We start from the raw sequence: 57,875 nt of genomic DNA on the forward strand, positions 1-57,875 counted from the left end.
CTATCTATCTAGATATATATATATATATATATATATATATATATATATATATATATATATATATATATATATATATATATATATATATATATATATGTTGTTGCCTTCCTAAAAAAACAAACAAAAATCACCACCTTTTCATTGCCAAAAGATGACTTGGACAAAATAAATACGTTGGGAAAAATTACGTAGCCCATTATTTTAGGAATATGATGATACTAAATGACAGTTAAATAGACTGAACTGAACTTAAACCTCAATAAACTGAGGCAACATTGTAAAGAAGAGTGAGCTTAAAATCTTGACATGTAGGCCAGGGATGTTTTAATGTTCTGAAACACCAAACCTTTATTACTGATTTATTGATATCTCTCATATTACACTGTCATGACATAGTGACAGTTGGAACAAATATGCAAAAAACATAGATATTTTTATAAAAGTTACAAACTGCAGCTTTATTCTTATTATTTATTTTACCATATTATTGATTTACCATGACTTTATACCACATTAAAGTGAGCTAAAATATTTGTTTTAAATATCAGAGGCACAACAATTGCTGTGAGAATGTTTTTTGTTATTGAGCAACACAAACCAGAGTTGGCTCTCTGCCTGGCTCGGCTTCCAAGAACATACCTGACACACCTACTCTACAATTACAATAATCTGCTCAGCAAAAGCTCCTCAATTTTCAGCTGGCACTTTCATATTTAACATACACTTCACTGAGGAGCAAGAAGACTGTAGTATGCATCAGCTTCTGGGAGACTCAGCATGAGACGACTAACAACGTGATCCATCAACTTGGAAACATTTCCACGGGGCAGGTATAGTAACATAGTACTAAAAGGTGAGAAGTAAGTCTCTTTTTAATATAAAATTGGACAGATTTGCTGTTTTTGGATTATATGTTTCTGTAGTTTGTTCTGCTGTTATCAAACAAACTGATTATATTCTTGAAGACATTCAAGTTAAATATGGCGGATTGAGTCCAGAAGTAGCCAATTATGAACATGTTTAGGTGCTATATTGAGTAAAACATATTTTTATGAAGCAGGGCTAAACATCTCTACATGATTTTTTTTAACATATCAAATTAATATAACTACTTCAGGAGATTTTTTTCAGATACTTTTAAATTAGTTATATTTCAGTCAGTTTATAGTTAAATCAGATGCAGTTTTTAAAAAAGTTGACAGAGAAACACAGATTTGACCTTGAAGTGGCCCGAGGTCAACTACGGTGTGCCCCATGTGAACAGAGGGAGAATTTGCCTTGGTACAAAATTAGAATACTTCAGCTTGCATCAGCAATCTTATTAATAGACTAAACGAAAGAGTAGAGCTTTGCTTTGCAATGCTTTTATTTGGATCTGAAATGACTTGTTGCTTTTTCTGTAAAATGCCATTTGATAAAATTACACTGAATTCAAGCACAAGTCAAGATTTAAAACTTACAATCTCTTTCTTTGACAAGTTTGCTTGAGTGGCTGTTTGTACTCATGTGATTCCCACTAACAAGCATCAACAAAGGAAATCAACCAGAACAACTGGTTTTATTTGGATTCCAGCATGCATTCTGACTATGACTGTTCAAACATTTTTTTAAAATGACACTTCTGCATGAGATAAAGCTGTTTGCTAAAGATTTCTAATATATTCTCATATTTTCTCACTGTAAGAACTAGATCAGAACAAAGTCACACAGCAGCGATGGATCCTGAGAGGAAGCAGAGTTCTTCTCCGTCCCTTTCTATGATGACTGACCAATCCAAAGAGGACGTTGTGAACTTCACTGTGGATGAAAGGTTTGTTACTGTCATTACTTCTGAAAGCAGCCATTATTAAAGAATAAGGATTTTAACCTTTTTTGTTTTTGAAAACAAAAACAATGGCAAATGGCAACACTTCCTTAAATTCACGTATTTATATCTTTACCAGGAATTCTCAGAGCTCTGTGGTGGACGAAATGAAAATGAGGCCCTCAAACCCATCGGCTCCATCTCTAAAGAGCTACAGGTCTAGATCCCCTCCACCAGATTTCAGGTTAGACCCTCCAGACATTAAAAAAGCCTGGTGCTTATTAGAACTGAGATAAAGACAAAAATAATTTAATAGAATTTATGCTAGGAGCAATTTTCAATATATTTATTGTCTTATGTTGCTACACACAACTCCTAATATCTGACAGGCATGTCAGGTGTAAAATGTCTCATTCACATTTAAAAAGACCAAAACGAGTTACTCTAAAATCCACCTCAGAACAAGGATACAAGAGCTAAAATAACGAGGAATTCAGACCAAAGCGTTGCAGTCCCTCTAAATGAATGATTTACATGTGGAAAGGAAAGATTTATGTCCACGTTAGTGAGCATAACATTATTCCAAAGGCATGTTAATAATTTATCACATTGGTGGAAGCAGGGACTCCTCTAAAACATGCAGGGTCTGAAATAAGGTGACAAAACCTATTTAAAATGCCAAAGAAATTTCAAGATGTGGCAAGGATATTATATATGCTGAACAATAACTAATCCACTCTTATACTAAGCCAATTAAGCCTAACTTAGACTTTATGTTACAGAGAAACTAAAGAGGACACTTTGCAGGTGAAAATTAAACAATTTAGATTGTATGTTGTGACCTTAACATGCAAACTCTCACAGAAATTACAACATGTTCGGAAAAATCCTTGCTTAGCCTGGTAAACACAAGTTATACATTCATCTGCTCACCACTGTGGCAAAAGCAGCCAGAGTTTTTATGTCCTATGAAGATAAAACATTTTTCTTTTCTTTTTTACTTTTCTCACCTTATTTGCTGGACTTAAGCGCTTGGATTTCTATCAAAGACAAACACACTTTACAGTACTCTTGCAGAACATACCTTGTTGCTGAACCCAGTCGAGGGCTCACTACAGTCTGTTATCAGGTAGAAACTACCTAGAAGTTTCCTAAACCAGTTTGGGGATTAAAACTGTTGTGGTGCTATTGATAGTTGTTAGCAAGAAGCAGGCAGAGAGTCAAGAGGAAGGGGAAGATATACAGTAAATGGGCCTGAATGGAAGTCTAATCCAGAGTTATGTTGAGGATTGATAGCCTCAGTAGCTACAGTACATGGTGTACCTGCACTAACAACCGAGCCACTTGATGCTCCCAGTTTTGCTTTCAAAATTGCAAAGAGGTTATTATAATCACTAACAATTATTAGCAGGCTGTTCAAGCCAAGCTAAGCTGGGATATGAAGATAAATAAAATTAAAATTAATTTCAAACTAGCTTGGGTGTGTTGCCTCACGTGATCATTCTTTTTTTAGAATGAATGAAAAGCAAATTACCCAACGTATTGAGTGATGTAGTCTGGCCTGTTTTACAAGAGGTACTGCATACAAACTCAGCAACAGAGATGTAAGAGGGCTATTGTTCTGTGCTTAAAACAATATAGTAAAGGAGTGTTTCAAGAACATTTTTTATGAAGCAAGTTTTTTGCACTAGCACATTTCAGCAATTAATGCATTTTTTCAGTGAAGTTAACCCTTTCGTGCATAGTGGTCACTACAGTGGACAGCTATCTAAAAGCCATTTTCTTGTGCTTCCTGTGGATTTTTATGTTATAAATGCACACAGACCACTGAAGTGGACACTAATGCATCATAAAATATACCATCAACTACTGGCCATCAGCTGCAAATGCAAGAAATTATTTTTGTTAAATACAATATGGTCGACAGACAAAAAAGCATGAGAACCGACCCGGTCCCTCCTTCTACTGTAGACGACTCTTGCAAGTAAAAAAAATATTGTGACATCAGATAACCCCTAAGGAACAATACTACTGATGTATTTTTCAAATAACAACTTTGTATTTGGACAAATTTACAATTGATCACATAAAAATAAAAAAAAAATAAAAAAATAATTTTTACAAAACATATTTCCTACCTTTTTTTATGCCTTAAGAAAAAAAATTTTAAAAATGGAAAAAAAATTCTGACACAAAGGATCATAATTCATGCATGAAAGGGTTAAGAAATTGCAGTCCAGGAGACATGGGATTGAAATTCAGACAGAGTGCTTGGTTTGTAGAGGCCTTTGATTTTAAGAATTTAATCCAACTGCGATGGATTGACTGGCATCCTGTCCAGGGTGTACCTCTCGCCCGATGACCATTGGAAATAGGCACCAGCACCACTTGTCACTAGAGACAAGGGTGAATGATAACGACTGGATAGATGGAATATAATCCAAAGGAGAAATGGAATGCCAAAGTAATACTTCATACTGTACCTGGAAAGAACAGGCAGCACTGCTGCACTTTATGGGGTAAATAACAAACACACAATCCGACCACCGGCCAGTTTGGTCAAGGGAAGCCTCCTGAACCTCCCGATGGTCAATCCTCACCTAGTTGGAGAAAACTGCTTCAGAAAACTACCCATGTTCCTTTAGTGGTCACAGACCTAAAATAGAAGCTGGGAATATTTGGGCGTATGATGAGCTCAACAAAATCCTAAAGTTAATCTTTGAACAAGGTAATAATATGAAGCATAATAGCAAATCTAACTCTGTTGGCAGTTTGGTGAAAGGCAACAAATTGATCTCACAATTTCTAACCAAACACCCCAATTCCCTTCCAACCTGTTCCATCACCACTGAAGATGAATAAACAAATTAGATAAATATCTGTGATGGACTGGTGATCTGTCGAGGGTGTACTCCCACTCTTGCTCCAGACTGCTTAAAGTAGGCGAATTCAAAAAAATCGTAAAACCACCTTGCAGTTAAGAATGTTCTGAATGTAAAAGTGTTTTTAAAGTATCAGAATGTTAAAGAGCTGTGTGTAGTTTTTCTTGATATATTTCCACCAGTGAAATTAGTCATTTTTACCTGTGACTGTGTCAAAGAAAATCTCTTTAATCTATATTGTGTATGTTGACAAAACATTTTGTGCTTTCCTGCATATTTAGTTTTCTAAAATTGCTGCATTGTATACAGACCAAATGCACTTTGTTTTTTTAAATTGTGCTTATTCTGTTTGTTCACAGTAATGCCATTCCATCTGTAAGCATTCTCTCTGTTGGTGAGATGCAGTCAAAACCAGTAAGTGCTCTCTTAGTAACAATAATGTTCAGAAAAGTCTGTGGAAACATGCCAAGCTAATTTTCCGTGCATTTCACCTTCTTTAGGAGGAAAATAACTTCACACTTCCACCACTGATTGAAGACTGGACTAAGGATCAAGTGAAAGACTGGCTGGTCAACAAACTGAGAGTGTCAAAAGAACTTTCCCAAAAACTTTATGACCAGGAGCTTTCTGGAGCTTGCCTGGCCTCTTATGAAAAAGAAGACTTGCTTGAACTAGGTGTTCCACCAGCACCAGCAATACAAATCTTAAGACAGATTAAGAAGTTTAAGAAGCAATCAGAAGCATTTGCACCAGCCACTCCAGCACCAGAGAGAGAACTCAACCAAAGGGACAATGCAGAGATGTCACAAGAGCTGGATGAATCAGCAGAAAATGAGACGGTGTCATCAGATTCAGGAATCCAAAGTCTAAGCTCTTCAGTTTGGATGCTACAGATGGCAAGAGACAGAATAAGAGCTGTGATAAATCAGAATACAGCTGAAAGACAATTTGTTATTCATACTCCTGACAACTTAGAAGCTCCACAACGACAGAGGCCAGTATGTCAGATTCGGCCCTTTGATAAAAGTAACTCTTCAATCTTCTACAAGGAAAATGACATTCTTCCACCAATGGCAGGTCCAAGTAATCTCATTGAGCCTGTTCATGAGTACCACCTCCTGCCAAATGTAAATGAAGCAAGTGAAAGGGAGATCCTTTATGAATTCACTAGAGAAGTATTTAGTTTTGCTGCCAGCTGCATGAATTCACGAACCAATGGAACAATACATTTTGGAGTCAATGTACAACAAGCGCAACAACATGGTCAAGTAGTTGGGCAAACGATCACTTCTCTCAACAAGTACAATGAGGCATTTGAATCATCTCTGGGGGACTTTTTTGAAGAAAAGTATGTGAATGTTGCCCGATTGTGTATCAGGCCACCAAACTTTATACAAGTTCTCCATGAAAATGGAACAGCTTCAGATAAGTGGGTGATCGAGGTTGATGTGGTTCCAGCGATTTCACAGACACAGGATTATCTTTTCTATACTGAACTGGGCATTACATCAGCTGGGGAAAAACATCAGTGCAAAACTCTGTGCCTATTTGTTAGGGAAGGTCCACGGTCAGTCAACATTTTCGCAGATACTAATCCACGAGTTGGTCAAGAGAAACTGAAAGATCTGACTGAAAAAGTCAAGAACTTGGTGTCAGTACGCAAGGCAGCAGAGGAAAACAAAGAAAGATGTTTCCCACAAAGCTACCAGGGACAAAGGTTAAAGCAGCTGATGACACGTGGAAGACACGTTCTTGAGAGTTCCCTGCAGGTTATTGTAGTTACTGACAAATGTCACCCAGACCAGCTTGAGCATATGGACTTTCTAAAAGAAATATCTCTGTTTGCTGTACTAGAGTTTGACCCAGAGTCTGATTTAAATGGAACATGCCATTTTTACAGAATAGATCGTATTGCTAATCTGCACTTCCCACATATGTACACCGCTCAGGATAGTTTACCCACACTCATTGGAAAGCTTAACTTGTTTAAGCAAACAAGTTGGATTTTCTGCAATGGCAGATTGAATGAGGAGAGTGAAGAAGACATGCCACTAACACCCAGTGAATGGCTCAAGAGACGTTCAGGAGACATCAGCAAAATGATTGGTTTTCTTTGCAGTCCAGATATAATTTCAAAGGACAAACTTCTGGTCACCTTTGTTCTTCATTCAGCTGTCACTGATATGTCGCACCCTATTTTGGAAACATTCTGTGCCATCTATCGCACCCTGGAGGGGGCTGACAACATGGTGTGCATCTGCAGAGATTCTGGAGTATTCAGTGACTGGAAGAAGCTGATAGAGTCACGTTGTAAGGAAGACATCTCCAGTAAATGCATCTATGAACTGAGCCTGAATGAAATATCCAGTACAGTAAAACAACTCAAAGAGCCCCAAACACAGTCTTCCCAGAGATATCTGCCATCCACAGGCTCAAGCTCAGTGCTGTTGACAAAAAAAGCTGATGAACTTTTCACAGTTTTGGACATTTTGAGTGAAAATGAGTGTGAAAACACAGAAATTGAAAAGTCAGATTCCTTTGATGAGTTTAATAAGAAAGTAGAGGAGAACTTTTATAGAGGGGGTCAAGTAAGATGGTGGAACTTTCATCTCTCTGAACAGAGAGGCAGTCTGCCGTTCATCAAGAGAGACAAATACAATGAGTTGTATGACCTGATCACACCTGTCGAAGGTTACAGATCTTCATGTGTCATGATCAACCTCTTCCATCCCCCAGGATGTGGGGGAACAACCCTTGCAATGCATGTTCTTTGGAACTTAAGGAGGAAATTCAGATGCGCAGTTGTGAAAAACAACAGGGCAACAAATAACGAGATTGCAGCTCAAGTCATAAACCTGCTCACATATGGAAAACAAGATCAGCCAGGATACACACCTGTCCTCCTCTTAGTGGACAACTGGGAGGATGTTGAGGACCTTAAGCAGTGCATTGTTCATGTTTCTGGAGAAAGGACACAGCAGAACACATTCATGGTTATCATACTGAACTGTGAGAGAACACAGTTTCCTGATGAGAGTTCCAGAAGTAGTTATGTTCCCAACATATTCATAACCAACAAGTTGTCAACCAAAGAGCAGGGATTGTTTTCTGAGAAACTTCAGCAGCTGAAAACTTACCATGAAAAGCCTGAAACCTTTTATGCTTTTATGATCATGACAAATAATTTCAGCGAGGCTTACATCACAAACATTGTGAGCAACAGTCTTAAAGCTCTTGATGCAACCAGTCGACAAGGGAGGCTCCTCTCCTTTCTGGCTTTGTTGAACACTTTTGTGAATGGATCCTACATGTCACTCTCTTTGTGTGAAGAGTTACTTGGTATAAGGAATTCCCTTTGGAAACAAGAAACAATTGATGATTCAATGACTCCATATTCCACGCTGCTTATAACATTCAGTGTTGAAGAACACGGCTTCTATCAAGCGGTCCGGTTCTTACACCCAATGATAGCCAGCAACTGTCTACAGATCCTTGAACAAAAACACAAACTATCCTTGGCAGAAGTAACTATTAACATTTTACACTGTGAAAAAGTCTATAAATCCTACATGGGAAAGGATTTCCTGGTTCAGAACATTCAAAGCATGCTCATTTCCCGACACAGGAAAGAACAAGGGGATGACAAAGACACACAGTTTTCTCCTTTAATTGAAAAAATACATGACAAGGAAGGACCAGAAAAAGTCAAAGAGCTTTTTGAGAAAGCCATAGGAAGGTTTGACAGAAGTGCAACTCTGCCACAGGCACTGGCAAGATATTTCTGTCTGAGAGAAAAAGACTTCCAGGCTGCCCTAAAATGGGCTTTAGATGCACGAAGTAAAAATTCTAATTCCTACATTGCAGACACAGTAGGACAAGTTTACAAGAGCCAACTCAAAAAGAAAATTGAAGATTCAGAGCCTCTCACTGCTGAAGCTCTTAATGAATGTTTGATACTGGGCTCCAAAGCTGCAAAAGCCTTCCAAGAGTCACAGGAGCTGGCCAAGAAAGATGAAACTATAGACCCATTTGATCTTCACAACAGAAAGAGGCCAAAGTCCTACAACACATCAGGTTATGTTGGAGAGACAGAAGTTATGATGATCCTTCTTGACCTCATCAAAGAACTTCCTCTTTCTCAGAGCAGAGACAGATATCAAACAGATATACTATTACAGATTCTCAAAGGCCACCACACAATAAGAGATTTTCATTTTGATCACAGCAACGCTGCCACTGCCCAGTTTGTGGATGTCCTGGCATACCATGAGAGATTTTTGATCTCTTTGAAGCCAAGGTTGAAGGAAATTTTCAGCTTTTTTGAGAACTATTTCACATATCTGAGACCTAGGTCACAGGAAAGGGTAACTGCTGATGATAGAAACAAAAAAAAGTTATCAGAGCATTTCAAACAATACCTGAAAATATTCAGTAGTTCAGAGCAAGAGAAAGCATCTGAAAAAGCCAGAAACCCAAATCTGAGTCTACTCCAGGAGATACAGGACCAGAGGTTTTACCTGGAAACAAAGCGAGCAGACTCATTTGCTGGACTGTTGCAGTGCTTGAGTGATAAAAGTGGTGCAGAGATGGAACGTATCTTCAAAAAGTGGAAGTTTATCTTTGAGAAATCACCTAAACGATCAGTGTCAGACACAGTCAACTTCATCTTGATAAACATAGTGATGCACAGCATCAAGCCATCTTCAAAGGAACTAAAAAAATATGAGGAGTTGGTTGACCTTCTGAATGAGGAACTACAAAAAGAGGGTACTCACTCAAATTCAACAGAGATGTACTACCTGTCCATGCTACTCATGTGGCCTACTAAGGATAGAAAACTGGAAAGTTTGTCAACATACAAAGATATCGCCACATATTTCAGATCAGCCAAGAAATCATTTCACAGACGTTTTTCTCACATGTTCCCAGTCCGTACTGCCGTTGCTCATTTCTTTCTTGGCAAATCTACTAGACTGAACAGGATAGTTTCTAAAGTGGTGCTTGATCAGATTTTAAGGGAAAGGTCTTGCAGTGATCAGAGTGGCCAGTCTTGTACACTGAACCATCTTTGGCAGAGCGGAGCTGCTTGGAATCAACCACAGGTAAAAAAAGAGCTGTTAAGAGTGAAAGGAATTTCTGAAAGTGGAGAAATATCCGTGAATTATGGAGGCAACCTAAAAATTCCTGTCCGCCCAGCGTATCTGGGAGACATCCGCAGCGGATGCAGTCGGGAGCAAATATCCTTCTATCTTGGATTCACAATGGAAGGTCCTGTAGCCTACAACATTAAATATCTCACTGCTCAGTAAAGAAGTAATCAGTACCATTATAATACAATTTACAAAAACACTGCAAGAACTCCAGAAAGTGGTAAAACGTCTTCAACTAGAATGTACAAAGACAAAAACATTGAAGACTTACTAGAAATAATAATTTGATTACGATTTCTTTTGCAAACCATTTGTAATAAATGTACAAACTTTATCCAAAGTTAAGATTTTTTTTATTATTATTATTTTTTGCCAGATGTTCTACGCTCTGAGATTTTAGATTCTTTGAGTTAGTTTTTTTAAAGATTTCTGGGCTGTATGCCTATTTAAAAAAAAAAAAAAAGTCAAAACTGAACAAATGGATTGTTGTGCTTCTGTTTATGATTGTTATGGAACAATCTGTCTAAAGGATCAAAGGAAGTAGATCTATTTTTACTTTTAAGAAAACAATGAAATATATTCTGTCAAGGTATAATGAAGTATACTGCTCAAAAAAATAAAGGGAACACTTTAAGTGTTAAACACCTGTTTAAGTGTTCCCTTTATTTTTTGAGCAGTGTACATTGATTCAGTAGAGTGCTGTATCATTACAAAGATGTTTTTTTCCTTTGATATAAGTCTCTCTATACACATTGTTTGTTTTGTGTTTAAAGACATGTCTATGTTGCTGGTTGGTTGATGCTTAATTGTTTTTGGTATAATAAACTGACTTTTGAGAGTAAACAAGATTTTTTTTCCTTCAATCTACTCTTTTTCATTCAAAACCTTTGTTTATGTCAACATGTGACATGTTCATGTTAGACTGTAAACGAATGAAATAAACACATTTTAGCTAACCTTGCATGATGTATTTCACAATGTGAAGCTTTCTAGTGAGAAACTGTTTTGTTCTATGAGTATTTATGTTAAACAAAACTGGTCAGATGTAAGATTATATGAACAACCATGGTTATATGCCCCATTTCATGATTTTATTTCCTTTATGTATTAAAATAAAATGTCCAAATGACAAACTATATGCTTTTTGAGTTTGACAAGATTTTGATTCTTTGCAGTTGTTACCTATTATAATCATTGACCAGAAAACATGAAAACTTCTACACCTGCCACATGTCACTGAGCAAGTCACATTGTATTATTGTCTTAATTTGTGTATATTTGTGACTATCAGTGTGTAATGTGATTTGAGTGATCAGTATGACCATTGAGGCAGATACTTAAGTTTATAATTCAGACCAGAGGAAAGACTTTTATAGTGAAAGTGAGACGAGCAGCAATGGAGTAAAGCAAAAAGGGAAGAGAAGACATTGGACCTTGGTCTTCACATCTAAGACCGTTTGGGTCATTTTATAGTATGTTCTGCTTAAAGCAAGACTCAAAATCCTTTTCCTCTATTTTCTGCCAACTGCTGTAAGGTGCCTGTTTAGAAAGCTGAGGATGAGGATAAATTTTCTTAATATACATACTTTTTCAGTGGAACATAACTTGTCTGTAAAATAATCAAGATCAGTTAGTGCACAAATTCCAGGAAAAGCCCACAACACTTAATATAACAAACTTAGGACTTTAATCCACTTAAAAACACATGTAAGTCTAACAGCTCGGCTAGCATGTTTGCTAGCTTTCTCTGTTGGCTTCCTTGAAACTACCATAAAATTGTGTAGTAGATTTTGGTTGATTTTCATTATACATTGTGTCAAATTTAAGTTTAAATTTCCTAAATAATGTCATATTAATACAACAGTAATATTACATTAGTTTTGTGGATTAATAAAAGCTAAGAATATTTTTTTTAAATTCTAAAATTATTTTAAAATAGGAATCAAAAATACTAATGTTGTCTGTCACTTTTATAGCTTTAATATGTTAAATATTGTACAACAAACATGTGAACAATAAAATTATAAAACTATAAAAGTTATCAGAACATTTTCACAACATTTCCAAATTGTACACAGTTACGTACCTGTGAAAAAATATCACAGCAGTTGTGGATAGATTAGCGATATTGTGCAGGAGATCAGTTTTACCTGGAAAACCGTAATACAGTTAGCTTCTAGCTTAGCTGAACACGTTAACATAAAGTCGAACAAAATACAATAAAATTCAACTGTAACTACCAGCAAAACATGGCGAAAACAAAACAAGGAGCATAATACACAACATAATATAGCTAGCCGTTAGCTGTACCATGACTCAAATATTATATTTTGTCTACAGTCATTCGCAAACACATTAGCTCGTCTGGAGAAGTCCTGCTAGTTCAGGTACAACCAGCGACAGCAGATGGCGTTGTTTCGTCCGAATTCAGTGGGATTTAACCAAGATTCATTTATATACGTATATACAGTATATACATATATGTTAATTTCTGTCTACTAACACTGTAGATTATTCCTAGGTCATCTTACCAAGTTATGAAGTTTGTTGCTGTTATCTTTACAGCTTCAGATCGGGACCAACGGCTGTTGCGCAGATATAAAGGCACATACAGTATATGCGGCTTAACGCTTACAAATAAGAAACCACAGTGCCACCTGCTGGACACTTTGGAACCAGCTTCGGACAAACAAAGGGAGTAATGGTGACTTCACTTTGGATAAAAACCATTTTCAATAAGTCAAAGCTGAAATAGAATTATGATTAAAGCAAAACATATTTAAAGTACCATTTTAAGCATGTAAACAGAAAGTGAACCAGTTTATTATAGTTTTTTCTTTAACTCTGATATTCCTTGTAACAGATTTGTTTGATTTGCAGTTGAATTGTTCAGGATAAAAACATCACATTATTTTGAGAAATATGTTTTCAAATGATTTATTTACAACACAAAATGCTAATATTTCAACAGGGGTGTTTGAGAGCTATAGTATATTACTATGTTACATCCATTACATCGCATCGCACCTTTCAGGAAACGGTAAAAACAAACTGACAGCAGCTGCCAGTAGTTTTTTAATCTTTACATACAATCTGAAGTCATTTTGACTTTCTCACACTCTTTAAGGCTGAATATTTCTTTCAGCATTCACTAAAAACGAAGTAAAATTCAGATTTCTGCAATAGAAACATTTACAATGAGCTCTGGTATTCAACATAAGTGAAGATTATGAACACTGGCTCATTCATTCTGTCACTGCAGTAGGACAGATTACTAAAGGAGCCGCGTTCTGCCCTGATTTGTTGGTGCAGGGGCTGAAGAACGGATGGATGGTGTCTTTAAAACTGTCTGTGTAAGTAAAGATGATCAGCTTGGTCTCCACGTTGTAGAAGGACAACAGTCCTTTATCACAGTCTATATAGACGCCGACCCGCGACGGTCTGGTGGCGACTGTCAGGCTGGTGGCCGGATCCGTTCTGAAGGCGTAGTCGGTCCGATCCCGCAGGCTGAGGAACCAGTAGCCGTGGGCGGGGCTCACTGGGATTTTACCCTTTCTAATGACGGACCGGCTCGCTACTCCCAGGTCCCAGTCGGTTTTACTGCTGACATCCACCTGGAAGAGGACAGAGAGGGAGACATGACAGTTACATTTCAGGCGATCAATTCTGCACAAGCTAAAGTCAAGAAGTGAGAAATTAATTAAAAACTTTCTTTTTGAATGTGGTTAATTATATCTTGATTTTTTTTTTTTTATCTTCGCAGGTTTTGTAGTATTTATGGTGATGCATTTTAAGATGTGAATTTTTCCCAGACTTTACGAAAATACTGAAGGTAGCTAAAAAAAATCCTGATAGACAGAGAAGGAAAAGCTAAACAGAGAAGGAAGAGGAAGGTTTATGTTCAGACTGAACAGATTCTACATGTTTTTTTGTTGTTTTTTTCAGATGGGAAGGTTTAACTCAAAAATTCAGAGGAGGTTCTGAGTTTTACTATGAAATTAAACATTTATTTAAGGAATAAAACCTGAATAAATTTAACCTAAGAGCTCAGATAAATGTGTAAAGTTGTTGCAGATTGAAGGTCCTCAGTTCTGTATGCATGGATTATTTCTGGGTACATCTTCCTGTAGAAATCAAAAGATTTCCTACCTTTTCCTTTTCTATTCTATTCTCTTCTATTAATTGCCATTAAGTGGCTGTTACCCCCAAGAGCAGATAAGAGGTAAGAAGGACTGGGGATGTTTCTGCTATCATGCCATGTTTTCCATTATTCATATTAAAGTATTTTCAGTGTTTGAATTATTAAAATAGACAGTAAAGAGTGTATATTGAGAGGATTTCAAGTATTTGCAGGTTATTTGTAGCTTAAATCTACTACTGTATTCAGTGAATGCATTTGTTCACATGCCAGCCCTCCTACCTCCCAGTAATGGCGTCCTGAGGTGAATCCCTGATGGGCCATCACACACACCACGCGGTCAAACCGCTCTGGGTTGTCCGGGACCAGCTGATGGCGGTCGCCGCACTGGACCTGCTTTCCATCCGCTGAGATGATGAGGCGCGGGTGAGCTGTGCTGGGGTCCAGGGTGATGTCCTCTGCAGATTAAACACATTCATGATTAATTCCTCTTTATAAGACACTAAATGAACAGCAAGTCTTTTACCAACCCTTACCTGATAATTCCTGAATTCTTCTTATTCCTGCAAAGAAAAAAAAAGATTAACATTTACAGTATTTATAAATAGTTCAGAAACAATTCAAAGGCTTACTCGGGATTGGCCGAGGGAGCGGCGGAGCTGGTGACGGTTGTTGTTGGCCTGTAAACAAAACAAGAAAATTTCCTTAAGTATGTTAATATATAAACATATAATCCATGCATTTTACTTCTTAAGTAAAGTATAATCTCCCAGAATGCAAGTTTATAGATATAAACCTGTTATCTACAAAAAAGTGCATATCTTTAGATACAGACGTAGCGCCACCCAGTGGTTGTTGTTTAATTTCCCACTGGAAGGAATAGTAGATTTTATCAGAAGTGCAATCAAGTAAGAGTAGGACCACTTCTGCATATTTGTACTCAAATAAAAGTAATAAGTAGCTGTCCAAAAAATTTACTGATCAAGAAATACTCCTAATTTTTTTTAAAGAAGAAGTAATTGGTTATTACCCGACTCTGTATATTAAGAAATCCAAACACCTTGTTGAGAACATTTTGGATCCTTTCATTCACTTTATTAAGGATTTCGACTTAAAATAATGCTGAGTTATTCCTGTTATTCTGAGAAGCTGTGTTTTTTTTGTTTTGACATTTCTCCAAATTGTTCCCCAAAATGGGTTTATAGGCTTATGTTGCTGCCATGTAGTAATTATAAAAGAAGCTTGTTCAGATTGGTACATGATTGTATTTTCAACGTGGGAAATCTCAATAAAAATATTTTGGCAAAAGGAAAAAAATCAAAAAAGATCTCAGAGTTTTCCTGGTAAATTTCTCCCTGGTTGTGAACCTACGAGCTTCTGGCAGGTTCTGCAGGTCCAGCTGGAGTCGCTCCACCATCTTACTGATGGTCCTGAGAATCCCTTCAGAGGTGGACTGAGACGACACGGAGACGTTGGACCAGTCCTTCGCCTGTGGGGGCGAGCACAAGGCAGGGAATGTCTGTGGAAGGAAAACGAGTTTCTTTGGTCAGTCGACTGCAGCGGAAAACATTCTGTAAACGTTTTTCTTTACAGAGGAAAAAAAGATTCAGGAAAACGACTGCAGGGCGTTCATGGAGGACTTTGAGTTATGCTGGGGATCATACTGGTTTCGGAAGGTACTGGGGCTTCCAGCATCAGTTTCATCACAAGTAACATTTTCCTGATTAATTTAGTTTTTTTACTACACTGGCAGGAATTTTACCACATTAGAACCCCAGAGCATCACTGAGCCACCACTATGCTTCACTATAGTCATGGAGTTCTTTTTAGGATATTAATTACTTTTATAAAGCAGAAAATTAGAGCCACTGAAATAAAAAAAAAAATTCTGATATTGTTTTCCTCTCAAAATTATTTTTTCCCTCAAAATTCCAACTTTTTTTCTCGGAATTCAGAATTTTTTTTCCTCAAAATTTTGACTTTTTTCCCCTCGGAATTCAAAATTCAAATTTTTCTTTTCCTCGGAGTTCTAACTTTTTCTCCCTCGAAATTCAGATTTTTATTTCCCTAAAATTTCCAACTTTTCTTCCCTCAAAATTTAGAATTTTTGTTCTCCTAATTTGGACTTTTCTCCCTCAAAATTCTAACTTTTTCCCCTAAGAGTTCTGATTTTCTTCCTCAGAATTTGGAATTTTCTTTCTCCTAATTTGGATTTTTTTCCCCCTCATATTTCTGATTTTGATCTTAGAAAAACGTCCAAATTCTGAGGGAAAAAAACCAGAATCATTTATCAACTGTTACTTTTATCGATCACGTCTCTTCCTCATGCATGCCTTTATTTATCATCCGTCTCCAATCATTCGTAAACAACAAGATACTCAACCCATATTGTTTGAGTAAATTTTTTTATCGTTATGTTGGAATATGTAAAACATTTCCTCACCTTAAAAAACAGCACATAATCTTCAGAAACAGCCAGCTGGCCCAGAGTTGCGCTCCTCTTCTTCAGGGCAGCGATCTCCTCCTCCAGCTCTTTCAGCAAACTCCGAGCTCTGCTCTCTGCTGTTGTGACAGTCGTCTCTATCACCTGGTGGGAAGAGTCGAAATAATAAAAACAGGCAGTTCTGTAACCAGCAGACATGTCTGTTTTATTATAACTAATCTGTCAGATTATTTACCTCCAAGATTCTGGATTGGCAGTGCTCCACTGTAGAGATTAGCTTCGTCAAAGCACAAACAACTCCATCTATCTCCGTCTCCGCCGCAGCCTGAGTGAATCAGAAGTCTCCAGAAATTAGACTCAAGTAAGAGCAGCGCTACTTCAACATATTTTTACTCAAGTAAAAGTAAAACGATGCCGTCCAAGAGATTACTCAAGTAAGAGTAGAAACGTATTTGGTAAAAAGGCGTCTCATGTATTGAGTAACTGATCCAATTGTCATATTTCAAAATTATAATCCGATGGACCAAAATATAAACTTATGTGGAAATTTTGGTATTTTACAAAACAAAACAAAAATAATTCACATAAATAATATAATTACAACATCAGGTAAAAGAGAAAAAAAATCCACATCAGTTTCTTTCAATGTAAAACTTATGAAACTTTAACAAAAACTGCAGGTTTGTGTCTGGGCACTGCAAAAACACAAAATCTTACAAAGTAATTGATCTAGTTTCTAGTGAAAATATCAGCTAGCTGTAGCACTTTGAGCTGACGCCATGGCAAATAAACGGCCGTCACTCTAAAATGCGACAGATTCAACTAATAAAATCTGAGAGCTCACCTTTATTTCCCGAATGGAGTTGCGTATTTCTTCCACTTTCCTCTCTCTCGCGCAGATGAGCTCTTTCAACTCCATCTCATGGAGTCCTAACTGCGACTGGAGACAATAGAGATCATTGAAAATAAAAAAAGAAAACCTTTATATAAAAAAATCACAAAAAGAAATAATCCTACAAAGAAGTCGCACTAGATTTTTGAAGAGACCTGCAGGTTTTTTTTTAAAGATTTACACTGGAAAAACAAAATATTACCAATTATTTTGTCTAGTTTCTAGGACAAATATCTGAGTACACTTGAAATAAAAGTAACTTTCCACAAGATATAGGAGCTTGTTTTAAATAAATGATTCCTCAATATTGATGAAAAAGTACTGGTTCCACTGGCAGATTATTTTATTTACTATAAGTAAAAAACATTTTATAATCTGCCAGTGAAACTGGTACTTCTTAAAATACATTTTAAGAAATTATTGACTTAAAACAAGCTCCAATTTCTTGCTTAAAAGTTAATTGTAAGTTTTGTCTTATTTCAAGTCTACTAAGATGTCTGTACTAAAAAGTAGATAAAAAAAATACTTGGTAACATTTTGTTTCTTTGCAGTGTAATTGATTTAGATTTAAACGTGTGATAACATGAGACCACGCATTTGTAAAGCCTTATAGTTTGATACCGAGTTAGAAATCAGCATCTAACACACACACACACACACCCACGCACACGCACACACACACCCACACCTTCTTAATGTGCCACTCTCTTTGAGCAGGGGCGACGCTGTGTCCTCGGTGGTCTGCCGTCTCCACACACACACTGCACACACACATGTTGTCAGTGCGGCAGAAGAACTCCAGGCCTCTCATGTGGATGGGACACAGCGGCAGGTTGGGTTGGACATCAGGGAGACTTTGAGCGGCGCCACGCCTTTATTGGAGACAAAACACTTCATGAATCATAAATTCTCTAAAATTAGAGATAATTGAAAGATCACTGCAAAAACAACTTCTTTACAAGTCATTTATGTCTTGTAAAGATATTTCTAGTCCAAATATCTTAGTACAGTTGAAATAACTTACAAGTTACTTTTCAGGGAAATATATGAGCTTGTTTTATGTCAATAATTCCTTAGTATGGATGAAAAAGTACTTGGTCCACTGGCAGATTATTTACATTTTTCCCATGTTACAAATGAAATAATCTGCCAGTGGAACTAGAACTGGGTTGCTAGGTGACGGGCTGGGCTTGGCTGGCGTTGCTAGGTAACGGCGCCAGTGAAACTAATACGTTTTCATCAATATTATGGAATTATTTACGGAAAGCAGAAAAGTTACATATTACCTTATTTCAGGCGTACTAAGATGCTTTCCCTAGAAACTAGACCAACATTACTTGGTAAGATTCTGTGTTTTTGCAGTGTATGTAAATAATTCAGTTTTTATGGAACTGCAGCGTCTGACAGAGAATTGTAATCATAAGTTGCTAATAACAAGACTTTTTTCCCCTGCGTTAGTAAGTTAATTTCCACCAAAAATCTGAAAATTTAACATTTGCTAGAAAATTTCCAATTTTTTTCAAGAAAATGTCTGAGATTAATCCAAGTTTTTTGTAGAAAATGTTGAACTTTTGAAACTCAAAAATGTCCACATTTTTTCCCCCTAGAAGATTTCAGAGATTAATCTCAAAACAGCTAAATCTTTTGGTGGAAATTTACCCCTCTTTTATGTTTTTTCTTGCTACAATAGCCCTAATGTGCTATTGTGCTGAAGAGATATTTGTTATCATAAACAGTAATTATTTTCCTCAAAATTTATAAAGTTTTTCCTAGCAAATGTTTTACTTAAAAAAGAAAACAATAAAAAATTCTTGGTATTGATTGATGAAATACTTACATTGTGGTACATTTTTTCTACCAGATCATCCAGCCCAACTTTAACATCTGCATTTTAACATCTGTTTCTTTTATTTTTTGTAATTTCAGCTGTTTCAAACAGAAAGTAACATAGAGGAAGGTCCCAGAAAGGGATAAGTCACATGTCGGGTACCCCAAGGTCCAATCCTCTTATTTAATATTTGCTCCCATTAGCTCAGGTTATAACAGGAAATAAGACGCTGTAGCTACGCGGATGACACACAGCTCTACATTATGATGTCACCAGGTGACTCTGAATTCATCCAACCACTGAACAGATGCTTAAAACAGATAAATGTGTGGATGTGCCAAAACTTTCTCCAGCTGAACAGAAACAAAACTGAAGTTATTATTTTTGGACCTAAACAGGAACAATCTAGAGTCATTGCACAGTTTCAGTTATTACAACTAAAAACCAGAAATCAGGCTGAAGCCTGGGAGTAGCGTTGGACTCTGACCTGAACCTTCAGAGCCACATAAAGACAGTCACAAAGTCGGCCTTCTATCACCTGAAGAACATTTCCAGGATTAGATCAAGATCTAGAGAAACTCATCCATGCGCTTATTAGCCGCACTGATTACTACAACAGTGTCTTCAGAGGTCTGGCTAAAAAAATCAATCAGATCCAGAATGCTGCTGCTGCCGTTCTCACTAAAACCAGGAAGATAGAGCACATCACCCCAGTTCTGTGGTCCTTACACTGAGCTCAGAGAACAGACTTTAACATATTTCTGTTATTTTATAAATCACTGAATGGCTTAGCACCACAATACAGCAAAGAGCTGCTGTTGTCATAGCAACCTTCCAGACCTCTCAGGTCTTCTGGTTCTGGTCTGCATCCCCAGTACCAGAACTAAACACAGAGAAGCAGCTTTCAGCTTCTATGCAAAATAAATCTTGAACAAATTTCCAGAAAACTGCAAAAGAACCGAAACACTGAGTTCCTTTAAATCTACGTAGACTAAAACCCAGCTGTTTAGAGTTGCTTTAAAACATCATAAATGAAACATTTAACAATGGCACTCGACTAAATGTAATGTTTCAATTGTTGACTGTATGTTTTATGACTTTCTATTTTTGTGTTTTTCTGATGCAAATGTCTTGTTGCTGAAATGTGCAATACAAATACAATTTGATTTGATAATGGGTGCAAACCAGTGCAGGTAATGTCTTCATACTACCTCAGTATTGATCTCTCTGGAGGTGTGACTGAGTTACCTGAGAGAGGGGGAGTAGGGTGGCGGCGGGTCGTGGTTGTTCTGCGTCTGGAAGCCCTGGTGAGGCGAAGGCGGCGTCAGCCCCTGGAAACGTGCCATCATTTCTACCAGGAGACGTTCTGGCATCTCCCCCGGTCTCGCTGGTGGAGACGGGCCTGATTGTTGGGCCCTCAAGCCGAGATGTTCCCCTCCTCCTCCGGCTCCCCCATCAGACTGTGACATCTGCTTGAACTGTTCGGTGATTTCCCTCAAGGTTCGGTTTATCTGGAGCTCTGGCCGGTTGCCGAAGGACTCTTTGCACAGCGGACACTGGTAAGCCTTTGCAGCCTGCCCTCTTCCTCTGCCGTCCCAGTAGGTAGAGAGGCAGGACTGGCAGAAGCTGTGGCCACACGGGGTGGAGACTGGGTTCTTGAACATTTCCAGACATATTGAGCAGGTGAACTGTTCTTCCGAGAGAAAGGCAGAGGGAAGAGCCATGGCTGCTCTTCCTGAATAAAAGACACTATGATTAGATGGAAAGACTAAACAAGCAAACATGAACAGGATGAATCATTTAAACGTATTTCACATGTGGGGTACCTCTGGGTTCAATCCTAGGACCCTTCCACTATCTCAGACAATAAGCAATAAGATTAGATACCATAGCTACGCAGGTGATGCTCAGCTCTACATTACAATATCACCAGGTGATAATATCAGATCCTGAGCTGTTTTAAGTTGTTTTGATTCTACTTTATAATAATAATAATAATAATAATAATAATAATATTATTATTATTATTATTATTATTATTATTATTATTATTATTGTTATTCTGTGTTTCTTAGTCTCTTTCTTTGAATAGATCGACTTTGTTCAGTTTGTTTTAGTTTATTTTGTTTATTTCTTCCTTGTTTCTAGTTATTCCTTGTTGCTCTTAGATCCATTTCCTATCCCCCTGTTTACTCTCCTCGCCCCCTGTGCCACTGTGCCGTTTCAGACATTTTTGCTCTAATCTGCAGCCTCATTATTCTCCTTTGTTGTCGTCTTTTAAACTCGTGTCTTTGTGACATCATGCAGGCTATTTTAGTCTCAGTCTGATAACATCTGCAGTCGTTGATGTCAACAACGTCACTGGTTAGTCAGCTATCAGATGCCTGAGATCCTAAAAAAAGTCTCGCAGTCACACGCACAAACTCCTGGTGCCCAGGTGAGACTTTCTGAATTACATAAATCTAATTATAGAATCACAGATTTCCACTTCAAATGATGAAACAAACATGAACACTACACTGAGGCCTGTCGCAATAAGCAAAAAATTAATTAATCGCATGATACATTAAAATGAGCGCAATAATTTCCATTTGCATGAATTATAGTTTTTCTCTTTTCTCTCTTTCTACCAAAAACTGGATGACAAAAGTCTTCAAACTGGCAAATTGAAACAACAGGGGTTACACCTTTTCATTAAATTAACAATGCAAAAATTAGTTTGTGCTTTTTTAATATATATTTTTTGTTCTACCTGCTTAACGATAACCTACATTTTTATGAAACTTGTATATTTTTAAACACCCAAAACATAAAAGAGCTTCAGGCTGTTGCCTTATTAAAAGAAAAAAGGACAATCCACAAATTGTTTGGGTCACTGGTCAAATAGTTACCATTCTTGATTTGTTGTCTGGAACCGAACAAAATCATCTCATGGGCCACAGATGGCCCTCGGGCCACACTTTGGACTCCCCTGAACTAGACCAAAATGATAAGATTTTGTGCTTTTGCAGTCTACAGGTTGCACACTTAGTGATATTTTAGGCTTTTGTATTAGAGAATACACTCTATGTTAATGTGGCACTTTTACTCTTTTTATAGCACATTTTTCTCTCTTTACTTGTACGTTTAAGTACAGTATTGATTCAAATGGAAAGGCGTTTTCTCAAGCGTCTTCTCCCAGGAGGAACTAAAAGTTGAACCAGTAAGACCAGCTGCAGTGCAGGTAACACCTGTTGGCCTGTGGCGAAGCTCAGGCTTCAGGTATGCAGCGCAGACTCAGCCGTGAGCTGCACTGATTGTTCATGTTCCTGTAACATGACTCAACACTTTCAGCGATTATTACGTTCAAAGAAACACGTTAACTCCGTAAATAAATCATAAATCATTCCGGCTGAAGAGCCAGTCTGAAGGAAAAGCTGATTTCATCTGAAGCTGCTAACCTTGACTGTGTTTTGAAAACATCACAAAGACAAATAATCTAAAGATGAATGGACAGAAAAAAGAAACCGCCCGCAGAACTCAGTCAAAGGAGTCACCGCACTGTAAAAACACAAAATCTTACCAAGTATTTTTGGGCTAGTTTCTACTGCAGATATCTTAGTACAAGTTAGTTTTGAAATAATACAAAACTAACTTTAAGGTAAATTTTCAGGAAGCTATAGAAACTTGTTTACACTAATTCCTTACAAAAAGTCCCAGTTCAACTGGCAGATTATTTCACTTATAAAAAGACATTTTCCCATCCTAATAAAGGATCAATATTAAGGGATTATTGACTTTAAACAAGCCGCTATATCTTCCTGACATGTTACTTCTAAATCGATTTATCTCTTTTCAAGTGCACTAGTACACAATACTTAGTCAGATTTTGTGCTTTTGCAGTGAAAATGATATTTTTTTGTCATTTGGTTTCACAGAACATTATCTTACTATAAAAAAAATTAGATATAATTTGATTTTTTTTTTTTAAAAACTGAACACTCATCCTGCTGCATTCATAGCTACTAGATGTGGATACATATTAACAGTACAGAGCTGTGAAAATGACAATTTTCCTGTGGAAAATAAAAACACGGCTCAACTTTGTCTAAAGAAATATTGAAAATGAATTCAATAAAACGTTATGCTTAAAATCTCCCACATAACTTTCCTTTAATTAAAGATTCCTGGTAATTAGTTTCAGCTGATTGACAGCTGAAACTGAATAACAATTAAGGTTATTAATTTAATTCCTTTACTTTGATTTTATGGGAGACTTTTATGGGAGAACAGATCACATTAGTAGTAATGTTCAATAACATATCTCTGTCATTCAATACAGTCGGACTTATTTTAAATAAACTCTGTTTGTCTGTCCCATTCCTTCACTTTAAAAACAGAAAAGCTGAGATCATGTGACTAAAACTCCAGCCTGTTGCAGCTTGTCTTACCTTTTCCTGATGACCAGAAACGTTAGATTATTTCTGCCGTTCAGTGGCCGTAAACGATGAAGCTTGGCTCCAAAATGTTCTAAATGACAACTTTGCGTTTTTCCCCTCATGTCATTCTTCTCCTTCAGCGTGTCTAACCACTCCCTTCACCTGCTGAACGGATCCAGCCCAACCTGCTGGACAGGTGTGACGACTCCACACTGCAGGTATACGGGTTTCCAAACACTCTCTTATACGTCTTCATAACTGCTTTCTGCATTCTAGCACAGATGGGACAGACAGACACAGTTCGTAGATTTTACAGTCATGGCAAACTCTGAAATATATTGTAATGTATTATTTTGTTGTATTTTGTAAGGTATGTGCTGTAAATATATTGAATTATATACTGATTTCTACAATATATGTGTTCATATATATGTATATAAATATATTGATTAATGAACATAAATATATGTGTGTATATGTATGTTTTTATATCCCATAATTTTAATTTTTAAATATTCACCATCATTATGATCTATATGGGAAAATGTAATGGTAATATATGTAAACATATAATCTCACAAGCATGTTCAATTTGTGGTAAATGTATTTTACACATATTCAAAATTATATAGAAACATAAACAAAATATATGTAAAGATTTATGAGCAATATATGGTAGGATATATTGAAAATATATGGAAAGTATGGAAATGTTTGTGATACATTCATTAAAAATGACAAGAGGAAGAAAAAAGGAACAGAGACGGGCTGAAAAGTTAAAAGCGAGAGAAAGAGAGATAAAGTGAAAACACCCAGGAAGTCTGCAGCTATACCTGCAAGAAGAGAGAAAAAACAGAGAGCTGAGAAACCAGTGACAAATACATGGTACAAATTAATACAAGATGTTTTCAGTGGCAACTGCAGAACGGTGCATCCCTTCTTTCTGCTCTTAATAAAAAACCTCAGCTGAAACTTGAGTTCCAGGGTTTAATTATAGGTTCTCACCTTTATGTAGAGCTGCTGATGTTGAAGAACAAACTGAACCATCTGCTACTGTATGGAACCACAGAGTTAACAATAAGCATCACAATTAGTACTAACATTATAAATCAAATGGTTTATTTTGTATTTTGAGGTTTCCTGTTTAAAGGTCTTTGTATTTGTGGCTTGAATGTTTTAACTTTAGATGACCTCATTCGCATGAAATCACAAAAGACTTATTAGGACACAAGTGACTCACCATACAATGAATGTAAGGTCGTGTGCTATTTCTTTATCACAACATATTAAGAGATGGGATTTGTTTTTCATAGTTTCATAGTCTCCACCTGTCCATTGTTTTGAAACCTTTTTCTGTTCAGGTGGGGCCACACCTGTTTACGGGACAATATGAAGCCTTTTCAGGTTACATTTATCCATCACTTTGTCATAAAGAGTCACCATTAGCAAAGTCACTATGAGTCAAATTCATAAAATGTTACTCTCAACTGTCATCATGTTGAGTGAATGTAAGCCAGCTAGCATCGGAGATATGCCCCTTTATCAGCTTTATTAATGACACAAATAGGTCCATGGAAAGATTTTTAGTATTATTTTTCCGGCTACACGACGCATCAAACCGTATCAAATGCGTTATTTAGTCAGCCAGAGTTAATGTGGGCACCCTCAGAAAATCTCGTCCCTTTATCTCCAGCAACCAGATCAGTTTCTGTGGCTCTTATTAAAAACTCAACAGACACAAAATGGAAGAGCTACTAAAGCCACATTAGCAGCATTGAATTAAATCTACCGTTTGTTGCGCATCTCTGTGCGCAGTGCAGCGGATTTAACTCTTCGTGCAGGGGCGGTCCAAGACTGTATGAGGCCTTGAGCAGAATTTGACTTAGGGGCCCCTCTTGCTGCTAAAAACATCAGCATCTCTATCTCTAGCGAAATCTGGGAGAGGGAGGATAGTTTAATTGGCCAACCTAAAAACAATCAGTTATAATTGCAGTTTACTAATTTGTATTTGTGAACAAACAGAGCTCTAAATAATCTAGATTTTGACAATCTTCCCTGTGAGGAGACAGCTGAGTCAGAAAACTCAACTTTTGATTTGAAGAAGACGGCGTTAGGAGACAGTAGCCATGAAGAGAGCGCTGTCCTAGGGTACAATTTCTCCAATTGTCCAAAAGAGCAAACTTCTCCGGCTGGGGAAGTTTGCTCTGCAGTAGAGAACGTTCTCTCAGAAACCACAGGGATTATCGTGGAGGAGACAGAAATTGCTTTTTCTCTCCAAAAAACCAAAAATATATGGGAAACACTTTTGTTATTTTTTAGGTTTGTGTTCCTTATTCTTTCAGTGGGGTCTTATTTACTTGGGAGGTATTTCCAGGTTTTTATTTTTCTATATTTTGTCTGTGGACTTGCTTATTTGTTGGGAACATCAAGCCAAGCACTGAGCGTGGGTAGTAAACCCACAACTACTACATGACAGAAAGGCAATAATCTTTTTTGACTGTCAAGCAGATCCTGAATTCCAGAAATTACAACCCGTCTGTCTTCCAAGACTAAACTGACAATTCAAAGAAAAAAACCTCTTAGGGTTTTTGTACATTTTGAGTGTGAGCTTTTGTTTTGGGTTACAAAAATAAATCACATCTGAAAGCAAGTTAGTCATTTATTTAGTGGGCTACCACAACTAACCAGCCCATCTGCAAGTTTCACCAAGTTAAATTTGAGACCTTTTGTAACCTTTTTAAATACCCACATTTTTAAAACTTGCAAGAATGACAATAAATAACTTAGTTAATAACATGTACGGGACATTGGATAGCAAGTCCTTTTATTAATTCCTTAAATAAACAGCAGAAATCTAGCATGGAGGAATTAAGACTTTTTTTTGTCAGTGTATAAATAAATCCAACACGGCAAATTAATAATTTCTTTGATGTATGCCCTTGTGCCAATTTAAAAAAAGAAAGTACAAAAAAGGGAATAAAAGGAAAAGGCAATAAAACATACAAAAATTTAATAAATGACTTAAATTAATTTAAGAACTATAATGAAAAAAAATGAAGCATTTAAACCTTTTAAGAATTCCTGACAATGAAATGAGGATTTTCCAATTTTGCAGCAAAATTATTCTTTAAAAACTTAAAATTCAAAATGAAATCTGGTAAACATCTAATTAAGCTGCTAGAGCTGGTTTTGACTTGTTCTTAAATTTTTTATTATGATTCTATATTCTGCAAAGACTAAGCACTCATCCTCAATAATGTAAATATAACCTGTATGTTTGAACCGAGGCTCAGTGCTTTGCAGACCTGTTAGGTTTCTGATCACAAATAATAAATTAATTATCTGACAACTTGAAATAACTGAAGCTGTAAACAGTTTAGTAAAAAACACAACCCATTTATTTGTGTACAGTTTCTGCTGGAAGGAGGAATCAATACATTTTCCTTCCCGTTCTCCACTCTTCATAAAAGAACAGCCAACACATTTCCAGGGAGAAATAATCTGGAACTAATCCATGACAGAATGTAACTGGACCCTAAACGTGAAATGAAATCACACGAGGAGACAAACGATGAAATGAAACAGCAGATTTTCAGTTCGTCTTCACAGACTTCACCGACGATTCTGGACTCAGCAGGAATTTCTGAAAAAGAGCAAAGAAGTCGAATAAGAGATGAAGATGCCAGTTTCTACCTGAAACTGTTTCCAATTCAGAATCATAAAGAAATTCTGCATTTTAAACATTTGAGAGAAAAGCATTGACCTTTTCAACCTGAACAGCAGTCTGGTCTGAAAGCAAAATTTGCCTTTTATTTTGAAAGTATGGAGTTATTTCACCGTTTATGTATCATCTGGATGACCATAGATCACCTCCATTTTAAAATCAAGTGTGGAATAGACAATCCTAGAATAAACTGAGATTCTTTAAAGCAAAATATGTGAACTTTGGTGCCTGCATTTAGTTTTTTAGATTTTCTATTAATACTTTTATTGCTTTTCCTGGTCTTTAATGTTAAGTTATTTTTTCTTATTTCAAGTATACTTATATATTTACACTAGAAACTAAACCAAAAATACTTGGTGAGATTTTGTTTTTGCAGTGAAATAGATGTTTGTTGTGGATTGTAATTCACAGATGACTGCCACAAAATAAGCGATCTGGACTCTAAAGATAAGTGTGTTTCTATCTGATCGCCTTCATTGAACCGGTATGAAACTGAACACACACACACACACACGCACACCCCCACACACACACACACACACACACACAGTTTTCGGCTCACCTGAAGGTTCTCGTAATGCTTCAGAGTTTTGCAGTGGCTGATCTCTGCCGCGTTGGCTCCAGTGAAGAACCGACTGCACACCTTACAGAAGAATCCCGTCTTTGGGACCAAATACTCCATACCTGTTCAGAACCAAGAACCCACATTGTAATCTCCCCACACATCTGATCAAAAACACATCACTGGTTTATTATGGAAGGTTTCATACCAACTGCTGCACTTGGATCATACGGAGGCAGCGGCTTCTTCACGCTCTCCTCTCTGGTGTCTTTGGCTTTTTTTGTCTTTTCTGTGGGAGAAATAAAACATTTTAACATTTGGAACAAAAAGTGGCAGTGAAAACTCTGCAGCTGAAACAAACGCCGAGTGTTTTCACCTTTCTGCAGAACATCTGGCGGCTCTTCGGCTGCTCCGCTGGTCACAGCCGAAGTCTCTGGTTCTGCTAAAGAGAAAAAAATAAACAAACAACCATAATGATGTCAGTCATTTTCAGAAAGTCTGCTGTGCAACATGAGAAGAGAGCCACTGATTTAAACTGAAGACCAAGAAACATGAAGGTATTTAATAAAAAAATATTTTTTTCTTATCATTTATCCAGACAGTAATAAAATATGAAGGAATTTATTTTGGAGATCATAGAACCATAAAAGAGTTTGCAAAATAATACTAAATTTATTTAGGAAACACTTTACATTTGACAAGCAAATTTCAAAGAGAAACAAGTAATGCTGTCAATAGCTCTCATGCTAACCCCCTCCAGCTTGCTCTTTGCTAAGCTACAGCTGGTTCATAACAATGTAGCCTGTCACAAATACTAAGGCTAGTTAGCATAGCCCCTGATGATAAACTGTTTTCCCAGAACGGTAAGTTGTTTCTCCACCATTAGAACATTGAGCACCGTGTACACAAGATTGATTGACAGCGCTAAAGTCCTCCTCCTCACTGATTGGTTGTTTTTGGTCAAGATTGGTGGATTTCTTAAAACGGTTCTACAGAGCGATCTTTTCCCAGATTATCAGTCTTGTATTACACTGTTATGACATGGTGACAATTCTAACAAATATGGAAAAAACATTTTTATTTATAAGTTACACAATGCTAGGCATTGTTATTACGATAAACGATAATATTGTTTTGAGACAATAAGCAAGTAAAATAATGAAAATGGTATAATAATAATAATAATAATAATGCAAGAACACTTTCTAGAAGATCAATAAACTTTATATTCTGATAATTTAACAGTGGAATCGGAAGACATTTTAAATATCCAAAATAAACAAAACAATTAATAAAATGAATTATGAAGCAAGATTGTCCTTCAAAAAAGGGGTTAGTTGACACCAAAGCACCAGACTTTTGTCATCCAGAGAAAAGAGAAAAATGATAAATCATGCAAATGTAAATTATTGAGCTCGTTTTAATTTATCATGCGATTAATTGATTTATTGTTTATTGCGACAGGCCTACACTCTGAACTTGTTTGTGCTTATTTTCATTACCTGGAGCTTCATTCATATTCTCCTCATCCTGGCTCTGCTGCGGTTTGTTTGACTCCTCGTTTTGCTCCTCTTTCTTCTCCTCATTCTTCTCCTCATTCTTCTCCTTGTCGTGTTCAGCTGGGCTGCTCCTCCTGCTGCTCTCTTCTTCAGGCTCTGCAGCCGCCGCTGTGCTGCTGCAGGTGGCTGGACCTGGAACTGCAGGAGCTGAGGAGGTGGAAACAGGCTCAACATCGAGGCTTGAAGAGAGCGCAGCGTCTGAGGAGAAACACCAGAGGTCAGAAAACCAAACTAGAGCTGAAAATAACGATTATTTTAGTTACTGATTAATCTCTCAGTTAGACAGAATGATACCGAGTCATACACCAGCAGAGTTTAAAGACGGGTTCTTTAGTTGTACCTGGATCAGGTTTCATGCCGTCATCTGATGCCTCTGGTTGGTCCGCTGTCTCACTTGGACCTGTGTGAACGTGTGAATCTTCTGGAGGGGCGTCTCCATCATTCGGGTCCTGACCAGAATCCAAACTGCTTACAGCCTCAGCTGTTGGACTTTCCACATGTTCTGGTTCTTTCTCATCAGATTCTTTCTCCTGGGTCGCTGAGGCCTCCACAGAAATCTGCTGGAGGAAGGAGAATCGTTCTATTATTTGGGCTGGAATGAAAGATTATTTTAGTTATCAATTAACCTACAGATCATTCTGATGATTAATTGGATAAGAATAGTGGCACATTTTGCATATTTATATTTTAGCTTTTTTAATACAATAGAAATGCATTTAAAATATGCAAATAAACAATTCAATTCCTTTTTAAAATATAAAAATAAACACTTTATTGCCCAAAATTCAATAACAGCATTAATTATTTGTAGCAAAGGAAACTTCTTCAGTTTTGGGTAGAAGATATTTAAGGTCTTGCTTTTCTCAAGTGCCAAATGTAAATATTTTTAAATACTGCTCTGTGTGTTTTTCTTTCAATAAAACGCCTTTTTTTGAGTCTGTATACTACTGTTAACGATTAATTGATTAGTAAATTAGTTGATGATTATATCAATAATCGAATCTCACCATAAATTTGATTCATCGTTTCAGCCCTAGTTGTTATGAACAGGAAATTAGAGTTTTGCACAACTCCCGAAACAAAAACAAAACAAAAAACATAAATAAATATTTAAATTCCTTCTTATTGACAATAACACAAAGTGTAAACCTAAAAACGTGTAGGTGAAAGTTTAAGCTTATTAAATTTGTAGTTATTTTACTGTTTTATGCAACAGTACAATATTTTTACTGAAGCTATTAAAAACGAAATCATTACCTTCTAAACAAGCAAATGAATCAAAGTTTTAAACAGAAACGTTCAGCTCTACCATGTGTTCCTCCTCCTGTTCGGTTTGGGGCGCCACTTCGCCTTCAGTTGACGTTTCCATGGAAACCGCCGCGTCAGGAAGTTCTGTCACGTCTCCCAGCTCATCGACGGTAACAAAGTCGCTCATGTTGAAGGGGAACTCGTCCTCCTCCGGTTCCTCCTGACAGGAAACAGAGCAGAGTTTTCCAGATGAAATCGGATCTTTCTGCAGCAGTTGATCCAGGATCTGACCTTTGACCTCTCACCTTTCGTCTTTCAGCTTCTCTGTAGTGTTCGTCCCTCTGCCTGTAACTCCCCGGCCTGTAGGACAACCTTGACCCAAATGACCTCTCGTCGTAATCTCTTTTCCTCTCCCTCCTCTCCGGCCTCCTCCTCTCCCACTCCTTCTTTTCCCACTCCCTTCTTTCTCTCCTCTCCATCTCCCTCTCTCTCTCCCTCCTCTCTCTTTCCTTCCTCTCCTTCTCTTTCTTCACCTCCCTCTCTTTTCTCTCTCTGTCCAGTTTTTTCGCCTCCTCGTCTTTTTCTTCTGCGGTGTCTATCGCGTCCTCTGCTCTTTTCTCCTGATCTTCCTGCTCCTGTTTCACTTGCCCCTGGTCTTCACTGGGGGGCGCCGCCATCTTGTTAGCCGTTCTTGTTCTGCACTCCTCCAGTAGAGCGTTAACCATAGCTTGAGTCATCTGAAACCAAAAAGAGACGTTAAACTGGGACTGCAAAGTTATCAATTAATAAGTTAATATGTAGTTTATAGAATTAATTATCGATTAATAATTAATTCTTAAAAAAAAAAAACAGTTTTCTCTTGTATCAAGACGGCAGATCGTCTTTCCATAACACGAAGGAGTAAATTCTTCACAATATTCTGAATTTTAAAAAAACACATCATTAAATTTTAACCTTATTTTGTGTCATCTGTATTAAATACTGAGTGAATAAACACAAAGTTTAGGTTTTCTGACATTATTAAGACTCATTTATAAAATATAACAAAACAGAAACTTCTTAGGTTGCTGAGTAGACACATAAAAAATTAAAAAAATAGATTTACAGAAGTACTGTCTGCTTTTCCTCTTGAAGGAACGCTAAAACTTCGCTCTATGAAGTGCATTAACTCACGACAGCCCTCAAAAATCAACCATACTAAGTTTTTCCCCTCTGCTTTTCTGTCATCACTCCATCATCGCCTCTGCAGCACATTAATAATCTTTTGTTGAGAAGTTGACGCTCTTTGTTATCCCCCAACGGACTCATTCTGCCATCCCTATTTCTGTATCAACTGGCTCCACCTAACGATGAACAGCACCACCCTCTGCTGGATGGCGGCCAAATTACAACACTAAAAAAGTCTAAGTGAATCTTGTTCATCAATTGGAACTAACTTTGATTGTAAGTTGATGAATTGTTAGCATCCTGATTTTAAACCTTATTCTTCAGTAGAGCAGCTGCAGCTTCAGGTTGTTTTACCTTGGGCAGCTCAGGCATGGCCATCTCTGGGGAAACTGATCCAGCATCGGAGCTGGGAGCTTGTGTCTCCTCAACATTCTCCACTTCTGATTCACCGGCATCTTCGTGAACTTCTGTGTTTTCAGCATCACCCGCATCTTCATCAGGTTTAGCGTCCGATGCAGGCGAAGACACAGAAACGCCGAGCTCCTCATCCTCCTCCTCCTCCTCCACACAATCGTCTTTACCCTCCCTTTCCGTCAGATTTTCTTCCTCCGTTTTCTCTTCTGTTTTTGTGTTTTCATCTTCATCTTTCTCTGGCGGATCTTCACAATGATCTGGTTGTGATTCTGCTTCTTGTTCAGAAGGTTCTGCTGCCGCTTGGGTGTCTTCTGGAGGCTTATCCTACAGCACACACACACATACAGGAAACACCATCAAACAGGCATTTCTAATTTTTTTCATCCAGAAGGCTTCCAGCTACTGACCTCAGCTGTCTCACAGCATGCAGGGATGATTTTGGTCGGCGGCTGAGCTTTGGGGTCTGGTTTGCGGTAGAAGATCAGAGGATTGTTTTGGATGATGCAGGGAAACATCAGGAAGCGTTTGTACACAGACAAGGCCATGGCTGTGGTCGCCATCTCACAAATGATCTAATCAGAGCGACAAAACACGACATTTTGTCACATTTTCAAAAAACATTCATGAAGCCTTGAGTTTAAGAAATAAGTAATCTCGACTTCTAACCATGCTGTTGACCACAAGAAACTTGATGACGGTCCCAAAGCGGCGCATCAGTTTCAGGACCTCGGTGGAGCTACCGGGCGAGTCTGGAACGTTTTTGATCACCACCAAACTGTTCCACCCAACCGGAGCAGAACCGTCCTGTGAAACAGAGAGCAGATGGAACATAAATGAACAAGCCAGGCAGTCTCTAATGGTAAAATAAAAAGAGTTACAGCCGTAGAATACTCACCAATGGATCCAGTGATCCTGTGAAGAGATTATAAAGAGCCACCTGTGTAGGAGAGGATTCAATGAGTTTTGGTTCACTGCTAAAAATCTGTATGAAATGAAAACAAAATCTAACAGAAAGGAACAGATTTCCTACCGGAGTGCTGAGTCCGATCTGCTTTTTGACCAGGGTCATTTTTACCTCCGTGTCCTTAAACATGGCAGGCTTGAAGCTGTGGATCTTCACGAGCTCGTCGGCAACTTCAAGGTCAGGAAATGACACAAGAGCCTGACAGGAAAACACAAGATGGTTAACATCATCTTAACATGGCCTGAGAAAGAAACCTGAAACCTCTGCACCAGTGTTGGGCACCACAAACTAAAAAGTTAGCTGCTTTAACCCTAAAACAATAATTATAAACTGTCCAGCTAACACACTACATAACTTGAGCAGAATATAACTTTAGTGGAAGCTAATGCTAAATCTCTAAATTCAACCATGTTTACACCCACATAGCATATCTCCCTCCACAGGATCAAATTTGTTTCTGCGCCCCTAGATGTGGGGTTTTGCTTCAGGAAGTGATTCTTTGCTGCAAACTTATGGTTGCTAACTGAACAATTAGCAAAACTGATTGTTCAGTTACGCCTGAAACAAATATTGCTTTTGGGTCAGACTGAAGAATCAGACAAACAGCTGTTCATTTTCTATGGAGACTGAAATCATTTGGAAACTGAAAAAATGACGAAAGCATCCAGCTACACGAGATGCTCAAGATCTTAAAATCAAATCAAAATTATTTTAAAGGTCTTCCCTGCTGTCGATCAGGAAATTCAGGAAGTCTTTCAGTATGTAAAAGAAATTCAAAAATAAAAATGTCACAATTAAGGACAGAACTTCTGTTTTTAAAATGCAGCATGCTAACCTTTCCGACGTGTTTTGCCAGGATGATGTCAGATGGCGCTCCAACGGACTGCACAAGCTCAGCGATGTCACCGTCTGACCAGCCGCTGTCAGGAAGTCCTGTGACCAACACGTTCCACTTCTGCTGAGGAAGATGGAGGCCAAGATCAGAAGATGTCTGCCGTGTTTTAGCTTTGTCTCTTCTCTAGGGCTAAAGATCATTTTAGTTATTGATTATTCTATCAATTATTCTCACGAATAGTCGGATTTAAAAATTGGCACATTCTGCAGATATTTCATTTTATACAATACTAGAAATACATTTTAAAAGTAAATAAATTAAATTCCTTTTTTAAATAAGAAAAAATGACAGCATTCCTTTAGTGAACGCTTGAACAACAGGTGAAAAGCTCAGTTTGAAACTGAGCTTTTCTGAAATAACAAGGCCAGTTGTTGTTTCATCAAGTGGCCTTTATTAGAGTCTATATATTCTAATTAACAATTAATTGATTATAAAATTAGTTGACAATTATTTCAGTAATCGATTTGTTATGATTAATCCGATTAATCATTTCAGGACTACATTTAACCCAACCCATATGTTAACAAGCCACTGCTAAAACTGGCTGGATTACAGTGTAGATAAGAGCCATCAGAAAATGACTTTACAGTACAGGTTTTAAAGAAATTATCCCAATAAATTACAACAAAAAATTGGGACAGATGACAATCAATACTTGGTAAAGGTACCTGATCGGACGTCTTCTGGTCAGTTTCACCGTCTGGTGAAAGGAGTCAGAAAAGCAGGAGGTGAGAAAAAATGGCAATCTGCACTAGTGACAATAGTTGCAAATGGAAAAATTACTAAATTATTGAGTGATGTTCAAATGTGCACATTTTTCCTGACAGTCTCAGTTTTTACTGGATGTCAAAATGCACAGACATTTCCTACCTGAGGTGTTCCCAGCTGACTCTTTGTCCTTTTCTGCTTCAGTTTTGCTGCGAGGAGAAAAAACAGTTCAGTGAATGTCGACTGTTCAGTTTGAAAAGTTAAAAACTAAAACCATAACCAACCTGTTGGCTTCAGAAAGCTGACCATCTTCAGGTTTCTGTCAGAAGGAAAACAAAAAGGGATAAAAAAATAAATAAATCAGATTATTCCAATTTGAAATTACAAACAGTTTTAAGACATTTTTACCGGGTTAGAGAAAGCTTCATGGACAGGTAAAAAAAAATTACTGAATGTGTAATTTATATTTTCTAGTTATTTAAACCAGAAACCTGCTTTTAAAATGCAAACAAACAGATACAACCAAATACAAATCAATCAGAGGTAACTTGGGGTTAAGTTTCCTCTGCAAAACAGAACATCAGGCTACTCTTCTCTAGACTAAAAACAATACGCCATTAAACAGGAGGAAGTAAAACACTGACATTAAGTATTAGCATTTATTAGTCTTCCATTAATATACCATTATCAATATATCACTTGAAAATGGTGTCAATAATCGTTTATCGCAGTAATCACTTGTATGACTTGTTAATGTGACAGGCCTGGACATCATAACTGAAATCTAAGGAGTTAAAACAAAAGTTTTCTCAGATGGTAAAGGATCCACAGGAGAAGATCTGAAGTCCAAAACAGGGCTAACATAATTTCTCCTGCTGTGATTGCTGCAGCTGAGCTTTGCTCCTTGTACCTTGGCGACTAAAGCGGTGATCGGCTGTTCTCTGATGCAGAGTTCTGATGCAGACGTCAAAGCCTGAGCGTCCTCCGTCTTCATCATGCACACAGACGCCTGCAGCAGATCAGAGTGTCAATCGTAAGGCGTCAGCTACAGAAAGTATGACGCATTTGCTGCTTTCCCCCCAACACGTAAGCTGACCTTTTGCCCTTGGCCCTTCTCGCTTTCCTCCTCAGAGCAAGGAAGGAGAATCACGTTGTTGATCTTCCCAAAAGAGCTGACCAAGTCAGTCACTTCCTGTTCGGTTGCATCAATTGGAATGCCAGTCAGATAAACGAGGCGGTCGGCAAGCGGCGTGCCCTGAGAGGCTGGACCCGCCACCTTTTTCTTCTTCTTCACTGGTAGATTTTTAACAACCTGGAAACAGAGAAATCTTCCTTTAAACATCACCAGCTAACCAGATTACAGTAATTTTAAACAGTTCATTTAAAATAAATGATTTATTTCCCTTACAACAAAGAACATTTAGACTTTAGTGTTTCTTTTGCGCAGATAAAACAGACAAACTTGCCACCTTGGTTGTTTTCGTTGCAGGTTTTAGTGCCGGCTTGATGGTTTTAGTGGAGGGTTTTGTGGCCGCATGTTTGGATCCGTGACCCGCTGCAGAGGAGGAAGGGTTTCTGCTTCTGTCGCCAGAGCTTTTGGTTAAAGTGTCATGAGGATGCCTCACACCATGGTGGGAGTAACCTCCTGTAGAAAAACAGCAGAAATAACAAAAACACACATCAATGATGAGAAGTAAAACTATTAAACTACTGATTCAATCCAACCTGCTGGTTTCCTGATTGAAAAACATTTTCATTTGGATCAAATTGTGCACAAACTTGGGATAAATGGATGTGACAGAAGTTGGTTTTAAGGTTGTTGTTGTTTTGTTTTAAATAGATTGTTAATATATTGTAAATCATATGCAGTGATTTGAATTTATATCAACTGATTCCCATCTAAATATATGATGTTTTCAATTCAGTACAATTTTTAATTTGCAGAAAGTTTAAAATCAGCTCTGGAAACAATGAAGAGCCCACTGCACTGAATCCCATTGAATACCTCACAGTTATTCCACCAAATATTGAGTTAAAACATCAGTGTTGTTGTTTCTAAATTATTGAATTATTAGAGATCTGAAAGCACTGCATCTTTTTCCTTATTTTAAACATTTCTCATTTTCGGCAAATAAATTTTTGCTTGGAATTTCAAAGACATGTTGTCAATAGTCCATAGAATAAAAGAACAATTTTCATTTTACTCAAACATATAACTAAAAAAAAACAAAATAAGAGAAACTGATCATTTTAAGTGGTCTTTTAATTTTTCCCACAGTTCTATATACTATGGTCCTTCAACCTCAACTGGATGCAAAAACTTCCTTCAATGAAATTCAAGTGCATAATCTGAAATTTTAATCTTTACACAGATGGATAATCAAAATATATATGCTGAAGTCAAAAATGCATAATAAGTAGTTCTACAATGATATAAAATGAGAAACGTTATTCTGAAGAACAGTTAGCAGTTCCACAACGAACAGGGCAGAGCAGCAGCTGGAAGACAGTAAAATACTAACCTGATGATTCTCTGTGTCTCCTGTCAGGCCAGGGTTCTCGGTGGGAATAATGTGGGCCGTGTGAGCCAGAGTAGGGATATTTATTCCAATGACCGTGGTCTTAAAATGGCAGAAACAGGAAGTTGGGATTAGCACAACAATACACACGAATTCATTGCGTCTTTGTCACTTCAATGAGGATTTTCTAGGTCAGTTTAGAACATAAACAACAAACATCAAATAGCTTCACATTTAAATCACAGAGAGGTTTTACTGATATGTTAAACCTGAATGAGGGCTACCTGTGTGGTAGTGGGGCCGTGGATGCCGGGGAGGAGAGTAAGGCCTCCCATGAGGCCGGTGCATGAAGGGCTCTCTGCGGTATTTGCCATGAGGGGAAGTTGGAGAGCGAGAGTGGGACCGAGGTGCAGAACCGAACGGGGAACGGCTGCCATATCGCCAGCTCCGACTGGAAAAAAAACACCAGAAACCTCACTGATAAAAGACCCAACTTAAAGCTTAAAAACGTCAAGGCCTCACCTATTGGGGTTAGATTCAGGCAGACTCAATACAAGATAAATTGTCTCAACAATCTGAGAGATTATACAACCATTTTTTACATAAAAACTCAAGACGGAAACTCAGTCAAAACAGGAATATTCCCTAAATTCAACTAAGTTTTATGATATTCCACCTGATTATGCACACTGGGGTTGTTGATACTTGTACACCGAGTAACTGCAGGAAGAACCAGCCTGTCTGTTTATGAAGGCCTCTGAGGAACACAATACAATCTGAGAAGGTTCAATTACTGCAAAGAATCTGCAAACTTAAAAAAGGTTTGCATTAGGACAAACCCAAGTAAAACCTTTATTTGACAGTTTTCTTCTAATTATCCTGTGAAGAACTTTCATATTTAACATCCTAACTGAGGTGTCTAAGATAAAGTTAATGTGTTCTTTGTAACTTCTCTTAGCAGTGAAGTCTTGACATTGTGGTGATTTTCCTTGGTCTTTGGAGTCCAAATGTTTTAAAAATGTTTTACATCAGGAATAGGTATTTTTATTGTGAAAAATTTCATATCATGTTAAGAATTTAGATTTATTGCAAAGATGTTTGAAAACAGAAAAAACTGTATCATCGAGTGTTATTTTTACACTTTTCTCTACTACTGGGTCCATAACAGGGTAAAAAAATAACAAAAATGATTAAATGCAGTTATTGATAAGAATTATGCTTTTAATGCCCATTTTAAAGTGGAGATGCTTATAAGGGCGATATTTTAGGTTTGTGGGCCTTTGACGTCACAACTGAAGAGTTGCAAATACTTTGTCACTTTTAATCTTATAATAAATTCACCAAAACATCAAGATAAAATCTTACACCAATATTCCCCAAACCTATTTTATATGTTGTCTTATCTGCAATAACATTTGGTTTTCTTTTTAATCTGCATCTTTACTAGCCTGGCACAATATGCCATCGAATTGTTCATATAAGATTGTATTATCATGATTTATGTTCTGTTGTGGATTATTTATTCCATCCTGATAAAACCATAGGACAGAAAGAGGCTGGCCTTCCTTTTTACCTTTATTCTGCCTGTTTTGGTTTAGATAAGTGACAAACTGACCCCAACAGGCTTCATGTGCTGTGGAAGTTCAACTAACCTTGGTAGATTTGGTTTCCAGTCTGGGTACCTTCAAACAAACACACACAGGATGCGTTACTCAGAAGGTTGTGGAATAAATTCAAACAAAGATGCAGATTGAGAATGAATAAAAAACACTTAAGCTTTAAAGCTGCTTGAATAATGATCACAAATACTGTTAGAACTAATCTAATGCTTGTTGCTACTGTATGCCGATATGGAAGATGTGCTACAAGTACAAAGCGATCAGCAGCATGCTGAAATGTCCTCACTTGTTGCGCAGGTCTCTGCAGGCGGCTGTGTGATCAACAGTGTTAATATGGTCAACCCAGTCCTGGAGTTGAAAAAACAAGGCAGATAAGAACATGGCCGACACAGAAACAGAGGGGAAAAAACAGCCAACAAAGTCACATGAACGAAGGTCGATGTTACATCATCTTTACCGAACCTGACATGTTTCCAGCACATCTCCGTCAGGTTCTAACAGGAGATCCCGTCCACAGACAGACAAACTTAACTTTGATCATGTCCATGTCCACTTATCTCTTTATTTTCTGCAGCAATGTCTAACAGTCTGTTTTCCACCTCAGCTTAGAATGAGTGTGATTTGTCATCAAGGTGAAAAACAATTATTTGTGTGCAACATTTCAGGCCTGCAATCGACAAGAATCACAGAAAATCAATCAATTTGATTGACGACCAAATAAGTCAGATTTCTGAACATTTAGTTTTTCCTCTGCTCTCACAGATGTAGGTCCGGTTGGCTGGGGTGAACATATACACTACTCACAAAAAGTTAGGAATGTTTGACTTCCTGATCAGATATCAAATTGATAACCTTTACTCCTCAACTTCAGTAGGCCTTTTCCAGAGTCTAATCTTACTTTATTTATTATATTACATGCTGTTCCATTAAGTGATTGACCTTGAATTACCCACTGAACCTTCTGGTTGTAGTTAAAGCATTCCTGTTCTTCATGCTGTACACATTTTGAAGTCATGAACTTTTGCCTTGTTTCCACTGAGCGGTACAGCATGGGTCAGTTTGCTATTTGGTCTGTTTCCACTGTAAAAGCGGCCCATACAGTAAACCCATACCACATCATTCCTGGGCTTGTTCAGAAGTAGGTTCATAAGAAAAAGGTACGGTACGGTTAGGGTGGAGCTACTGGTGACACACAACACAGTCAACTGATTGGGGGACAGAAAAACGTCATGTTTGTTGTTGAACTAGTATGACGCAAGGCTCAATGAGAGTAAAGTCGGGAAGACTCAGCTTGATTGGGGACCGAAGTTGCAACATTTGTTACATTTTTAGCTGGTGTAGTTTGTTTTCACACTGCACTGCATCAAATGAAAAAAACCCTTAGAAAACCTGTTCCTTCCCTCACCTGTGGTGGCGCTGTACCAAGAACTACTGAAGGAAACAATATGAAAACCTCTGAAGAAGACACAAGCGCAACTTTCTTCACAAAATGTAAACTAAAATAGAGTAGCATCAGAAATAAACGGTTGTAGGATTTCGTGGCAAAAGAGAAGTAATTTCTACCGGATGCGTTAGCCTCGCATGTTTGTTTACCCAGCATTCCCTGCGCTATAGTGTGTTTGCTTTTGTGGTCCACATTAGAGTACGATTGCACATTTACACCTCCCCAAACAAACTGGACTTTCTAGGCCCTTCACAACAACATTCGCTTTTGTAAAGCGCTACAAATATAATTTGATGGACCGATTCAAGACAAATGAACTAGAGTTTGGTTAAAGTGGACTAAACATTGATGGTGTAAATGCACCTTAACTTGGGGTGGAAAAATTCTCCTTTACATACCAAACCATAAAATAGCGTACAGAACCACACCAACCCGTACCGCTCAGTGGAAACCAGGCAAAAGACATCAATCAATAATACTGGACCTTCAAACATGATGTTCTGAGAGCGAAGTTCCTGCCGAGGATTGTAACTAACAATCAGCTGCTACATTTCAACTAAGAGGCATTTGAGTGTCGAACCAGATCATAAATGACTGCTTACATCAGCATGATATACGCTGGACAAGAAAGTAGGGGTCTTAGTGCTGCTCTTTGTTGAAGTAGATTCAAACAGGAATCGTTAATGATGATGAAGCTTTAAGAAAAGTCGAAAGCTTCAGAATAAAATAAGTCAACTCGTCAAGACGAGTCACTGTCAAAAAGTGATTTATGCTCAAAAACACGTGCTAGAGATATTAGTAACTTTTGAGATGAAGAAACTACAATTACACTAAATTTCTATATGAATCCTTTGCTTTTATGATGTAACATCACTCTAGCATGAACTGTTTATGGTTCTCTGAAACCTTCCCCAAAATCTTTCTGTGAGTAGTGTATCTTACAAAACTATTCTCTTCAAATATTGGCAACAATTAAGCCAACATTGTAATCTATCTATTCTTTGGTCAATGTTTATATGACACAGTATATAAAAATGCAGAGGGTATAAATCACTAACCAAAACAAAATGCATTAATTACATTTGAAAAGCTATAGTCAGTTTTGGAGCTGGGTTTGTGTTGGGTATTTATGAGCAGTCATTTTATCTGCTGTAGACAGCAGTCACAGTGATTTTCTGCTGGGTAATCAGGACAGCCTTTTTATTAATCTAAAGTGACCAAAGATTAGCTAAAATAGCAGTTCGAATGAATCTATTTAAGATTTTTTTCAAAACATAAATTTTGCATTGTGCCATTTTTTAAAGTAAATAGCATTTCTTTTCATTTATTAACTAGAACTAGAACTTTTATTACCATTACCTGGCTAAAAATATTAGCATATTCCCACAGGAAAGATAAGTGCTTTTCACTTTCACTACAATATTTGAAGTTATTTTAGGAAATAAACAACAGAACTGCTATTCAGGAGACACAGTGCCGGTATCAAGGCGTCATTACAATACTAAGTAGCTACTAGATAAAAATGCTCAAAAAGTGTTGTAGGTAAAAGTTGTAAAGTCTTGGTTAGACTAATTTTTGATCTTTAAAATCTACTATTAATAGTAACCTTATGACTCCATTAGAAATCTCCCATGATTCTCTAAACTTACATTGCTCTCATTGCTGTCTACTGGAGGTAAGACACTGACTACTCATAATCATTCAACACAACCCAGCTATATATACAACAATTTTTTTTTACGTTTTCGAATAATTCAGATAATTAATTTGGCTACTGACAATTCCTCTAAAAGTTCCCATTTAGTTTTTGTAAGACAGCAAAGCAATTCTCCAAAATTATGATATGCAGTAGATGAAGAAATGTTTTTTCATGAATACCTTGTTCCACCCTATTAAAAAGGAAAACCAAACATTAACTATTTTGTAATTTTTTACATGTATTAGCATATTAAATACACACAAAGCCACATAAAACACATGTGGCTTTACACACCACATGTAATCTGAATTTGAAAACATAATTTTGGAACATAAAAATTTTTCTTTTTTCTTTTCTTAATCACTATCTGTCCTGGCCACTTTTACACGATGTGTTAAGAACTTCTTTACCAAAGAAAATGCGTATGTCTAAAATGCTGAACCCTTAAAATGCCAACAAGAACTGAATTCCCAGCTTATAAATAGTAACAGTGGAAAATTTCAGCACACCAGAACTGTCAAACACTTGAATAGGTTGCATATTTACTTTACCTTTTTAGTACAAATGAGGTCAACAGATATCCTTTCTACCACTAAAACAGTCATTGCTGTTTGCCTCAAGGGAGCTTAAGACCGCTATGTCATCATATTTATCATACTGACCATGGCCTGGTTGGCTTAATTTAAAAACAGAAATCAACTAAAGCAATCCTAGGGACACAAAAAACTTTTTACCATTCAAGGATCATTTATCTGCCTTGTTTTGCCATTTTAGGTCATCTATTTATTGGCCTCTGAGTTAAAAAAGAGGTGAACATTGCAAAAAGAAAAGAAACTGCAAGAAGAGAAATAGAGGTTTAGTAGCTGAAACCATCCTGTCTTTCTGCAGATGTATCATAGCAGACTCATCAAAGTCTATTTTATTATTCAAGAATACCTCATGCTATCTGCCAACATTTATTTTAAGGTCTAGTGAGAGAAAATGTATCAAAAGTCCAAGTTTCCGGTATGCCAAGGTAATAGAACAACTGCTTTCTTAGAGACGTTTCACCTCCTCTCGTTCAAAGTGCTTCTTCAGTTCTGAACCTGGTTGGGAGTAACAGGCTTATAAATTGTAGAAAGAACAATCACACCACTATGGTTGTTGTGGTCATTTAATGGGCTGTTAAATTCACAAACTGGTCCGTTAAGGCTGTGCTAGTCAATTACCTACCTTTATTCAGTTTTATGTCTGGGTCATTATGACTTAACGAGCCAAAAACGTTGCTAACGTGATGTTTTAGTCAATGTGAATGGCTGTTATTAATCAATCCCCAATTTAGCTCCAAATTATTTACATACTTAAGAAAACTAAAGAAGGAAACTTAAAAAAAGCATATAAGGTATTGCAAAATGTCTTCATGAAACAACTATAAAAAAAAAATAAATCAAACTGATTTTAGTGTTTTAAAGGAATATTCTGGACATTAGTATGATGACATGTTAGCACTCACCTTTTCCTGTTCACACTGAATGTGACACAGGGAGCAGGTATGAGGAAACACCTTTGGAGACACCGCTGTGAAATCGCTTATCATGGTAGGCGTAGGCAACTTCTTGCTACTGCCATGTCTTGAAGCAGATGAAGAAGAGGGAGAACGTCTTGACGAATCCTCACTCCTGGTTTCAGATGGCGGCCGCTGTTTAGATTCCACTTGTCGGTAGTCTCTGTCTAAATTACGAGATTTAGGCAATGGTGCAAATTCTCTCGCTGGTGATCGGCTGTTCTTGCGCTTTTCGCAGGTAGTCTTGCGATAGTCCCTGTCTCCGTGTTTGATTGGCTCCTTGTGCTCTACACGAACTTGACGTCTTTCAGTTTTCTCCACCTTTGACACTGATGAGGAAGTCGTAGTTGGAAGCATTTTAACAGTCCTTTCACTAGAAAGCTGCTCCCTTTTAAAAGTCTCTCGGGTGCCACTTTCTTCCGTTCCACGACTGGCATGTCCATAGTCAATGACCTTCCCTGCTGTCTGCGTAACAGTAAGAAGGCTGGGTACTTCCACTGAGTGTGAAGAACCAGTAGGAGTCACATTGTGAGAATATGAAGAAGAGGAGGGAGAGCTCACAGATTTTTGCTTGCCTGATTTTTTGAGTTGGATGTCACGGAGTATGAACGGTAAAGTATCTGGCGTTAATTGATCGTCCGGGTAATGACTCAACACCTCCAAGTCGTCGTTTGAAAGTCCAAAGCTAGCCAAGATGCTTCCCGCACTCTCTGGCGTGTACAAACCCTGACCTTCCATCCTACCTCCATCACCAAGAGGTTGTCGAGTTTGAGGAGTTGGTGAGTCACTTATGGGGGGATTCCAGTTTAGTATTCTGGCTCCTGATTGGCTGCCCTGAGGCTGCTGCTGTGTTGCCGCAAAAAGTTTGGTTGGAGCTTGATAGTTTGACCAGTCGACTCCTTGCTGGTGTCCAGACTGATTATCTGCTGAGAGCAACATTGGGTTGGAGCCATAGCTTCCATGTTGACCAATCCCTGTACCTTGGTTCTGATGTTGGTTCGATTGATTCATTAGATCCATCTGCCGGTGATCCATATCTCTGGTGCCCCTGATGGAAAGGGCAGACTCTAGCTCATCGGGAAGTTGGTTGGGACGAGGAAACTGGAACCCCATTCCTTGCATGTTGGGGTGATTTGGATGCTGACTTGCAGATGGCGGATGATGAGGCGGCCTAGATGCATTTAGAAAAGGCTGGGAGCCCTGTTGTTGAGATTGCTGGTGATACATTGCAGCAGACCGACTTGGTTGAGTGATAGTAGAAATCCGTCTGTTTGTGGTTCCCTCTAGGCCAAACGTCGACACCTGCTGCTGAGTCAAAAAACTCAGGAGGGCAAGGTGAGGAGGTAATGTTGCTGTGAGATCACACCAGTGGCCCAAAACGATAGACGCTAGAACAGCAATCTGCCGGAGAGCAATCTGTGTTTGAGTCTGTATCTGAGCAAGTCGAAGAGCAGCAACCGCAGGTCCAAAAATGAAATGGGTCTCTCTGGTGGGGCAGCCGATGGAGAGGGTAGCACTGCGCTCCGAACACAGGGTTGGAGCAAGGAGTAAACCGTTACTGTCTTTGTGCACAGCGAGGCTGAGGTGGAAAGCAGAAATATACTATTATAATTATTCATATCAAGGGCAGCCATCATGCCAAGTCTTCTTTTTTCCCCCCATTAAACCTATTTAAAATTAAAGCAGTGTCTCCAACAAAAAGAAATATGGTCATCCTATTTTCTTAGTGATATCCAACCTTAATGACTGAAACACTGAGATCCACCTATTAATGTCTGAACATTAATGAGCCAATCAATAATCTGCCTCAAATGCTTAATTTTATTAATGATTCCAAACGCTTCTTATGCGTACATAATCAGACAGTAGATAAAACAGAGCTTGTTCAAACTGTCTAAACACAACTTAGATAAAATTACGAAGAAACAATAGTGAATTCATAATTCAAACAGAAAATGATTAGCAAATCAAAAACGGCTGCTACAAACAAATCTGAGAATTTGGTATTAAAAGAACAAATTGTACTACATTCATAACGCTAATCACCTAAAATAATACAGCATGTAGCATAAAAAACAGTTTTATATGTCAGCTTGCTTGGCCTTAACACATCTTGTAAGACATGCAGAGTCCACTGACAGAGATTTAAGACTGTGGTCAGACATGATAATGATAGCCAGCTTTTTTTGTTTTACAGGCCTTATTTAATATGCATCTTCTGTAAACCTGAACCCTACATTGTCTAAATGTACTGTTGTCCCTAACTTATCAATATCAACTTATAAATCCTAAATTACTACAACTCCAGTCCTCAAGAACCAACTTTTGGATGCATTTTCTGCTCCAACACACCTGAATCAAATTAATTTTTAACCACTGACCCTTTGTGAAACTTGCTGATGTGCTGAAGGATTTTGACTCTGGTGTCCTGGAGCAGGGATGTATCCAAAACAATTGAAGGCTGTAATTGCAGACCTTTGCTCTAGAAACTTACCAATGCCAGTATTTAGATGCTTCTTGGTTCTTTTCCACCACCAAAACCACTATCTGGTAATACACTGATGCATCACGGCATCTCTACTTATTCCTTGGTTACAATCAGATTTTTTACAATCCTGAGAAATGTTCCTCATGCTGCATGGTGTACCATGGTCAGTTCATCAGCCAAGTGTCATAAACCAATGTCTTGCATGTTTCCCTTGCTCCAATCAACTCAGTCAAATAATTGAGACATTTCAGGGCCTCTGAAGAACTTATTAACATACTGAGAATAAAATGCAACCATTTGACCAGGCTTGCCTAGAGCAGGTATTATGCATTCAGGACACTGGCTAATAAGAGACTAACCAATGTAAAATTTTATGTGCATTATTTTGATGTGCCATTATTTCTTGCTTTTTTATATTATCAGCATACCAAAACTGATACTGCTCTATGCGAGTACTTTAGAAACACTTTTAGTTAATAATCAGCAATAAAGACTGTGCTGTAAACATTTAAACAACCATAATCTAAAAATCTAAATACAATAATCATAAAACTTAAAGACTTATGAGCAAGGTAGATTTTTTTTCTTTATATTTCAGGTCAGTAAATAAATATGCTCCTATTCAGCTGAATTGCATAATTCCTTCTGACTTCATAATACACCAAGTCAAATCAAATTCTAATTTCTTGTATCAAAATTTACAGGACTGGACTAAATTTGTTTGGTGCTTATGTGTTGTTAAAGTATCAGGTCATAAGCTGTGTGTCAAAATACACATTGTATCAGCTACAAGTCAGTGATACTCAAATCTTGTTTTCTGACAGGAATGCCCTACATTTCAGGGAGCCACACTGCAATAAATAAAGTAGTAACTGAGGATGAGGATAAAAATAGATAATTCAATTGTCATTATTTTGAGCTGCCGATCTGCTTAGTCTCTGCAGGCAGTAACTTTACTGTTCAGGATCTTAATGCTCTTACAGTGTGCCGTTTGCAACTGTGTGAAGCAAAAAAAAAAAAAAGAATGTAAGACAGACTACTGACTGATTCTGTATCAGAATACAAATACTGATAGGAGTGTCCCTATTTTCAAGAGGAACCACAATAGATGAACATAGAGCAACCTGCACAAATGTGCAGAAAAAACAGTCACTGATTGGTACTTCAGCTGTTTTTCAGATCATTCACCCTGTGTTAATTGGAATCACGTTTTCTAGAAGAAAGGAATTAATGAGTAAATAGTTTAATTTCTCTACTAGTTAACGAAAAAACACTAAATTCGTACTATTGAACAGCAAAGCACTGTGTAGCTCTCCTAGAATTGCTGCAGGGCAGTTGGATCCCCCTCACAGACAGCAGAAAAGAAAGGAAGTAGTGAATCAAGGAAGTCAATCAGCTCGCTGGTAAGTTAATTGTCTAAAAGAAAAGAAAATGCAATGTGCACCATAAATAAACAGGTCAGTCAGAGCACACATGTATTCAGAAAGAGGGAGGGAGGCTGCTTGAATTAGACAAATAAAGTCCTGTAATACTCCTAATTTATTATTAAAGCATTTGGCCATTGTTCTGTCTTTACTACTTTCTCAATATTTTAAATATCAGTCTTCTGCTTTTAAATGTCTGTAGAGTGTTACGTTTAGGAGCTCATCCACATCGATGTAGATTCTCATCCCAAAACAAACATCACTGCATGGCGAAGTGACTCAAATCTCGCGAGAATAGGGAATAGTTCAGCAGGGAGCGGTCAGTCATTATATGTGCTTTCCGAAGACTTAAAATACAGCCACTTTTTCAATTAAAGTTTATGCAATGTTCTTTAATAAATGACTTGATTCATAGCAAGAATATGTCATTTACAGAAAGAGTTAAGAGTAGCGGGCCAACCTGCGCAGCCCCACACATCCCACCAGCCATTTTGTGGGGCTCCCATAGCTAGCTGGCTAATGCTAGCCACAACGTAGTTCGCTACGATACAATACTGCCATCAGTACGTGCTCTAGATATTAAATAAATACCTTCACCAATGTGTTGACCTCAATCTTTGTTAATACGGGAATCTCTTGACTGTTTTTGAGCCGTTAGCCATGACAACGAAATCGTCTGTGTTCCGCCATAAACGCCCACAGAACTCGCTTCCGTCTGTGTTTTTCAGAATAAAAGTAAACCAAATCTTTCTTTGATTTTATTTCTTCTTCTTCTTCTTCTTCTTCTTCTTTTTGTTTTATGGCGGTTGGCAAACAACTTTCAGGTGCATTACCGCCACCTTCTGGACTGGAGTATGAACCAGATGCCTAATCCCTATAATCTCCCTATTAGACCTGTTTTCCTAAGAAACCTAAACACGGAATTAAAAACCACATCTCCAGATGATTTTTGTAGCAGATCTCTAATATTTAATTTAACTTTATTCCTATTTAACTCTTCTACTAATTCCTCTCTTTCTAGATTATATTTATTACATTCCATAAAAATATGTATAACTGTTTCCAACTTTCCACAAAAATTACATAACCCCGTACTATGTTTATTTATTATTTTCAAAGTACTATTTAACCCTACATGTCCAAATCTTAACCTAGATATAATATCCTCCTCTTGTTTATTCCTATTTTCCTTTCTACACTCCCCCACTTTTTTTTGAATACTATAATAAAACCTTGCCTTCTTTTCACCCTCCCATTGTTCCTGCCACTTCTTCTTGTAATATATTTTACTTATACTCCTTATCTCATTTTTACTATACTTAACTTCCAATTCAATTTCATTTCTCTTACTCGCACTCTTTGCAAATGTATCTGCTAATTCATTTCCAACTATTCCGGTATGAGCCGGAATCCAAATAAATTTAACAGTAGATCCATTTATTCCCATTTTATGTATTGATTTATTTATATCTATCAGAATGTCTTGTCTTGCTTCCGACTCTTGTTCCATAATACTTATTAATGCACTACTCGAATCAGAACAAATTAACACTTTCTTTTCACTTAATTCTTCACTCCATTTTAACGCCATTGAAATAGCCAGTAACTCTCCTGTGTATACATTCAAACTATCCGTTAATCTTTTATTTTCCATGATGTTTAAATCTGGAATTATAAATGCTATCCCTACTCTATCATTTACCATTTTTGATGCATCTGTGTATATTTGTAAGTATTCTCCATATACCCTTCTTATGTATCTTTCCACCTCTCCTTCTACTGTTTGTCTTCCTTCTTCCAACAATGTTAAATCAACTTTCATCTCTTTTTGTATCCAAGGCGGATTACATGAAAAATCCACCACCGGGCTAATTAAACATTGATTTAATCCTATTTCCTTTATTTCTTTATTTATTATCCATCCAAATTTTATTTCTATATCACCCCTTTTCCTTTAATCTGCTAATGAATCCCGTATTCCATGCAGAATCTTTAAAAAATTCCTCTGGAATCAAAGTAAGATTACTATCAGGTCAACAATCTGTCTGGATAACAACACAGTTAGAGCAACAGGAGCAGGGATCAAGTTTAACACGAATCAGAGACGAGGTTTCATCTTTACAAAGGCGGGTTTAAAGTCTAAACCACAGATTCCCCCCACATTTTAAAATATCCAATCATTGTAATTTTGTTTCACATCATTTACTGCGTAAAACATTTATGCACTAAATGATTGGCACTATTTATATATATATATTGTGTGTGTATGTCAGTGAACACATTGGGCTGAAAAATGATCAGGAGTTTAAAGAGTAATTGCGGTGGGTTAACTTCCCTATTACCAAACTTAAATACATTTAGATTATTTAAAAACCCCTCAAATGTGACTTAATCATGCAGATTCATTGAACACTAAATTCCTTTCTGCTCAAAGGCTAGCAGATAAAATACACAAAAACAAAAATAAATGTGACAATAATGCTTATGACAAGGGTGTTTAATATTCTGAGTGAAACTGTAGGTTAAACCCAGAATATTTTCCTCTAAATACAGAGTACAATACAATGTCACAATGTTCAAGCACAACAGACCATTTATAGCTTTTACAAAAGAGCTTTAAAGCATTCATGTCAACAGACTGTCTCTAACTGTGGCTCTGTGGTGCAGATTTGAAAAATCTGAGATTGGGTATCATATTATTATTTATTTATTTATTTGTTTGTTAAAACAAGAGTTTGCCTGTGGCATACGCATCTAATGGCATTGGGCCATTCTAATGGCATTGGGCCATAAAACTTTCAACATCATAAACAATAAAACAAATTCTCAGGAGCTCCAGATACCAAAATTATAATCATCCACTTAAAATAGTTACCAGATTCTTCCAACAGTAAAGGTCACATTGTCTAAGCCTGTGTTAAAGTTGTCCAGCTATTCCTTCATGTTTTATTAAGTATTTTACTGCTGGGATGTTTCTGAAGGGTTAAGGCAATGGGGTCAAGGTTGACTTCTGATCTGTTTCCACGCGAACTTGTAGTGATTCCTTGTTTTGTTGCTGGGTTATTTTTAAGGAAGTGAACTCAGGAGAATGTTTTTTATAAGGTTGAGTAGTTTTGATCTTACTGGCAGTTGACTCAGGAGATACATAAAACTACATTGACTGAGCAAGTCCAACCCAGTTATTCATATATGTTTGTCATTAAAACATTAGCAAGCCACTTTATGTCAAAAAGAGCTAAATTTGTATTTCAGATTGAACGTAGCATAGACTGTTGTTCAATAATATGCAGTAAATATATTTTAAAGGCTGACCAAAGAGTCAAAGGTGGTGTTTTTATTTGTGTCCTTACCACAGCTTGGCATGAATCAAAGTAAGAATAAAGTTTAAGATATTGCTAATAAAGGTGGTTCTAAAAGTACAAATTTAATGAGTTCTGCACTTTATCATTATAAAGTGCAGAACTCACTGCACTATTTATATATATATATATATATATATATATTGTGTGTGTATGTCAGTGAACACATTGGGCTGAAAAATGATCAGGAGTTTAAAGAGTAATTGCGGTGGGTTAACTTCCCTATTACCAAACTTAAATACATTTAGATTATTTAAAAACCCCTCAAATGTGACTTAATCACAATTATTTGATTAATTGATAATCAAATAATCAAATAATCAATTATTTGATTATCATTTGATTAAATGATAATCAAATAATTTTAGAATCTGATAAACATAAATGACAAGAAATTTATTTTTGTCGTCACTATAAGCTGTGGTATAAATTAATCTAAAATATTAACACCTTCACTAAAAGAAGTAGTGGTTTCTATCAAAAAGGAAGAAACCTGACAAAACAACATTATATTTACTGCTGACACATTTTTACTGCAAAAAAAGCAGTAAATATTAAATAAATATATATTGTAAATAAATATACAACAAATTTTCTAAAAAGAGCTCCACATCATACATGGCAGGATTATGTCAATAAGACAAAGGAGCATGAATTCACAAATTATACAAACCCAATTTCTGTCTCTAATCAGGGACTATTTAGGTATTTTATACTCATCTGACAAATGGAGGTTTGTATTTACAACATAATGTAACATCCGCCATTACTACCTCATCAAACAAATGAAAACAAAACGAAGAAAAGTTAAAGTGGGGGCATTATTATGTTTTCCAGGCATATAGTGCCATTTTATGGCATAATCAAGTAATTATGTTAAGTTAATTTGTTATGAAAATAGTATATATATAAAATATGATTTAAAAGAAAACGTTCCCTCCAAGTTTAACACCTTGAAATTGGGCTTCAGTCTCTTTAAAAACTCCTGCTCTTTCTGAAACTCCACCTTCAGGAAGACATCAAAACATTTCTCTTCTATTAACCCTTTAAGATAGTTTTTACCAGCGTTGCTCTGAGAAGTAGTTAATATTTATGAGTTCAGCTGATGTGTTGTTCCACCAGGTGTTTGCTAATTGCTTCTGGCTAGTCTGAAGGAGCTCAGTGGGGGACTTGTGAGGGTTTCCTGCTCTGTGAGGCGGAAGCTAGGAAGCTCAGAGGAGGAGCTGCGTCTCGAAGGAGGAGCTTGGTCCACCCAGGCGTTTTGCGCAGCTAAATGGTTGCCATGGAGATTAAAGTAAACATTCATAAAGGAATCAATGCAAAACTCCAGGTAGGTTTTTGATGATGGAATGACATTATTACTTGATATAAAGCTCAAAAAAGTCAATTTTGCATAGTACTGTCTCTTTAAGGTGAAAAGAATAAAAATAAAACAAAGGTGTGGCTTTTTTCAAGAGCAAAATCTGATGACCAACTTTCTGTTGTCTTTCTCTACAAGCATTTTATTCTGCTTCTGTAAGAGCAGTTTGATTTTTACTACTGAGAAATTCACACAGTAAAACACAGTGAATACGACACACGTGCAGTTCTGAGAGTTTGGCCGCGTTTTGTGACCTTCACAGAAATCCTTCTGGTAAACACTCCGATCATTTCTGCATGTAAGGTCATTCTCCTACTATGATTTGTGTCTTATCACATCTAAGATTCCCCAGCAGGACACCCCTCATAAAGCTGTCTGGGATTTGTGGTGGTTGCATCATGGAGATCGCTCTCTACAGGACGTGATTTACCACCGCCATTCCTCCGAGGTCGATGAATATTTGACTTGAGACATTATCCAGCAGTCATCGAAGGTTGTGGTAATGCCACACGGCTTGCTGATGCCAAGAAGGCCATCTTGAAAAAGTGGAGAGCTGCACAGTGCTACAAGCACATTGGAGAGCATGCTGGAGTATCAGGCTGTCATGGCAGGACTGTCACTGTTACTTATTGCTTATTAAAACATTTAAAATATTTTAGATAATATGCACTAGCATGGCATACTGGAATTTAGCCATTAATTGTCCTGCAAAATCAGAAAACATATCTGATAAAATGCAGTAGAAAACTTTTCACACCATAATTAATTTATAATAGATCTGTCTGCTGTGGTAGAGAACCTAGAAATTACGCTCAAGAAAACTATAACTAATTCATCACATTTTTTTACTTAAGTACAAGCAAAAAGTAGCCATGCAAGACATTACTTGCACGGCTATTTTTTGCTTGCAGAGTACTGAGTAACTGATCAGAATATTTGATAGAATATTTTTAAAGGACGTAATGAGACAAACAAAAAATACAAACTAAATTCTGTTTTTCTTAAAACTAAAATGAAAATAATTAATGCAAATAAACAACAATTAAGACAGGCTAACCACTTTTAGAAATATTTTTAATATTTAGTAAACTAATACAGTAAGTAATGCGTATGTATGTTAGTATTCAGTGTTTCCTGCATCATTTTTACCTTCAGATCTCAGGAGATGGAAACTAACATCAGAGCATCAAAGCTGGTGTAAAAACAAGAGGTGTCACTCCAATATAATCTGTAGCTGAGTGTCTGTATCTGGTGCATTTTTGATATAAACATGTTTGCTCTTCATTCAGTGAAGTCACAGATACAGGTACTCAAAGCATCTGGAAATTTTACTCAAATAAGAGTATTAGTACTTTGTAGTAATAATGCAAACGTAAAAGTTAAAATTAAGGAATAGTAAAGAAGCAAATTTTTTCACAAAAAATTACTCCATTAAATGTAGCTGAGTAAAAGTAACTAGTGATTAATCAGAACATAACTGAAATAAAAATAAATTATTGAGACTTCAGGATTTCCGATGAGTTGATTTTGTGTAAATTTGCTTCTAAATTTTACAACATAATCAGACTCCCATGTCTACACAGACTGTATAAGAGCTATTTGAATAAAAAAAAAAACATTAGAAAATTATAATACCTAGAACATTTTGATGACAACACATTTTGGATTTGGGTTTTCACTTTTCTCCGGATGGCTAGCTTATAACATCAAGAGATGAAATTTAACGATATTTATTGAGTTCCTAGATAAGGTCAAAATTATTTAAATTCATGAAAAACTCTAAAATTAATTTATTCAACAAAAAATGGAGTCTGTCAAAAGACAGAAAAGTAAGTAAAAAGAACACGAACTGTACTGCTCTCTATAATAAATGGAAAACAAATTACTGGCTGGGCCACTCCAGAAAATCAAAAATTTTTGGTAATATTAAGTACAGACAAAAAAATAAAAAAAATCACACACAAAAATACACATTGCACCTTCAGGAATAGAAATGATGACAAAGTTGAAGCAGGTCTGCAGAGCGGATCATGTCGTGACCCGGAGCCAGAGAAGGGCGATAGATCACACAGCGTGCTTCCCACGTCTGCCTATAATTAGCTGTGCTTCATGCACACATATTTTTTAAAATGGTCATATAATCGAGTCATCCTGGTGTCAAATAAAACCACATCTACATGCACAGCTAAACAAAATCAGCATCTGTACACTGTAAAACATTTGAAGGTGGTTTAATTTGAAAATGGAAGTCCACCTGCTGCCTTCAAAATGGAATTAAGTCAACAAGAACATTTTTTGGTTTTAACTCAGAAGTTAAAGTTCATGAAGTTGATTTAACAACAAGAGACAAGTTGTCTAAACATTGTTTTTTAAATTAATTAATCTTGAATTGAGTTTTCACTTAATGCTGCAATTTAAAGCAAATAATTATTTCACAATATGGAAGAAAAAAACCTGCCCTTTCCCCGTTAAAGAGCCACATTTCTCTGTTATTTCTCTCACATTATCAAGTTAAAATAACTACTTATTTTACTATAGAATAATTTTAATTAATTTCAAATTGCATGAAAAATTTATGATCTGATAAAGACTTTTATTAAACGTCACAATGAATTCTGATTAAAAAACATTTAGCATGAACAGGACATAAAAATAAACATTTCCCTTAATAAAACACGAGAGTCAGATCAATGTAACACATCCATCTCAGGATACAAAACATGCCGCTAAGCATTCTGGGAAATAGTTCCCACTCCTGTCTTTTTCTTCTTTCAGGTTTTGTAAGTGCAAACCTAAAAACTCTAATTCATTCAACTCTTGGAGGTTTAACAAAATTAATAAAAAGTTAACACAACTTACTGCTGTAAGTTTATATTTCACCAAGTCACACATTTAGGTTCAAAATCAAAAACTCACTAAATTCACTTGACTTAAAGAGAAGAAGACAGTAGACACAACTAAATGCGGCTCAAATGTTTTACAGTGTAAAAACAGATATCTGATTTCATGTTTGACAGTACAATAAAAATCACATCGTGTGTTTTGAATGCACACTTAAGTCTCTATCCATAATATTTAATTGCTGCCTTGCGAACAGATGACCTTTGCTCTCTCAAAGGTCATCAAGGTTGATCCCCTGCTTCTTCTGTCACTATGCTGAGATTAAGAAGCGGCGTTAGAGCTAACAGCTTCCTCATGTGACAAATGCTTTAAACCTCTGCTGACAGTTGACTTGGTTTGTACTGTGGTGACAGAAACTTATGAACAACTAAACTGAATTCAATTAACTTAATGAAAAATGCTGAACTGCAGCCAAACAGTTAAATGATGGGCAGGAGAAACAAGCTGCCATGTTACAATTAGCAATAAATCAATAAATCAATCAATCAATTAACCGCATTATAAGTTAAAATGATTTCAATAGTTATTTGTTTATCCTCTTTTCTCTCTGATTCTACTAAAAACTGGATGATAAAAGGTTTCAGTGTGACAGTTTTGTTTACAGAGACTTCACTATCAATTTCATTTATTGCTTTAGTTGTTTTGTTTATTTATTTTGGATATTTGAGCTGTCTTCCAGTTCCAATTTCTTCTAATGTTCACTAGAAATTAAAATATATTGATCTTTCACTGGTTGTGATTGCATTATTTAGTCTTTAAGTAAAAAAAAAAATCTAATTCAAAAATACTTTATTGATTCCAAAGGCAAATTAAATGTTAATATTGATTCAAATTCTTCAGAGATGTCATTATGCTACTCATTCTTGGTAGATTCAAGACAGATAAGAAAAATAACATTTTATTTATGGGTCTAATGATCTTTTTAAGCTGAACTTGGTCATTATTGGGTATTTGATTTCAGGTAGAGAAAGAGTTTTATTCCTTTCTGGTTTTTGCCATGTCTGACCACAATCTCAGCCACAGTCTTTTCTTTTTTAATAATTATTACATAAAATTGTTTGAGTTTATGTAATAATTGAACAATATCCTATAAAGCAAATTGTTCTAAAAGCACATTTTAAACAGAGTTAAACATTAAGAAGTGCATTTTTTTTTTTTTACGTCTGTTGGTCATGATGTGAAAGTAACTATTGAACATTATGTCATTTTTGTTTTTTCTTTAAATTTTTAAATGTAAAGATCACCTTGGGATGAAACCTCTACACAGACTTTGAGCGCCACCAAGTGGCGAAATCATTTTAACAGAAAGCAAGGAAGCATTCATTATGCCGAGGTGGGTCAACCTTCACGTATCTGCATAGAGCAGCATCAGATTAGGTCTTTTTCTTTACCTTTCAAAAAGGAAAACCTTTAAGCTGTTATAAAACATGCTTTTCATTCAGAAAACATTTTGGTATTCATTAATTTTTTAAGATATTTTGACATTAAATGTCATCAAAATAATCATAATTAAGTAACTGCACAGAGAGATTAAAAAGCAACACACAGGTTCTCAACCTGGGTAAAGTAACTTCATAACTGCTTGATTTGAAAAGACCACAGATTAAAAAAAAAAAAAAAAAAAAATCAGATTTATTAATATTTAGCATCTCTGTCAAAACCTTGCTCATTCATTGTTTTTATTTCTACACCTAACTTCACCATTATTACACCTGATGTCATCATTATTACACCTAATTTCATCATTATTACACCTGATGTCATCATTATTACACCTAATTTCATCATTATTACACCTAACTTCATCATTATTACACCTAATTTTATCATTATTACACCTAACTTCATCATTATTACACCTAATTTCATCATTATTACACCTAACTTCATCATTATTACACCTAATTTTGTCATTATTACACCTGTAATAGTTTTTAAAAGACATTTTTATATCTAATAAAATATATTTTTAAAAGAAAAAATGCTTGGTGTCAAAGACGCGCTGATGATTTTAATGACACATTCTTTTTAAAGTTCATTGCTCCATTACTCACCGATGAGTCGCTTTTTGAAGAGACGGCTTCTTTTTCTGCATCTTCTGCATCTCCTAATGACTATGGAAACTTCAATCATGATCCTTTAAATTTGCACTGGTTTTGTTTTACAGCACAGAAAGCTGAGTGCAGATACAAAAAAAATACCAAAAAATTAAACCAAAGCTTTTGGAAACCTGCTTTCATCACATTTAAGGTCAAAGGAAATACCTCGATGTTAGCTGAGTGTGTTGCTCCTCTGTGGACAGCAAGTCCAGTGTGAAATAATGACCTCACTGGCTCTATTTCCTCCCCTCTTTCTCTCCCCTCTCTAGCATTTCATATTCTCACTTTTACCCTTTCTGATTTTATGACAGCACTTTTTACGACCCCCCAAAGTGAGAGAAATGCACACCAAAGAGTGTTTCACCTCATGTGAAACTGAGATTTGTTTGGTTGTGATTTATTAGAAAAAGTAACACATGTTGCATATACTTTACATTTTTCACTTATAAAAAATACAAAACTTACATTAATTAAAATCTTCTTTGTGTTGCAGTTTACTCTTAAAATCATCTGTTTTAGTCAGTGAATCAGGAAACATCTAGGGATAGCCCTTTTTTTTTTTTTTTTACAAACGAGTCACAAGTTCAGGGTCTCTGGTTGCAGCAGAGCGCTGATTCAGGGGGC

General features: G+C 36.8%; 3 protein-coding genes across 5 annotated transcripts; 1 reads left to right on the plus strand and 2 right to left on the minus strand.

Moving 5' to 3' along the window:
• The first annotated feature begins 719 nt into the window (after nucleotides 1-719).
• LOC116720200 (sterile alpha motif domain-containing protein 9-like) lies at nucleotides 720-10,972 on the plus strand. Of its 2 annotated transcripts, none has more exons than XM_032563331.1 (5): nucleotides 720-860; nucleotides 1,685-1,810; nucleotides 1,944-2,048; nucleotides 5,046-5,100; nucleotides 5,187-10,972. In XM_032563331.1, the coding sequence occupies exons 2-5, from the start codon at nucleotides 1,716-1,718 to the stop codon at nucleotides 9,993-9,995; spliced, it is 5,064 nt and encodes a 1,687-aa protein (XP_032419222.1). In that variant the 5' UTR covers nucleotides 720-860; nucleotides 1,685-1,715; the 3' UTR covers nucleotides 9,996-10,972. The 2 variants fall into 2 exon arrangements, with proteins under 2 accessions (XP_032419222.1, XP_032419221.1); XM_032563330.1 differs by having other exon boundaries at nucleotides 720-853.
• Nucleotides 10,973-12,757: 1,785 nt separating this feature from the next.
• On the minus strand, nucleotides 12,758-23,689 carry btr01 (bloodthirsty-related gene family, member 1). Its single transcript, XM_032563332.1, has 11 exons — nucleotides 23,568-23,689; nucleotides 20,386-20,872; nucleotides 17,998-18,181; nucleotides 17,262-17,357; nucleotides 16,653-16,742; nucleotides 16,418-16,561; nucleotides 15,346-15,493; nucleotides 14,607-14,654; nucleotides 14,511-14,537; nucleotides 14,257-14,432; nucleotides 12,758-13,450 (listed from the first exon to the last, which is right to left on the minus strand). The coding sequence occupies exons 2-11, from the start codon at nucleotides 20,859-20,861 to the stop codon at nucleotides 13,082-13,084; spliced, it is 1,758 nt and encodes a 585-aa protein (XP_032419223.1). The 5' UTR covers nucleotides 20,862-20,872; nucleotides 23,568-23,689; the 3' UTR covers nucleotides 12,758-13,081.
• A 3,241-nt stretch (nucleotides 23,690-26,930) lies between these two features.
• On the minus strand, nucleotides 26,931-57,271 carry LOC116719447 (zinc finger protein 638-like). 2 transcript variants are annotated; one of them, XM_032561961.1, is made up of 26 exons: nucleotides 57,207-57,271; nucleotides 43,570-45,199; nucleotides 39,221-39,282; nucleotides 38,968-38,997; nucleotides 37,600-37,766; nucleotides 37,319-37,417; nucleotides 36,266-36,441; nucleotides 35,893-36,108; nucleotides 35,707-35,805; nucleotides 35,081-35,115; nucleotides 34,959-35,005; nucleotides 34,757-34,788; nucleotides 34,029-34,151; nucleotides 33,260-33,391; nucleotides 33,125-33,166; nucleotides 32,896-33,033; nucleotides 32,637-32,801; nucleotides 32,170-32,553; nucleotides 30,954-31,385; nucleotides 30,710-30,868; nucleotides 29,741-29,960; nucleotides 29,344-29,598; nucleotides 28,218-28,283; nucleotides 28,050-28,130; nucleotides 27,842-27,963; nucleotides 26,931-27,198 (listed from the first exon to the last, which is right to left on the minus strand). In XM_032561961.1, exons 1-26 carry the CDS (start codon nucleotides 57,254-57,256, stop codon nucleotides 27,148-27,150), a joined length of 5,013 nt encoding a protein of 1,670 aa, XP_032417852.1. In that variant the 5' UTR covers nucleotides 57,257-57,271; the 3' UTR covers nucleotides 26,931-27,147. The 2 variants fall into 2 exon arrangements, with proteins under 2 accessions (XP_032417852.1, XP_032417853.1); XM_032561962.1 differs by lacking the exons at nucleotides 43,570-45,199; nucleotides 57,207-57,271 and adding an exon at nucleotides 48,124-48,259 and having other exon boundaries at nucleotides 37,585-37,766.
• Between the last annotated feature and the right edge of the window lie 604 nt (nucleotides 57,272-57,875).

Source organism: Xiphophorus hellerii, chromosome 5 (assembly GCF_003331165.1).
Source record: "Xiphophorus hellerii strain 12219 chromosome 5, Xiphophorus_hellerii-4.1, whole genome shotgun sequence".
Classification (NCBI taxonomy): domain Eukaryota; kingdom Metazoa; phylum Chordata; class Actinopteri; order Cyprinodontiformes; family Poeciliidae; genus Xiphophorus; species Xiphophorus hellerii.

What these genes read in the sequence shown, in the direction of transcription:
- LOC116720200 (XM_032563331.1), top strand. Translation starts at nt 1,716, where the DNA reads ATGGATCCTGAGAGGAAGCAGAGTTCTTCTCCGTCCCTTTCTATGATG. An exon ending in AACTTCACTGTGGATGAAAG is followed by an intron (nt 1,811 to 1,943) that starts GTTTGTTACTGT and finishes TATCTTTACCAG; the next exon opens with GAATTCTCAGAGCTCTGTGG. An exon ending in GTGAGATGCAGTCAAAACCA is followed by an intron (nt 5,101 to 5,186) that starts GTAAGTGCTCTC and finishes CACCTTCTTTAG; the next exon opens with GAGGAAAATAACTTCACACT.
- btr01 (XM_032563332.1), bottom strand. Translation starts at nt 20,861, where the DNA reads ATGGCTCTTCCCTCTGCCTTTCTCTCGGAAGAACAGTTCACCTGCTCA. An exon ending in GCAGAACCTGCCAGAAGCTC is followed by an intron (nt 14,655 to 15,345) that starts GTAGGTTCACAA and finishes TTTTGTTTACAG; the next exon opens with GCCAACAACAACCGTCACCA. An exon ending in CAGGACGCCATTACTGGGAG is followed by an intron (nt 13,451 to 14,256) that starts GTAGGAGGGCTG and finishes GTCCTCTTCCAG; the next exon opens with GTGGATGTCAGCAGTAAAAC.
- LOC116719447 (XM_032561961.1), bottom strand. Translation starts at nt 57,256, where the DNA reads ATGCAGAAGATGCAGAAAAAGAAGCCGTCTCTTCAAAAAGCGACTCAT. An exon ending in CAGCTTTCTGAAGCCAACAG is followed by an intron (nt 35,006 to 35,080) that starts GTTGGTTATGGT and finishes TTCTCCTCGCAG; the next exon opens with CAAAACTGAAGCAGAAAAGG. An exon ending in AGCATTACGAGAACCTTCAG is followed by an intron (nt 27,199 to 27,841) that starts GTGAGCCGAAAA and finishes GCTCTTTTTCAG; the next exon opens with AAATTCCTGCTGAGTCCAGA.